Raw genomic sequence first — 72,089 nt, forward strand, 5'->3', positions numbered from 1 at the left:
TAGTGATACCAACCAGAGTGTGTGTATGTGTGTGTTTGCACAACGCCACCGTGTATTGTACATGTAGATGTAGTCATATTGTTAAAATAGCATTGTATAAACGTTGTACTTGTTTATTAATATATATACATATACACACATATACACATACATAGAGTACATATTCATGTTTGATAATCTCTTGATCATTTCTACCCCTCTGTGTCATGTATAGTGTCTGAATACACTGTGGTACATTCAAAACACAAGTAATGATGGGGGGTTGTTGTATTTTCAGGACAACAGTTATGACAATGATAGTGATAGTAATGATATAGCAAAAGAGATATAAATTATAACAATAATAACAGTACTAACAACACTAACATTGATAACTAGATAATATGCAATGGCTGAAGCCATTGCGAGTGTCTGCGTTCTTGCGTAAAAGTACAACATGTGTGTAAGGGAACTACATGTGTGTAAGTAGTACTGGTGGTACTACATGTGTGTAAGTAGTACTGGTGGTACTACATGTGTGTAAGTAGTACTGGTGGTACTACATGTGTGTAAGTAGTACTGGTGGTACTACATGTGTGTAAGTAGTACTGGTGGTACTACTTAAGATAAAAAGTCAGATTTAACTAACAACAAATTACATTAAAGCTGCGCTAGCGGCGATGATGGTTCTCGCCTTCCCGCACGACCCCCTTCCCACCCGTGTGTGTTTTCTGCTGCGTTTTGCGGCATACCAAACGAAGCTCAGTAATTCACCGTTGATGATTGCGTAGTTTGCGGTTCAAATAGTAGTTTGTCCTGACAAATTGCAAGATTGTGCTGAACGCAAACCTGAGCAGGGAGAAAGAGAGAGAGCCACGCTGCCCCACGACTTTACATTTATGTTCAGGGGGTAAAAAATACCCGAGTTGTGGCAGAAATAATAAAGTCTAAAGAATAAAGTCAAAAGAAATAAGTCTAAAGAATAAGGGAGTGTCTACAGAGCCGCGAAACTGCCATGTTATTTTGTGCCGCGGCTCCTGAAACTGCTGGGCTATTTGACCGCGTCAGGTTAGGGTTAGGTCTTGGGGTTAGGGTCATGGTTAGGGTTAGGGTTAAGGTTAGGGTTAGGGTTAGCCATGAGGCTATATAGCCGTGCCGCGGCTCCCGAAACTGCTGGGCTATTTGACCGCACTGCGGCTCTGCAGCCACGGCCAAAGAATAAAGCCTAAAGAATAAAGTCTAAAGCTACTACTGTGAAAGCGATCGTAATGAGGTATAACTTGTTGAAATCGGTTAAAGCGTCATTACCAGACACTCGATAACAACAACACATGTAAAGTATGTGTTATTAACATGTTTGTGTGCCAGGGAGGAAGTTGTGTGATTGTGTATGAGTTGGCTCACAGACAAATACATAAAGTTGATTGACATGTGTGGAGAGTGGAAGATGGAGTAAGGGAATCAGACTTGTGAAAGGTCAGAGAGCGTTGGGGGAGGTCAGGATCAGGTGAGTGATTAAAGAGGGGAGATGTGTATTCCATTGTAATGAAGCAGTTAATGTGTATGTTATTGCGGGTTTTCTGGTTCATGAGGGTAGTTTTCTTGATGAGGAGTGTTTGGGAATTTATTGTTTTTTTTTTTAGTAATTATTGTGGGATTCCCTAGAAGGCAGAGAGAGGGGGATAATGGGATGTGGCAGCCCACTATAGTGGATCGTGACTGTGTGACCTCTTCCCAAAAGTGTTTGACTCCAGTGCAGTGCCAGGTTGCATGTGTCTATAGTTTTTTGAGAGCAATTTGTGAGAATATGTGATGTGAAACCCATTTTAGCTAATCTGTTACCCTTATAAGGTGTTCTGTGAAGTGTTTTGTATTGTATTAATTGCAGGTTGGAATTTGTGATTTGTGAGATGAATATTTTTACCGCTTTGGGTCCAGAAGTTTGCACCAGGAGTAATTGAAAGGTAATTTTTCCATTTTATTGTTGGTAAGCATAAGGTCTGAGATGGCTTTGGAATTACTTTGTATATTTTAGAGAGAAGTTTCTTAGGAGAAGAGCTATTAATCAAGTCTGAAATAGCAGGTGGGAGTTCTTCATTTGTGAGTCTGATGTTTATTTTTGATGATTTGATTTTTAGGTATTTTAAAAATAGATTTCTCTTGATGTCAAACTCCTGGACCAAGTGTGGAGATGTTGTTTTAAAGAATATGTCTAATGTGAGTGATACCCTTTTCAGCCCATGTGAGGAAATTGAGTGTTTTTTTAAATTGCTCATGAAGTCAGCGTTTTTCCAAAATGAAGCCTGCGTAAATTCAGCCTGGAAGACCTTACTCCCTACGTCCACTGCTACGCCAGGGCCGCCTGCCCCTCCAGCTCAACCAACGCACCCAAGCCGGGCGTCCGCCTGTCCGTCCGTGAGAGTCGGGTCCCTCCTTCACGCGGAACTCCTCCAGGTTTCTACTTTTCCCAAGGAGGTTTTTTGTAGTTTTTCCTGGCCGAGAAGGAGGGTCTAAGGACAGGGGACTCCCGGGACATCGGCCCTCGCACCTGCTCCCCATCCTCAATCAACACACCCAAGTGACCTCCTCTGTCCCAATCAGCGCACAGCCGGTCTCATTTAAACCCTGATGCAGTTGGCTCGGCCGCTTCAGACCGTACTGCGACCCACCACCTCTCCTCCTCCTCCTTTGCATTCCTCTGCATCCCTCTCATCCTAATCATCCTCTCTACCCTCTCACCATATCTACCACCACCAGTCTTCAGGCCCCGGGGGGAGACATCTAATCACGATCAGATTACGGAGCGCCCGTAATCGCAATGTCTACCGCCGGGGTCTGAGCGCCAAATAACTTCCGCAATAAAGCATGCTAAACAGTCCTCTCTGTGTCTGTCTGAGTCTCCCCAGGTTAGTAAAGTTAGATGGGGCAAGTGCGGAATATGTGATTTGGTGAAATTTCCTCCAGGCTGTCAAGAGTTTACAGCATTAAAGCATCTGTGTCGTTTTATTGATTTGGTGAGAAATGGGACACAGCTATATCTAGTTCTTACCGTAATGATTGTCCCAGTTCTAGCCATATAATATCAGATTGGGTGAGTCCATTTGTAAATGTATTGTAGTTGGTTAGTTAGCCAATGAGTAATATTGAACATTTGGTGCTTCTAGTCCTCCATGAGCTTCGTTTTTTTTGTAGTGTAATGAGTTTATTCCTCGTTTTATTTTTGGCGTCTAGTGATTTAAACTGGGCGAGTGTGTGGTGGGTTGGGTTAAATGTATATATATATATATAAATTTTAAAGCATCACCTCTGCACAGGAGTATAAAAAAGCCTTTTTCTCAACAGGTCTTGTAAACTCGGCGGGGAAATGAAACAGTTTTAACGTGTGTCTTTTCAAACATTCTCTGAAAAAGTCAAATATTTGCTTGCTTTAGTTCTACGAGAAATTGACAGTTAAGAGAACAGCGCCTCTAACCTTGAACGGAAAAACACGATTAGCATCTATATTAAAAACTGCAGGGTGTCAGATATAAAGAACAAACAACTACAGCTTTTATTCCCAATTCAGGAAACTTTATTTAAAAGTTACAAAGGTATTGCCTTACTTCACCCTTCTTTGTACAGGACAGTGGGCCACGGACTGACGTTCAAACTGACAAGTAAAAAGTGAAGATAATGGTGGCAAAAACATATTATTGCATTTTGGAGATAAAAAAGGGTTGAAACTTAAAATGCTTATCTCTTCAATGCTTTCCAAACAGTTCAGGTCCCAATACCACATAATTGTGGGAGAACTCAGCAGGAAAATTGTGCTTCAACCGTGTAAGCATAAAAGTCTTAACACATGATCTATGTTGTAATGTATGTAATTATCCATCCTTTCATGTCTTAAACGGTTTTATGATTTGTGTAATTTCTTGGTGATTTTAATGCATTGTTTTCCTGTTGTGTGAAGCACTTTGAATTACCAAACAGAAAACCCACAATAGTTGAAGCTAATTATTTGTTTTGAGATTGGGCTCATAAAGCTCATGACTGTGTTAATGATTTGTCTGGAATGTTCCACAGAATGGCATTAAGTAGCTCTTATGATGGCATTTCTTCAACAGGTTCATCTGTACTCGGCCTCATGTGTTTTAGTGCGTGAGTGGGCGGGTTGTTTGGTTGTGTGGGTGATTGTGGGATTGTGTTTAATGCACTGTAAAGCCCTTTGTATTAGAACTACGATCATTTTAACAGACGACTAAATGGTTAATGTTTCTGTGCTAGATTTCTTTTTTTAAACCCTGAAAAAAGCCACACTATGGAACATTCTAAGCAAAGCAGGTGGTTACATAATGCACTTTAACCATAAACCAGATCAAAACATTGCCATTTTTACAATTAAAAGTTGCATTCTACCATAATATTGACCTTTATTGACAGTTTAGTACGTCATGATATCACGTAATACTTTATACTGAGCTTATACTGAAAACGGTTAAATTTACAGTCCACGTGATCCTTTACTTCTTTCAGCTTTCACACAACTTCCCAGCTGAATCCGCCATCGACCGTAACACATTTATTGAACCAGGTAAACCAGAGTGTCCCCGATGTCCGCCGTCAGCCCGTTGTCAGCCAGAGTGATCTTCTTCTGCTCCAGGTTGATGTTGAACACAGACTTTTCACTGATGGGGAGTTTGCCCTGCTCCTCTTGTCCCAGGACGGGCACTCTGCGGGGGCCCAGCAGGGGGTCCTCGTACCTCATCAGCTTCACACGGGACAGGTCTGTGTTTGGAGCAGGACAAACAGAGGTCGGTTTAAATGATGACAGGGGGGGGAAGGTTGAGAAGAGAGGTAATCTAGCAGCGATGTTTGCGGGAAAGGGAAAGTATAGAAAAAGATGCAGGATGAATGATAGTATACGATTATTATAGACCAACATAAAGTAAATACGGTTTAAATGGTTGAGTCGGACCACTGCTGAATAGTTCTGATCTTTTTAATCAAAATGTATATAAGACTACATGCTGCTATTAGAAAAACTACAATCATAGTGTGTTAAAATTTGAATTAAAAAGCTGATTTTATTTATTGTCATTGATTGATTGACACTGGTATTCATTATTGAGCCTCTCCCTCAGTATTAAGACACTTCCCCATATCTGAACTTGTTTTCATTAGTTTTATCAGCTCATCAAACAGGACAGAATCTAATCTAATATTACATATCAATATTTTGAAAAACTGATTTCCTTTTGTTCTAGAACATCTAATACAAACTAGTACAGTGTTTTGTTTTTTACACATCTTATGTTGGTAATACCTCCTGTTGGCTTGATAACTAACATGTTGAATGGCTCTTAAGGTTAATATAGACTGTATTGTCTTTAGCTGTAGAATGACCGTAATGTTTGACGCCTTGTTCCCACCTTTGATGAGGCGGTTGACTTTGGCGAGGCGGCGCACGATGCTGTCGCGGCTGTCGCCCTGACGGATTTCCACCTTCTGAGAGAACAGACCGCTGGACGGCTGCGGGTTTACGAGGGACACGGACACGCCGGGCTAGAAAGACACATCGAGATCAGTTACGTCTACATACTGACCTCTGTGAGAAGGCTGTGAAGATAAATTATGACCATTAGAAAGTTCAAAACATTATCGTAAGAACTAAAACATACAAACTGTGACTTTAGAAGCAAAAATAAATCTATGTTTTTGGCTTTTTATGACACATTTTACTTTAGTTTCTTAATCAATCAAACTGTCTGTCATGTACTCAAGTACTGGGAAATCTGGAAGAGAGAGGATTATGGATTTGACTGTTGTTTGGTCATGGCATTAACACTAAACACTAAAAATGTTAAATCGTGACATGAACAACCAGGATCCTGAACGAGGCTTAAACCAAACAGATAAAAAAGGGGAAAGATCAAGGAAAGATCAACGCTAAGATGATTCTAGGACTTGATTGGCTTAATTATTTACTTGTCATAAAAAGTTTTGTCATCATAAATATCTGAAAATCGATACACTATTTCACGGTTTTGCAAAATTAAAATATAGCTTGCATATGTCATTATCTGAAGTATCATACATTAATAAGCTAATCAAACAGCCCGTAGCTACCTCAGATCTGAAGACGCAGAACGGTTTCCCGGGGCAACAGTCCTCTTTTATCTTGTCATCGGCTTCGGATGCAAACAGCAAATCGATCTGCTCCAACTGCCGAAAAATGATATTAAAAAGAAAAACACAAAATAATGAGTTACAGGCGGCAGATGTGCGTGTTTACAAGTGTGAACAAGCGGCTCAACATTAGCTCACAGCTAATCCGTCACACGTTTCCAGACGGAGATAGGATCTTTGTGCCACGGAGGGTTTTGTCCTTCATGGTACACAACGGATTATTGTGTTATGTCTAATACTGTTACTACACAGCGAGTTCATCAACAACAAAGTACAGAAACACACAACTAAATTAAAGATTGTCCTTTTGATTAAAATGAAGAATTCTTTGGACTTTCCGTTTCCTGTAGAATACAAAAGGATGTACCGTATTTTCCGGACTATAAATCGCACCTTTTTTCATAGTTTTGGCCGGGTTGCGACTTATACTTATTTATACTTGTATACTTCTACTCCGGAGCGACTTATATGTGATATTATTTGTTATTTTCACACTTGCAACCGCATTTCATACTCAAGTGCGACTCAAATATGTTTTTTCTCTTCTCCATTATGCATTTTTTGGCTGGTGTGACTTATACTCCGGTGCAACTTATAGTTCGGAAAATACAGTATGTATTTGAATAAATATCAAAAGTTAATATGGCATTAGTGGTGAGAGGATTGCATTGGAGATCGCTCCACGTGTGCAGACCTGGCAGTGCTGTAACCATGGTAAACACACACGCAACGGGAGAGGAGGCGATAGTACATATAAACATGTACAGTATACAGTATTGGATAAAGGTTACATCATGTGAAGTATTTTTCTCTGGAGTACTTGAGTTCAAAACCTTCTATTTGTTGTTTACCCAATTAAAACGTAAATTGCCAAATTATAACTATATATATATATATATATTCGATCATTGATTTTCTGTGGATCACTTGTTACTTTGGGAGTAAATGGAAGACTTAATTTCAGATATATTTGTTTTGAAACTTTTTGAAGATTTTGTCAAAAAGGAAAAAATAAAACCAAACTTTTGTCACAATGAGTCGTTTTATTTTTCCTTTTCCCCCCCAAATGGTACTTTGCTAATATTCATTGTACATTTGTTCTAGCACCAGGCATTATGTGGCCGCCACCAATGTCCTCCTCAATATTTGAGCTCAGTTAAAGTGTCTGGATTTCTGAAGTCAAAGTATGTGTATTTTAAGCGCTCCTCTGCTTGTTAAACCCAGTGTGACACCTCTGAACTCAGCTGTCAACTCAGGCAAAGCCCCTAACGCTCCAGTCTGCACACCACTCATAAAACACCTTCACACACCCACAAAGCCACATTTGACTTTTACATGAGACGAAACAAACTGTATTACTGAATATCAAACTGCACGATTTGTTATCCATGTGCTACGATTATGATGTTTTCAAGCGCCAACATTTGACTTCTTTTACCTCGAGTGAATTTGTGAGGTAAACCAGGTTCTCCATGATGACGGCTTTCTCATCAAACTCCAGCTCCAAATCCAAAACCCTTGGGCCACTTTTCTCCAGGTTTTCCTAGCACACAAAAAACAAATACAAAACAAACAACACATAATTAGCTCTTTACTCAACAGTTTGACACTGTGATGCTGACACAATTGGTTTGAGAATATGAATGAGGCTTTCAGACACCAAAACAAACCATGAAACAGAGGGCATAGTGTGAGAAAACAACAATTTGACAAAGAAAACAAAGAAATCACGACTATTTATTGACACTATTTATGGACACAGCCGGAGACGGAAACACTGGAAGCACGAGTTGAATATCTTCAAAAATGCTGTGTGCAGAAAAAAAGTTTATGATTTAATAACTCCTGTCGAAATCCTCTTGATGCTCTCTTCAATCATTAAACCCTGCCAGACAAAGCAGTTTTGGTACAATAAGTTGCGATGTGGCTCTAACAAAGTATAACGTGTTAATATTCCCAGTGAGAACCGACAGAACAAAAGAAAAGTCGCAGCTTGCAAATCCCACTTTTCTAAATCGATAAAAAACAATTCAAGTATTTTCAATATACACGGGGGGGTTTTCAAATGGGCCTTTTTCTGCCGAGAGAATGAAAAAGCAGATGCGCGCGGCAATCACAAGAGTGTAGTTAAAAGACAGAATCAATTGGAAGAGAGAAGGAGAGCAAACAATCGCGGCTCCGACCGTCGATGCGGTGAATTGTAACGCATTTGAGTGGGTTGTAGAAAGTTGAATTACCCAACTAATAACTGGGCTCTTGTCGTGATAATTGCAGCAAAGTACGGTTGAAAAAAAATCGGCACAATTCAGTAAATCGTTGCAAAATGGTAGCTACTTTGTGTTTTAAAAAGGGGCCGCGTTATGGAAAATGTGAGTTTTATAGTGTCGTGTTACAACTGTGTTTTCTAAGCGTGACATTTCATAGTAGGTTTTGTTTGGATTGAATCATGCATGTTTGAGTAATCCTGTATTATTTTTCCTGCAGTTGAGGAAAAAACAAACAAAGTCTGGGTTCAAAATATCGAGTAGCCCTTTTTCAACAATAAAAACGCATAAATGAGCTGCTTGTTACGTGTAAAATCAACTGGTTTTCTATTACCAAGCTGTTTTTGACCAATATCGTGGTTTAAAATGAACAAAATGCAACATTGTGAGCCATGCATGTTATAATTCAACACTAAATTGCAGAGATATACGATTATATCTATGCAATTGCTTGTTACAATTCACATTTCATATTATACTTTACTTCTTGTGCAATTCTACAATAATAATACATCAAAATATTTCAGTTCATACTTCAAGCTTAAGATATTGTATAGAAATTAACCTCATTTCTGGCTCTCCAGGTTGATTCTCGTCCACCAAAAACTACTACAGCTATATTTTCCCCACCTCTATTTTAAGTCTGCCTTCTTAAATTCTGTGTTCGGACGTTTAAATACAATGCCAAAGCGGTTTAGTACAGTATTTTACATTTGAGCAAAGCTTTCACCATGAGTTTCAGAGGAGCCGTGTCGTCGTGTTGAGGCCGTACCTTGATCATGGCCACAAAGGGCATCACTCGTTTCATGTACTTCTTGAGCTCTGGCAGGGCTCCCAGTTCACTCGCGATGACCTTGTTGTCGGGAAGGACTCCACTGTTGCTCTGGGACAGAAGTTAAAAGAGTAAACTATTAAACATGCGCCAAACCGAGCATGCTTCTTTCATAATTATTAGGGATGAATGCTAACAAGGAAGTGTATGAAGGATTTATCGGATGTCCTAAGATACGAAGCAAACAAATCAAAATGTATTCTACAAATTCAGAGTTCAGTCATAGGTTCGGTTAACACAAGTAATCCATAAGGGCCAATGGAGACAGCCAATGGCATCCCAGCTTCAATTATGAGTGATTGTATTGGCGTTTTGAAGCCAGCAGTAGCACATGTTGCCTTTAAACAAGATGAAGTAATGGTACGTTGAATCGCAAGCTCCTGTGCCTAAACGGATTGTTTAGTAGTACATTTCATTCCGGTGTGATATCTGGACAAGGCTACATCAGGCTAACAGGAGGCACTGCACCGTTTGAAGCGCCGTTACGCAAGTTAGACACAAACGTCAAGCTAGCGTTAGCAACACAAGTATTATTCAGTTAGCTCGACTTTACGTGAAAAATCAACACCTACACGTGTCTATGCTCTCGTATTGACTACAGAAAATGTCTAAAAACTCAACCGACGTTTTCTCGCGTTTGTGTAGTCGCCGTGGTAACTTACCGCCATCACCCGGAGACGCTCTTTACCTTGTAGTGTTTGCCGAGGAGGGACAGGGCGCTGTGCTGCCACGTGGGGTAAGTTTGGGCCACGTAGATGGTGCAGTGGGAGGGCTTCGAGGGAGGTTTGGAGTCACCTTTCTGTTCAGAGAGGAAGAAAACAGTCAGAAAACTATAGACGCATTGTGAATATTTATCTTAAAATATTACACACAAATGGTTGAAGTTCGACTGACAGATTTGTAGACATAACCGTTTCTGTATATCGTTTATTTTCTCGGCCAAAGAGGTTCTGTTTTGATGTAGTTACAATTACCATATTTTCCACACAATAAGTCGCACCTTTTTTCATAGTTTTGGCCGGGGTGCGACTTATACTTCTTATACTCCGGAGCAACTTATATGCGATATTATTTGTTATTTTCACACTTGCAACCGCATTTCATACTCCAGTGCCACTTATGTTTTTTTCTTCTGTATTATGCATTTTTTGGCTGATGCGACTTATACTCCGGAAAATATGGTAGTTTTTCATCAATTCTTTTGGATCAAAAAAAAAAATGTATTTGCAGAGACAATTTCGTTTTTGAAAGCTTGCTACACACCAAGCTAAAAGTAAGGATAAACAGATTTTTCACTTTTAACACACAGTAAAAAAGGTAAACTGTGCACTAATTGGATCAATTTCATATTTGCAACAGTTCTGTACATTGGGTCGTTTCTCAAATACTCCTGTGTGTACAAAAGAACTTTGTTTGGGGGCCGTCTTCATCTTTCACCAGTTTTATCCCCTTTTTATCCCAGCCGATCGAAGGGAACGGGCTGAGAGCTGGAGATATCTGCCCGTCAATAACACTCTCCAGGTGGTAGTATGTTTCCAGGTGAAACTTGGTGGGCAAAGTTTGAGAACAGCTGGGACAGAATGTGGTTGAAAACGACTTTAAATTAACTAAATTAAAATGTATTTTCAACCTATACATCCCAACTGACTGCCTTTTTGTCGATTAAAACCAAGTTGCAATAAAGACTCATTCGTTTTCAGCTGTTCGGTTTCCCTCCTGGTGTTAGTGCTCAGTGTGCGTTTTATTCCCCCCACTTTTATGTAAAGCCCTTGTTTTAAGATAGATTTGTATCCGACGATGTGTTCATTATTGTAAGTAAATTTAATGCCCGCCTTTGATGAAATAAAACCCTCAAATCTCTGCTCTCGGGCACAGCATTATCCGATAACTTTCTTTCGCTAAAGTTTCATAATTTTACGCCTCATTGTGCTCGGTATTAAACAGCACCTGGGGGACTGAAGCCACACTCCGCTACCTTAAGATTTATTTACCGCGGTTCATAAACACAGAAAGATATAGTGCGAAAGAGAAAAATCAATCTGGGATCACAAAGTTGACTTGAGTTATGGGGAGGCGGCGGAGTGTGCGGGGAGGAGTGATGCGTCTCGCCTTGCTTTTGGGCGGCTGCATGTAGGCCTTGAGGCGCAGGCGGAGGTCGTGCGCCGTCTCCATCAGGTACTGAGAGGAGCGGATCAGGACCTCGTCTACGGGACCGGCCACGGGCCAGGACGCCTTCATCAGGGAGGAGGTCTGAAAGCAGAAGCATACTTTAGAATGTATGCAATTTTCCAATGTAGCACAGTATTAAAGTAAACAGAATGTGAATGTGATGTGGGAAGTATGTGACACATAACATTTAATACAACAGCTCAAGAGGAATGAAAAGTGAATGCTCTTTTAGCTATTTTGGATAGTTTTACTGCTTCAAAAATAATAAATAAAAAAAAGGATAAAACCCTGTCCTTGTGTTGGGTTTGCATTCATGTTTTTCTTTCTCCCCCTTGTTTGTATTGTATGGTTGGTGGTTGTATGGTTTTAACATTATATTTTCATGGAATGATGCAAGAAACTTTCCCCTCCAGAAAGTTCCATATTGTGTGTCATTAAGTGAACTGGTGTAAACCAACTTTAGCATCTTCTTAATCCCTCAACCCTATGAAGTACAGAGTACATAGAAATATAATTACATAAAGAATGAAATAACCATTAGTAAATGATGAAGAAATATATCGCAAACCATTAACTTTCACCGTCTAAATAATATGCTAGACTTTTTGACATTTTAATTAGTGAAGACCTATGGCCCTGGAGAGATGCACAGAAAGATACATCTGTAAACACATTGATCTCTTCCTTAATTCTCCTCATTTGTTTATGCAGGACTGACACTTCTATTACGCTCAAGTCAATGAAAAGAAGAAACTAATGAATTTTGGCTGCTCCCTTTGGATCACGGCAGGTTTGCTAAAGCAAATCATCAATGCACATGGGTGATGTGGCTTAGTGGGTTTAGTTTGTGTGTGGGACTGAAGCAAACGTGACCTTCTGGCACCCTAAAATTCTTAAAAATAAAATAAAACAGAACAGCTGCAGAAAATCCAATGAGCAGCTCATTAATTTTTCTATGTAGTTTTCATTAATCCGTGGGTCCATATGAGAATCCTGTTACAGCCATATTTGTTTTCTACTCTTAGAGGTCCTTAGCATAACTCTACAGACTTGGTGGTCTCTGAAAGTTGTGAAAATCATTGCAGTGAAGAATTAGGAGGTTAGAAATGCATTATGTAAAAAAGCAAAAACTGTTCTTTTTCACGTATTTAAGGCAGTAAACATCAGGAAAAACAGGATATACGGAGCTCCACTCAAAGCACTTTACATCAAAGCCTACACCTGTGCTCCACAGATGGGACCATACAGTTTTGTCACGATGATTGTTTTGGCCCAAAAAATCTGTTAATTTGCTAAATGAATCAACATTAAAAGGCAATTAAGTCAGGAGTTTGTTCATTTGGTTTAATAAATATTGGCTCTGAAAATGTAATAATTGAAAAACCTGTCTCATAAAAGGAGCATGTGTACAATATCATTATAGGCTATTAGATATGCAATTACAATTATTATTATTGTATTTGGTGCAATTTGTTTATTCAGATTATTTATTTGACTTCAGGTCTGCGCTCGTCCTGACTCATGTCTGAGTTTCTTTGCCTTTCAAATTGGCAATGTTGATCGTTTTGGCTTTCTTTTTTGGTACAAAATCTGTTCAGGATCAAAGGCCATATATTTGCCGTATCGCCCAGCCCTAAAGACTAAAGTAGTTTAGGTCAATTTGCAAAAAATAACAAAAGGGAACGAATGATAAAAACCCACATTTGTTGAAAGCAGTAAACCGCAGACTTACTGCAGCTACATTCTGTCTGTGGAAGGTTGACAGGCTCTTTCTAGCCTCTAAAATAACAGAGCGCAAGGACGGACACATGAGTATCGTACAGCGTCTTGCCCAAGGACACAGCAGCAGTATTCCTTTGGACCAAACCGTGTGCTCTTCCAGCTGCATCTGCCCCAAAACAACAGCATTTAGTCTTTGTGGATCAGAGACTAAATTGCAGAGGTCAGAGCAAACCATAATAACGAGGCTCGTTCAAGAATACAAACTGCAGCGTGTTCAAGATGCACTCCGGCGTCAGACATGCTCCACACATGATAAAAGAAAATAGCAAAAAACGTTAGTTATGGGCCCTTTGTTGTTGCTAAGCAACAGTTGAAAGGCCCATTTCAAGCCGTGTGGGGCCTTTTTCATATTCATAAGCTCAAGTATTAAAGATATTCTTGGCTGGATGTGCTGCTGGGAACGTGCACTGGCGCTTCCTTTGCTTTCACTAGAACATTGAAAAAATAAAAATAACTTTGTGCAGCTGAAGACCGTCTCCTGGTGGACGCCACATGGGGAGTGCGCGCGTGCTAAGCCATTTCACACAGGTAAATGAGCAGTGGAAACATCACAACCAAAGGCATATCTAAAGTGCAGCAGCATATTTTCCGTGGCTGGTCCCAGGTGCTTTCACAGATGTAAATGAATACGGCAAGTTTGAAAGTCTGTTATTTTGTTTGGAGTGAGTCCACAGGGGCAGCAGGCGAGAGACAAAGAAGAAAGCCCGGGGAAGATGATGGAAAATAGTACTCAAAAAGGCCAGATGCAAGGTGGTAGTTACCTCTCCCAGCAGACCCCATGTGTATTCACAAAGGTGAGGGCAGATGGGCGCTAAAAGCAGGGTTTGCCTCTTGATAAACTGGAACACCAGGTCCCTGTGCATGCCCTCGATGGCCAGCTCACGGTACTTGTCTTTGGCGGCCTGGAAACAACAACAACAACAGACAACAACAACAGACAACAGCAGTTGAACATTCAGATTAAAGCGTGCTGGATAAGGACTAGCACCAAATTTGAAACCATTTTTGATCTTTTGCAGAAAATAATGCATCTTTATTTACTTTAAAAAAATATTTGACATCCCTATAAATTCATATGGGTGGTTAAACTTTTAACATTTGAAATAAAGCGGGACTAAACTACACACACAACCACATTTAAAATAGAGCTGGTAAATGAAGCACTGCCGGGAGGATTAAAATGGCAGAGTAGGGGGCGGGGTCTGGAGGTATAAGGAACAGTGTGATTGGTAGGGCTTTACTCAGTACATCGATATCGAGATATTATTGTGACGAACAATACGCACCTCAATACATAGATGCGTATTGTGATTTTTTAAAAATATAGTCATTATAAACTTCAAAGTTTTACACTTCTTAACCTACAGACTGCTGCATCAAGGCTGAATTTGAGGAGGTGAAAATGTGACTTAATCATAGGACAGCTGTATTCTGACATTAAGGTCCTTGCGAACAGGATATTCCAATGCTTTTTAGTCAACTTAATAAAAACATACATTTAGCATTTTTTTAACATTGGTTTTAAAGGACATCCATGTATCAGGACTTCGGGATTTGTATCGTGGACGCTGTATCAGGATATGTTTTGTAACGTGAGATACTAGGCAGGGATTGGTTTACCCAACTTCAAACTCCGCCCCTGCAGCTGGTGTAATCAGAAACACCCAGTTTTAAATCAAGGCAGCCCAGTGTCGCTTGAGCACCGAGCGGCACAGACACTCCAGCTTCGAGTGGATAACACCGGTGCGCTCCATGAGTTCGAATCAGACTCGACAGTTTGCCGCAATGTCCTTTCCCAGTCTCATCCCCATTTCATACTATAGTACACCGTCATGTCCAATTAATGCCTACCAGCCAAAAAATCCTTAAAAAAATAAACTAAATTAAAGTGGCCATGGAAGGCAGCACTGTTTTTGAATGATAAGCTGCAAATCTTTCTAGTTTGCACTAAAATTGCAGGAATAATGACAAGAAACAAGTAGACAATGCTATTAAAACAACATGTAGACAGTTTAGTAGTGTTTAGTGAGAACAGTATTTAGACCCACTTTAATTATTATGTGGAAGAGTTTCTGCATGTTCTAAAATGTAAAATTGAATCGCTACTTGTAAGAATTTGAATTATGAAAATATGCAATAGTTTATTAAATATGGGACGAGCAGTGATCCTACACGGGTAACAAAATAGTCCAAAATACTAGTTTCTGATGGTGGTTTAAATCGGCAGGGAACAGACCAATTCTTTGCACAAAAACAGTTGGCAAAATAGCGTTGCCTCATTTTCCCAAACACTTGTGGTGAATGGGGTATTTAGGTTTACAAAGGGCAGAAATGAGACGTGATGGGGCGGCTCCATTTACCTGAAATTCAAAGAAGCCACTCTTGAGCCCCTCCTTGTACATCATCCGCTCAAAGTGCTGCTCCGTTCTTAAGATCCCTGCATTCATTTCACTGGAGAGAGGAGACAAAATCCATGCAATCAGTGTGAAATAGGCCGCTTCCCACACCATTTATGACAAACTCGAGCCTTTCCAGTCGAGGAGGGTGTTTACTTTTGTAAAACTGCTGAAGTGGAACAGGGATGGGGGAAAGCTTACACTATGTTCTAAACATAAGCCTCCTTCTGCCCATGCTCGGTATTCGCAAAACTATGAACACATTTGATAAGCAATCGTCACGAGTAAATCTTATTGTGCTTATTCCAGCATCAGGTCGTCAGTGATAGGAGCTACAGTATTTGTATTTGTAGTCATGGCACTGTACATACATTTACAATGAGCAAGAAAGCATGGTCAGTCTCCATTAGTGTTATTGTGAGGTCATAAAATAAATCAATACACAGACAGTACATAACTGCATACTAAAACCAGTATGGAAACTAGATACATTTTGAATAATATTGATACCCATAAATCAGTGTAACTTTCACGAATCAGTATCAGAACTAGTATAAGCCCACATGGAAATATAAAATGTAGAATTTGTAGTTCACATGTCTTAAACATCACCTAAATGCGTCCCCAGATATGAGATAAACATCAGTAAAAGCTCCACTCGATTTGATCATAGCTTTTACCGATAATAATTGTAAAGTTGATCTATTCTTAATGAAAAAGATATTGTATAGGATTACAAAGTTGTCATTTGGAACTCAAACATGTAATTTTAAGTGTCCCTTCATATCATCCCCACATCTTCGCTTCATGTCTGAGAACTTCTTATATAGTTTCCCACAAGAAATGATTAAAAATGTATAAAAAAGTGATGTCTATGCATTTTTTACAGGCAAACTTTCCCGGCATCTCCTCGCAATCAAATCCCTCTGAGGTCGACATGTAGCTTTCCCTCCGCTCACGCACATACCTGGCGAACACCCTGTCGTTGAAGGTGTGTGCGGGCCCGGTCCTCAGGCTGTTCTGGTTGGCGATCATCTCTTTGACCCACTCCACCCACGTGTACAGGCGCAGGATCCCAGCGTCCGCCATCGTCTCCACAAAGTTGGCGTCCTCCACCGTGTCGCCGGCGTCTGCGAGGGCCAGACGCATACCTGGAGGGAAAGGAAAGATCAACGGTCAGAGGAGAGCATTTGTAGACTTTATTGCCCCGGAAAAGAAAGGGTGCATTTGATGGGCATTTCAAAATCGTGCAAAATGCAATATTTCGGACAAACGTTGCGATTGGATTGGCGATTTATCTTGGCGGGAATCTGTTCAGCGTTCGCATACAGAAACTGGTTCAGGAGCATTGAGGGTTGAGAGAAAACTGAAATATGATCTGCTAAAATAACAAAAGAACACATTTGTAGAGGTCAGTGCAACTTTAATGTTTTAGCATCGTCTTGTCAGTAACTATTTGGTTAGTTAATTTGGTTTGACACCAAAATTTGACATTAACAATCACTTAAATCACTCAAATAGACACCTTTTCCAGTAATATTCCATTTCCATTCAAGAATACCATGTTTATTCTGAGGCGGCTGGTACTACAGAGCCCAAACTCAAGATATTAGACAACCAGGAGGAAAATAGAAACAAACAACTTGATGTTTGGTCACTATTGTAGTCTCTAATGAAGCACAGAAACTGCTTTTGAACTCCCAAATCCAATGCATTCCTTCGCCTGGCAGATATGTCATGAAATCTTTCTGCCGTCAGGCTCGGCTGCTTACATCAGGAGCGCTTCAAGGGAAAGGTTTATCTATAATTCAGCCGTTTTCCTCTGAACGTAACAAACCAAAAGAACAAAACAAATACAATACGGCAAAGATTGCAGCCGAGTCGACAAGTTACTGCCAGCAAAACAAATGGTGTAGCATAGATGATAAATATTAGTCGTCATCAAGGGGAAAAGAAAGTACGAACACAACTCTAAGCTCCAAATAGGACGCAGTACAAGACGTTTTGAAAGAAAGGATATAATTTTTGCCATGTTAAAGCCGTTTTTTTGACTATTAAAGCTGCTGTATTTACCTTATTGTTAATGGGCTGTACTTTTGGCGCTTTAAATTCTTAAATATGCACTTTTCTGGTGGGAGGCACGTCCGCTGCTCGTCTCTATGGATATGTTATCGCTTCACATTGACTGCAAGGCGGGTTTGGCACGTATTTTGTGCGGTTTAGTTGCCGACCGCCAGTGGCACAAACTCCGGTTCACTGCCGTGCGCATTTGTTGGAACGCCGCACAGATTCACATGGTGTCGCGACCTGACATCATACAAACGTTTAACTTAGTCCTAATTACAGTATACAGGATGCTTTTCAAGGTCTTAATAAGCAATATCACTCCTGCAGGTTAATAAATGCAAAATATAGAAGTTTAGGTTCATACTGCGTAGAACTTTCGGGGCAAAACATTAACATCTCAATGCTGGCGGACCTTCCAGAAAAGTTATAGTGCACCTTCAATATTATTATAATTAAAGCATTTAAAGCAAGAAAATGGAAAGGGAAGTTGTATGGTTTAAAGTCGGCAAATTTGGTCATGAATAAAAGAGGGATTGGAAGGATATAAATGGCTCTAAAACAGAAGAGTGCCCGGATTAATATTTAAAGAAGAAAGAGGATGCGATTTGTCAGAAGCACCGGCCTATTGAACACGTTGTATAATTGATCATTTATTGCTTTCTTAAAGGTGATATATACCATTTTATCATCGTTTTTTTCAGTTGGACTTGATTTACTTCATACACTATATTTAATCATAATAGTTTAGATGTATCACAAGCTAGAATATGTAAAATGCAATATAGAAGAATAATTGGTCTTATGATTTGCTGCATATTCTAAGATTTCCCCAGAGTAGATGCTTTTATTTGTGACTGTGAAGCCATTTTGCTGTGTATAGAAAATAACCTCTGACTTTTAGATATGACGCACTGTTGCATTCAATTCCCTCCTGGCATTTCTGTTCACGTCGTGTAAAACGGCTGGCGCTGTGACCTTAACCTGCTGCTAATAAATGTGTCTAAGCCCAGGTCCAGTGAGCCAATGTGGATGAGTTACAAAACTCCCCCTGGTACAGTCGCCCTTTGACCTTTCAGACACTTCAGCTCTATCTCTAGACCGGCACAAAAGCAGCAGCATAAACAAACAGTAATGTAAGAGAGCGGGTTTCAAACTGTGGTAGGTGGGCTATGGCTTTGGATCCTCTGCAGTTCTGTCTTTGTTCAACTTAAAACCAAATATATTCACATTTTTAGCCTCTTTTTATAGAACTTCTTTGTTCATTTGTAATCCTAGTTTGGCCCTGATTAAGACTTTACCACCATATCTAAACCAGGTCTATAACAGGATTATTATGTCGTAGAATATATTCTGAATGAGTTGTTCAGGAGCTTTTCAAACCATGTTTGTATTAATTATGATTTGGGATGCAATTTTGACTTTTAGAGATTCACCTTTCAACTGCGAGACAGCAATCGAGTAAGTTTTATGCAAGTGCAGATGCCGCCTGTCACCTCAGGCTCCTATAGGCCGGAATTAGCATTTAAGCTTTTGGAGGGTTTTTTCTGTTCGATTTTATGACAAGATAGGCTTAAATAGATTTGTATAATTTCTCAGATTTGTCATCTTATACAAATAACTTATTTGAAAGCTTTGGTCTGGGTGTGTTTGCCAATAAGCATCATGTAAGACCTAAACTTATGCTCACAAGATAACGCATGTGAAGCTTGATGTCCTACTTGAAAATCACCTCAACATGTAAAATGGACGTTTCATATGAGGTGAGGACAATGATGCACTGTGAATAAAAAAAGAGTGTCTAAGATTAGGGTATATATTTTAGATTGATAGAAGAATATATGACAGGGGGTTTACAGTATTTATTGCAATATGCAATAATATGCATTAGCCTGTATTGCCATAGCAATACTTTTGTCATATATTGTGCCCTAATTTTAAGCATAATTTAAGTAGATTTTTAAAAAATAAAATATGCTTTGTAATGTCACATTGACCTTGTACTTTAGAAACTATCATTAGGTGTCAATGCCATGTTTTAGATTCAGATCAAATAAAAAAAAAATGGGGGAAATGTTTGCCTCCAGTCACCAAAGAGCACAGACAAAACAGGACCAGGAAAAATTGAAGACGCAGTGTACCGTCTGCTGAGAACTTGTCAATAGCTTGGGTGAGAGTGAGGAAGTTTCCAGTAGATTTGGACATCTGTAGAATAGAGAAGCAGATGTTAGCAGCTAAATAGTAGAGTACCCGCCCACACGAGTTCATTACCAAACAACTGTCACATGCAGCTATTTTGTTCAGATACTACGAGAGCAAATTAGTACAAATCAGCAGCATGTAGAGTCACTATGGGAGCAACTCATTTAACTTCTGTTAAAAAATATAAAACATTGTATACATTTAAAATGCAATTAAAATTGAAATAACCTTTTCCGAATTGAGCAGCAGATGTCCATTGGCACGCACGGCCTGAGGCCACTTTCCACTGATGAAAAAAAGGCAAGATTTTATCTATAAATGTCAATCTAAGTATTATCATACCTAATTCCACAGGCAAAATATTGTGCAATTATAAAGCAACACATTATGACAAATGACATTTCAAGATGTCAAGACCAGGTTTGAAGAAAAGTTTACACGTTACTACCATTATTTTGTAATCAGTAGAGTATCAAGCCTTTTATCTTTAAGCATTAAAATCAAGTTTGAAGATATAATATTATGACAAATCTGAGATTTAATATTGGATTTATTACATCTAAAGGAACTGGAAACAAACAGAATAATCCATACCAAAAACCGCAAGTATTGTTTGTCTGACCTGTCATTGGGCCACATTGCCACGTGGTTGTAAAGGTAATAGGACAGGTGGTTTGGGACCAGGTCTTTGCCGGACACTCGAACGTCCACAGGATACCAGTACTCGAACTCCCTCCTCAGCTTCTGCAGGTTCTCTTTGGGGATGGACGTTTTGGGGAATGGAGACGCTTTGAAAAAGATGAAGTCCCAAACATCTCTGGTCATCTGCTCAGGTCTAGTTAAAAAACACAAAAATAATAATTATAAAACAATATTCAATTCAATTAATGTGTATATACCAATATCATAACTTCAGTCAGGCTCTGAGGGAGTGACAAGTTCATTAGCCAATCACAGTGAAGTGTGGACTCTCAAGGAAAGAAAATCGTTTCTATTTTCTAACTTTTTACATTGCCCACTCCTAATTATAGTACAATGCTGAAATTCAGTGTAATTGTGTATTTAAAATAAAAAGGAAATTGGCACGAAGGACTGCAATACCGCTTTGTGATGATATTTTGCTGTGGTCAAATAGAAAAAGTCATAAATCACATAAGGAACATCTCTTTCCAGTTGTTAAAGAGTTGTTACATGTATGTTGTATAAATACAGACGCCTCTGTGGGGGAAACAATCCATACATTTTAATGTAGAACAGCAGCTCCATCACACACTGGTCAAACAACTAATAGATGATAGATGCAGGCTTTTAGATAGAGGGCCGTCTTCCCGTATTTTGAACAGGGTATTTTAAAATGTGGACAGGCATTTTCAAGTGCAGGGATGGCACGGCGCTCAGGGCGCTCGCACAGTACCCGTGGTCTCGTTTACGGCGCATGTTGTAACGTCAGACGGCGCACGGCCTTAAAAGCGCCGCTTTATTTAGTAAAAGCGTCGGAAAATACGGCGCGATACGCCGCTCCTAAGTGAAGAAGTGTGATCATAATTTTGGCATTCCATATTCTGCGCTTGCGCCGTAGGCGGTTATTTGGACGGGATGTTTTCAAATCCTATCTAAAAGCCTGGATAGATGGATAAATAGATAGATGGATGGATAGATGGATAGGAAAGTCAATGCTAGCTGCCGGGAAAAAGCTCCATTAACAAAACTTATTAAAAAGGAGTGAAAAAGTTGTGTTTCCTATCGAGTGAACATCAGACCATAACACGTTGACGACTGTATCTATAATTCATGAAAACTCCATCTTCCTGTCTTAGTATACAATAAGGGCCACTCTATAAAAAGTGTAATGCGTTTAGAAAATCTGTTGAATATAATCATAATTTAGCTTGACATAAGCGAGTAGTCATTTCCACTGTTTACAATGACGATACATCAACTTTAAGCAGAAGAGAAATTCACAGTTTTTTTGATTAGCACTTAAGATTGATTGATTTTAGATATTTCTCAAGCACAAACATTTTGAATAGGCCATGGTAAATAAATATAAATGATGATGATATGAAGGTTCATCATTTGACAGTCAGTGGACTTTGTGTGACTATTTCACCTTGTTAAAATGTCACACAGCACAAGATGTATTGATTTCAATGTGAGTGTTGTGTTGAACAGTGTGTTGCGAGTCAATACTTTATGCCCAGGGGTGAAGGCCCCTGTCCGTTGAGGACTCCCCCCTGCAGCAGGTGAGCCACAGTGTAGTAGGCCATGTAGATGGTAGAGTCTGATAGAGACTCGATCAGCCACTGTTCGTCCCAAGGCAGGCGCGTTCCTGTAACAAGCAAGCAGAAAAACAACATTATTTATCTACACAGACTTGAAAAAATATAATATTGACTACATTTCAGCTGAAACTACAAGTAAAAAAACAAGAGTAAAAAAAAAAAAAAAAAAATACAAAAAGGAAAACTATGGGAAATTAGTGGATTACCATTTTTTATTTTTTTATATCAACAACAACAACAACAACAAGGAACTAAATGCCTTCATCTTCTTTCTGAGCTGTTGACTAAAATGTCTTTGATGGAGGCTGTGCTTTTCAGCTTTTTTGGCTCTTACTTTCAAAGCCTTGACTCTTTTCCGTTGGTTTTCATTTCACAATATGAGCCAGAAGGATTACAAGCTCAGAAAGCAGAACAATGTGCATTCTACTGTGCAACCTTTCTGGTAGAGGGTCAAATACAAACTTGTCTACAATATGTTATTTTTGCCTGTAATGACTGTACATTCATCTCCATGGAGAAAAGCATGGCCACAAACAAGGTTGTTTAACATACATTTCAGTGTCATGTGTTCCTAGCTGTAGGTAATTTGCAGTATAGAAATGACATGTTGAGGCTTATTCCAGAAAAAGGATGATTCCTGAGGGTTTTGTAGTGAATATCCATGTGCTGTTGACAGAGCGAGTCAACATCACTCTTGTATGCATTTGTGCCGCATGCCAGATGGCCTCTGGTTCAAATCTTTTGCAATTCAAACACTTACTGACTCCCACTGTGGCAATAACATCAACTTGCAATCCTCCATCTCCCTCTACAGACCGAAAGTGTAACATGCAAGTCTAATTCTCAAAAAAGAACACATCTGTAATGATAATCAGTGTATGAGCCAATGATATACATTATGGAACTCTGCTCTGGATATACATGTTCATCTTCACAATAATTTCAAGCAGAAACAATAAGAAAACAAAGCAACAAAACATAAGCCCATATATTTAGTTTCCCGGTACTTTTTTTTTACAAACAGCCCAAATCTTAAAACTCTTACCAAGTCCATAGGTCCTGGAGCAGGCGTGTTCTTGTAGCCAGGCCAGGGTCGCTTCAAAGTTTCTTCTAGTCTCGTCACAAAATCTGTAATAATTGTTTTAAAAAAGGCAGCAGCAAAAGACTAAACTAAATGACAGAATTAAAACATAACATTTTAAAATCTTACGTTTCCAATGATTCAAGGGCTTCATTGGCTTTGGCCTTCCATTCTGCATCACCATAATCCAAATACCTGAAATAATATACATTTAGAGCCTCTATGATCTGGCAATTCCACATAAAACAAACATTTAATCTATAAAAAAGTGATTAGATGACAAACAAAACTGGACTTGCCACTGATCACAAAGAGCCACCACACACTCGTCAGCTGAACGAGACATGACCTGTTTCTCTGGCTCCATGTAGATCACGGCTTCACCCTGTGAGAAGCAAATGCATTGTTTTGATGGTAAACACATACAACAACTGAATCAGAAGCATGTCACCTTTGCATTTAGAGACTATAAAGCTTTACCTTCTCAACCATCATCCTCTGAATAGGCTTTTTGACGTCCTGCACCTTCTGACCCTTAAATCCCTCGACCAACATGATCTGAAATAAAACGGAACAAAAACAAATAATCATAATAAAAATGTATCTTTTTATAAATCCACCGGTGTTAAGATTTCTTTAAATTATATATTTCTTGTTTTCATTGACAAAGACATATTTTATTCTAGACTAAATTCCACTATAGTTTTAGTCAACCAGAAAATAGAGCTTTCATTTTGATAAATTGTGTCGCATTGCTTCATGGGAAATGTGCACAGACCCGTCAGTGGCTCCGGAGCGTGTCTGATTTGGGGCTCTGGGACTGAAAAGCAGAACTTGGGTCTAGTCTCCACTCATCCATTTCATCGATTCATTTACGTTTGGTTTTATTATTCGCCAAAAATATCAGTACAGTTTTATTCATTCTTTCATAGTTTCACTTGACAAAATATATGCACCTGTAGTCAAAGAGCTTACATTTTAGTCAGCAAAAATACAACACATTTGCAATTAATTAAGCACTTTTTCAACTGACTACATGTTTTAAAAGGTGCACAATGTAACTTTTTTTGGTGGAGGGTCTGCCCCATGCTCGTCTCCATGGAGATAGTCTTGTTTTGATAGGAATATTCTACAAGACAATTAAACGCATCATGCCACCAGGCCATGTTACAGGTCAGATCTTTGGAGAGGCAACCTTGCTCACAGTAAGAATCTTTCCATAGTAATAAAACACTTCAAATGTTACAAACGCCAGACAGATACAGGATATTTGGAACATGCCAGGCAAAGCAATAACATCGCCATGGAGAAAAGCAGGTGGCAAATGCACTTTCATAGTTACATACCTGTTAGTTACATAAAAAAGGTGGGTAAAGTTGTAAATTAGCTCACCCCTTCATAAAATCCTTTCAGGTAGACCTTTTCTTTTGCTTCCGCCAATTTCTCCTTGTCATTCTGGCTTTGAATCTTGAGTTCATCACAGACTAGAGGAGCCGACAAGTTTCCGTATCCTGGAATTTCAATTATTGGAACCTATAAAGAAGTACTGCACATAGTTAAAGTGCGAAGATATATTACAAAAATAAAAAATAAAAATGCACATACCGGCTCAAAGGGCAACACCATCTTTTCTTCAATGCCATACTTCTCTCTTAGAGCCTTCACACAATAAGATGATAGCTCAGTGTTAAACCTCATTGGAATTGTACTTAATACTGTCATTTTAACCCTAAGTGACTATATGCTGCTGTGTGTGCTGTGTGCGTGCTGTGTGCGTGCTGTGTGCGTGCTGTGTGTGATGCGTGATGTGTTGTGTGTGTGTCAAACTGAACAAAAACTGAGACTGCATGTGTATTGTTGCACTGTAAATTATGCACTTCACCCCCTTTCCACAGACCATAGCTGTAATCCAGTACAAGCATCTTAACTGTGTTGTTTGTCATTTTTCCTGTTAAATAAATAAATTAAATAAAGTGTAATACAGCAAGCATAAGAAAGAACACATACCTCTTTTTTCTTGATATCTCTCAGAGCAGCAATGTCATCAGGAGCATCAGAGGGGACGCTTGTTACCACTCCAGTGCCTATTTAGAAATGAGCATTAAACAATAAGATCATACTCATACTTTAGTTTTAGTTGTCCATGTTCTTTAGTCATTTCATTTCACCTTTGTCCTCCTTGATGGTGAGCATAGGCAGGGCATAGATGATTTTATAGGACGTCAGAGGAGCGCTCAAGGCACATCCCAAAATATCCTGACAAGAAATACATGAGAAGGAATGAGCATTAAGTAAGTCAGGTAAAGAATAGCTAAATTGTTATGTATTTTTATTTGTGCCGCTTGTTTGTCTTTAATACTCCTATGCTAATCCGTTTGTACTTGGATGTTGCATCATCAGAATTTCTTCAAATAAAAGGTTTGCTCATCTACAGGGATGCAATAATTAATCAACTAACTGTAACTAGAAGACTATTAAAGAAAGCCGTAGTCCTGCTTTGATAATCATAATTGTTACTTGGACAATAGTCTTTTTGCATGTGTTTTAGAGTCTATTATAAAGTCAAAATGCAAAAAAAAAAAAAAAGTTCAAATAATTATTCTCTATCTAGAAAGCTTCAGTAACTGTATTTTAAACTTTGTGTTTTTAAAAAGTGATCACTGACTGGTCGAGCACTAAAATCATGACTACAAATCGAATTACTTCTAACAAGGTGGAATATAAAGAGGAGCTTTTGTATTATACACAAACTGTCTGCGTGTATACCGACCTGTCCTAGGATCTCTATGACGACGGGCACCACTCCGTTCTCTTTGGTGAAGCCCTGGAAGGACATGTTCCGTGCAGACCTGCGCGTGCAGATGAAGACGTCGCCGTTCACAGTCTCAAAAGCCACATACTTCATGTCCGGCCTCACCCAGCAGTTTGTCTGGCCAAACATAGTCTCCGGTCTCAGAGTGGCGGCCACCAGGAAGATGTTTTTGCCCTTCATGCCACTATAAAAGAGAAATCGTGTCGGTACTTCACATGATGATATGAATATAGTATATATCTAAATGAATAATATAGTTTTGTACCTGCTGTAAAAAACCTTTGACTTAAATTTGGCAGTGTATGGCTCAACAATTTTCATTTTGATGAGGGTGTACTCCTGAGGTCCAACTCCCTATTTAGATATACAATAGAAACATATTAAATGTAGTATTTTCATAACAATAAAACAGCTCCCCATAGAACATACTTCTCCAGTTTGCCTGTCATGGTCCATACATGGCTGTCCATCCTTGGGGGAATAGATGGTATATCTGGAGAAAATAAACATTGTCAAGTTCATGGATGAAATCACAGGTAGAATTAGGTAGTCTAGTTATTATGGTAAAATAATTGTTTTTTTGTCAGTAACAGCTCACCTTTTCCCAAATTTAATCTTTTTCCTCTCCTTCAGTGTGACAAAGTGCCAACGGACAAAGGAGTCATAGAAAGGGTTGACATCGGTGGTGATGAATGAGCGTCTCCAGTCGACCTGAGAAGAACAGCGTGACATTTGGCACCAATTTAGCATGAAAATGTGGGCTGAATGCCTAAAAACTACAAACTCTAGACAGAGGCCAGACAAGTAATATTTCTAAAGTAAGTAAATTAAATTACTTTCAAAACATCTACACCAGTGGTGATCCCAAATCTTTTTCGGCTCGCGACCTACATTTAGATCAAGCAAAGCCCAAAAATCTACCTATAGGTTTACCATCTTTTGTAAATGTATCGGGTATATGTTATTTTAAAAATTATCAGTAAGTTTTCAACTGGAATTTTAGGTCATAGAAATAAATATAGTATAAACCTGCAATATAAAACTATGGAAAAGGAAAATGTGTTTCTTGTACCCAATATACAGCTGCCTACAGCCACATTGAAAATAAAATATAGTGGCCACAAATAATAGGCTAATAGTTTAAGCTCTTTTAACGGTTCAGATATTGGTGACAATTATGGTATAGCTCAGGGGCTTGAACAGCTTTGAGATGGACTGAAACAGCGTGAAGAGGCAGGATTACGCTACGGCACAACCTGTAACCTCCTCTCTCTACCTCCTTTGCAGCTCTGCTGGCTCGTGCCGAGTTAAGCGATCTAGCGAGGAGACAGCGGTGCGTTTCTGTTGCTGCGTCTAAACTCACAGGGCGTTAGTCAAACATGTACTTGTGCTACTTGAGGCAACAACTATCTTTTCAAGCAGCTCAAGTATTTTCACATTGCCCAACTCTGGTCCCTTGAGTCCCTCTATAAGCAAATTAGTTGACCAAAAGCCACAGCGATGCCACCATTGTGCTGTCCCACCAAAATATGAGCTTTTGAATTAGCAAAACATGATTGAACTGCCACCAATATTTTTTAATGAACGCAAAGTTACCGTTGTGTTTTCCCAAGTCTAAGCCCAACCCCTTTGAGAGGACAACACAATTACTTGTAATAAAGACCTACCTTGACTCCCATGCTTTTGAGGTCATTGACAGCCAGAGGAGGGAAGTACTCCAGCCAGTGCTCAGCGTTGGCGAACTTGGAAATGTCCTGATCATTTAAGCCCAAAGACCTCATGATGTCCCACTGGTACGTGGCGGTACCTGCTTTGGCTGCAGCTTTACTCTTTAGTAATAAAAAATGAAATTGTAAAATTATATTATGATGCAAAGTTATAAATATTCAGATTGTTTTTTACAAACCTTTTTTCCTTTCGCTTTGTCTTTGATAATAATTTCATCATTGATCGTGGGCTTTTCTTTCTCTTCTTCATCTTCATCAGGAAATTGCGGAGGATTTCCATACAACTCCATCTCCCGTTTTAGTTTGTCTGAACAGGCCTGAGAGATCACAAGTTTTTATTATCGTTTGTGACTCTAAAATATAAATGATTATTTTCTTTATCAATAATAATCAACATATTACAAAACATGAGTATGCCTAAAGTAATACAGTAAAGCTCCACTCACTTTGATTGGCATTCCTGTGCAGTGCAGTCCAAATGGGAAAAGGCTGTTCTTGCCCTTCAGCATCTGGTATCCTACACCAAACTGAGAAAATTAATAATGATCAATAAGTGGAAAATATTTCGGGGTTGTGAGTTCCTTGTGGTGCTTCCCATTAATAGAGGGGACTACAGTTGCCCTGCATAGTCTAATTTTTGCCCACATAGTTTAAGGGAATAAGAGCCCATTTACCCCCCCCCCGCTAATTGTTGTATTATTACAAAAATATAGAAGTAACCATATTTCATCTTTATAATGAGTCTTCAGTTGATCTGTAGGGGCAATAAGTGATACATTTACATTGTTACTAAATTATACATAACTTGCGTGATATTACCTCGCATTTTGACAAGCTGAAAGTGTGACCAAGATGCAATCTGCCATTCATGTAAGGGTAAGGGAAGGTAACAAAGTACTTGTTCTTGCTGCAAAAAACAAAACATAGGATGAATTTGCACTGGACTCAAGTTATGGTATTGTGGTATTGTGGTATGGTGGTCTTCTTACAATAAAATAAAAATATTTGTCACTCAAAATCTAAAGTAACTTACTTTGTGCTTGCTCCAATAGTTGAGGGTGCATCGTGTTCAAACACTTTATCCTTTTCCCACTTCTCTTGGATTTCAAGCTCTATCTTTCTCAAAAAGTCCAACTTTGCTGTTCCTTTCCTCTCCTAAACAGCATGAAGAAACAGCACCATGTGAATAAAATGTAGGCCTTACACATTAAGCATACAGTAAGAAAAATAAGTCAATTTTATTTGAATAGCACCTTTCACAGACAGACGTCAAAATTGCTTCACAAAAACACAGAATAAAATAAGAACACAAAACTAAAGTGAGCAATACACATACAACAATATACAGTTAACAGTTAAATTAGTCCCTAGAGCAACTGTAATCAAAAGGCCGGACTGAATAAAAAGGCATAATATAAGACAAAATCAAATGCATATGATATATTTATTACTGAAGGAGTTTGCTTCAGTTTTAGAATTGCTGGCAGAGGCTGGTCAGCTAGCATGATTAGCTTAGCAGGAAGTTGTGATTGTAAAATAAACCCGTGTTTAGCGCATCTGTGACGAACAAGAAACTATAAGTTGGTGACACTTCAAAATGGACATACCGTCATTTTGACCGCAGACCTTAAATATTAGGTGAACTTAAGCAGAAAGCCGCAACAGCCTCCAGATTGACCAGGGAAATCCACGCCGCCGGTGTTCGGCTGATGACATCTGCGTTCCGAAACCCCCAATGGCTTATGGGAAATGAAGTCTTCACATACAATCATTTATTTAGGAAGATATACCATTAGCTATCGATTTGTTTCAATCTATTATATCCATATATATAAAAATGCAATCTATATTTTAGTAATAAATTACAGTTTGCCTGGTTATAGCTACACTTTTATCTGGGCGTTTTGTAGCACCCCATACATTCTTTACGACAAGTGTGGTGTGTTGCCATGCCGTAAAACGATTCGTACGATCTGCCAGTCAAGACAGCAAAGGCCCTTTTAAGCTTATAAATTCGTTGACGATGAAAGCCGGATTATTCATACGCACTTTCACTTCAACTTTATAGATTGTGTTTTAGCGTTTCTCACGATGATCATAGAGAATGTGGAGGCACTGAAGACGTGGCTAGCGAAACTCCTGGAGCCCATGTAAGTGTTGAATTGAGATGACATTTAGCTCGGATGCTAAGTAGCTGCGTTAGCTCCCTGTGCATCAATGAGTTTGCTAGAAAATCATGGCAATTTCTGCAGCACGAGTTAGCCTGCACCCGTGGTCTCCTGCACAGTTTACTAGTCACACTTTAGTGCACAAATGTCGCTGAGGGTTATGAAGGTTTTAGCGTGTTTGTTTATGTTCCCAGAAGCTATTTTGGAGTCATTTATTAACGCAGGTGGCCCAAAATAATGTAACTTTAAACAGCTATCCAGCTACCAACTACTTCAGATGCAATGGATGCTTTCATTTAGCCGTCAACGTGATGTTTAGAACCTAAATAAAGTGTCTACGTGTTGTTTTTGTTAGTTACAAATGCTTTTCGTGTGTTCTATATACTTTGGTAAAAGTAAACACGTGCATTTTATATAATTACGACCTTATGATTGCAATTATACTAGTGTGACCGCCTCAAATTGTCGGAAAGGAAAGACGTTGTATGTGGTGGGTTATGGAGAGACATTATTATATACTTGTAGTTATAGCTACAATAACTTTTTCGTCGAAATGTTAGTTTGTATTAATCATTACCCACGGAGAGTCTGAAATAGGACATGAATAGTTGAGCATATTACAACCCTGAAACCAATTACACAAAATTTATGTTTATTTGTTGGGAAAAGCAATACATTATCATGTTTTCCTTGTAGAACTCACTTTATATACCATGTGGCTTCAATGAAACGGGACATTCTCTAAATGAGTTACACAGTATGGTCCTAGACTAGGGGGGAGCAATTATTTTTCCTCAAGGGGCCATATTCCAGTCCAGGCATGTGGCAGAGGGCCACGACAATTGTTGTAACACATTCTTAAAAATATAAGCACTTTTCTGTAAATTATCGGCTATTGAATCTATTATTTCATTTAAGTTTTATTAAGGACGCAAGTGCAGACACATGTTACATAGCTAAGACTTTAAAAAAAATAGAAAATAAATCTTGCAGGGCGGATTAAAACATGTTGAAGGCCACATCTGGCCCCGGGTCTGTCCTGGACTCTAGGAGCATTCAGTGTAAAAAGTGTAGCTATACTCTAGGTCCTAGAGTATGTTCTGCTGATTACACACAAGTCGACTCCTTCTTCATTAACGTTACATAATAAGCTTATGTGGTAGGAGTGTTCTGTGCAGCCTGCCTAGCACACAACTTCTTTCACTGCAACATAAACCATGTGTATTCAAGCAATGATAACTCCTCTGTGTCAGCAGAAGCACATTTAAAATTTCAGTTGAAATAGTCAAACTCTTCTTTCAACCATGAGCCAGGCCAGCCAGGATCTTGGTCTTCGATTCGCTTACTGCAAGTTTTGGGGGTTATCTGTTTATTTATTTAACTCGAGACAGAATTAGAAATTACTTGAAATCAACATGAAACAAAGTGCTGATGCTTCATGTTTGATTTCAGATGTGATGCTGACCCTGCTGCTCTGGCCAACTATGTCGTGGCTCTTGTGAAAAAAGACAAAGCTGAGAAGGACCTCAAAGCCCTCTGCGCGGATCAGCTGGAAGTCTTCCTGCAAAAAGGTCTGACAACATGTTTTTCTTCAGTATTTACAGACAATATTTTATCTATTGTCATGCAGTCACTTTACTGCCTCCGTCTATCTAGTATCAAGTAAAATTATATATTATTAATATATATATTTATATATTATAAATATATATTTATTAGAGATATAGTATAGATAGATAGATAGATAGATAGATAGGAGTGTGTATATATCCGTACCGCTATATGTATTTCAACCGTAATTTGGATTGAACTATTTCTTTTTTTGTCTTTCTTTTCCTTGAGAGGAATATAAAAGTCCTTAAACGACATGTGTTTTTTCCCACTACAGAGACCGTGGGATTTGTCGATAAACTTTTTGAATGCCTGACAACAAAAATCTACCTGGGAAATCCTCCCCCAAAGGAAAACCCTAAAGACGAAGTCAAGCAACCTATAATAAAAACTGAGCTTGTGGAGGTAAAGAACATATTCTGTTATGTATTAAATCATTTGACTCTGTGAATGATATTGGCGTAGGTTAAATACTATATTTATCTTGTTTCAACAAGCATGAAATATCAGAGGAGGAGAGGGAAAACCGGCGTCGGAGGAGTCCTCTGAGGAGCCGCTCGGACTTCAACGACTCCAGGTAAAGCCCTCCTCTGGGATCGACCTCATTCGATTTGATTTAAATACATAATGTGTGCAAATACAGGTTTGAGCTTCAAGTGGTATATAACATAATTTGTCATACACTTTTGTTATGAAGTATGGGATGGAAACATATATAGAACTTGTGCTTGTATAAATGTATGAAATTGCCCTTCAAAAGGAGTAGGAAAAGCAAAGTGGGAAACATTTTAGTTTGGATATTGAAAGTTTAATCATTAAACTCATTATCAAACTTGTTCTGTGCTTTTGAATAACCAGGAGAGTGGAGGAGAGAAGGCGTGAGGACCGTAAACGGCGGGACTTTGATCGCCATGGGAAAAGCGGCAGCAGCAGTGACACCCACCGAGAGCGGGAGAGACATGAGCGTCGCCGTGGCAGCCCTCGGGGGCGGAGCTACAGCCGCAGTCGGAGCAGGAGCGGGAGCCGAGGGAAGAGCCGGGACCGGGAGCACCGCAGAGGTGAGGGAGGCGCTGGAACAACAACACCACCAACACACCTGGAAGTATAGCACCCAGTGTCAGTGCTGTGTTGCAGGTGTCGGGGACAGAACAGATACTGGGACTGGTTTAGTGTTCGAGCACATTAGTACTATCAACGGTCAGTGTTTAAATGAGGAACGATGCCTTTAATTCTTATCCTCACTGGACATTTAACAGCTGGCCTTGGAACATCTGTTACAGACGAGGTGAGAGGAGCATTAATGCTAAATCTGAGGTACATATTTTAGTGACTTCTGCTGGTTGTATAGTACAGAGCAGCATTTGGTTTTGTTGCTGCTTTTCAGTGAAACCTTTCAGTTTTACTTCAGGTTTTCAGGACATTATTATTATTTGCTTTATGCCTGCACACACGGCCTGCTCTCAAAGTCACACACACACTTCACAATCCTTTAGTCCTGTATCCTGTTCAACGTATTCTTCAATGAGTTAAATTTGATGACAGTGAAAATGTATTCTGTGCAGCTTTATTTTACATTTTCACCATGTTTTTGTTCCTTAGATTTCAAGTCCAAGTTTGACGTTGAGAGAAAGGACTTAGAAAACTTCTCTTCAGCCCCACCAGGAGCCCAAAACTTCACCACAGGCTCATCAGGAGCCCCTTTGCTGCAGAAGCACCCACCGCCCCTGCTCCCCACACCGCCACACCCGTACCCGACGACCTCGAGCGGCGTGTCGGGGCCTCCGGGTGTCCCTGTGGCCACACCTGCCCACCTGCCCGACAGCACCACAGACAGCTGGTCCACTTTCTACAACAACCAGAGGCTGGACCCTGGCAAACCGTTCGGCAACAAGAGCGTCCCACTAAAACAGCGCTGCAGAGACTATGATGGTAAATATTCAAGTTTAAATGGGGAAATCTCCGGTAATGTAAACTCTGTCATCCCTTCGCACAAACGGGACCAACATAACCGCTCCGTGGACAAATGCTTTCTGCTGCTCTATTCTTACAGAACAAGCTGTAAAAAGGCAAAAGTTTTAGACTATACTTATTATTAAATATACCGGTAAGTGCAACAAATGGCCCTGAGGTAAATGCAATGTTTTTTTCATTATTTCACTAGTTTTTCTCCTAAACATCAGGTTGGACATGTTTACTCCAAATGACTTTAGTGTGCAAAAGTAGCTTTGACTGCAAGAACACAACATTAATCCAGCGTGCAGCTTGAATTGCACTCCAAAGGCCTAACGCCGTGTGGACAAGGCGTAAAAGCCTTTTTCCCAGTTCCGTGTGTGCTCTGGTCACAGCTCCTCAGTTGGCATGCAGTTTAATGGTTTAAGTAAAGCTCAGAATGGTCAAATCCAAGTAAAATCCATGGCCAAGTAAATGCACTATCTGATACAAGTTTCTATATGCTTCACTCTTTAACTTTGTACACAAAGGGAAATGTTCAGATGACTAGAAATGCACAATAGTGTTTTCATGTAAATGTTCTTGTCACCAGACGATCTAGTTACTCAGGAGAGCGGCCAACTGCTTTGTCTGATCCATCACTAATGACCACTGTTTAGCACTCCTCCTCTGCTCCTCTGTGTGCTGCTCCTCTGTGTGCTGCTCCTCTGTGTGCTGCTCCTCTGAGTCGGGTTAAACTTGGCCGTCCCCCAAGGAAACGTGGCACAACAGACACACTAGAGGTGCACTACTTTCTTTAATGAGACTGTAGGGTGCCAGAGATGGGTGCCCATATAAATACAAACATTTATGCTTAAATAAACTCGCCATAAATTAATTCAGCAATAAATGGGACATATGCAAAATGTTTAACCATGTTTTAACTGGCCAATGGACCCATTTGCAACGCTAGATCATAATTTCACATTTTGTAAAAAATATAGATCTACTTGTTGTAGTTCATATGTCCAATGGATTACAATCTGTGGGGTTTATGTTGTTGGACCTGACATGTACACAGCAAATCTTCACCTTCATTTTAATGTCTTTAAAAGCATTCAATTTTACAAATGAATATTAAATATTTGTTTGCCTTTTTTATATTCATTATTGTGATCTAAATTTTTTTGTCTACATACAATAGGTTTTCATGTTTTATGACTAAATGTATCCACTCGTTTAAGTTTGCATCTTTACAACTGTACAATACAGTTTGATTGACAAAGCAAAAATTTGCTTCTTTTTTTTTTTTTTTTTTTAATCTGAGTTTTTTTTTCTATTGATTTGAGCAATAATAATTGGAGTAATCTCATTAAGTTGATTTATAGCACAGGCGTATGTTGCCATGTGCTTGTTGTGGCTTTGGTCTTGCAAATGCCAAGAGACTAAACACCCCAAGGCCCAAACTTACTGGGTTTGTCACCTCTACTGACAATCATTTAGAAAAGTGAAATGTAAAATCCTCACTGGTTTGTTGCCGTCTTCCAGAAAAAGGCTTCTGCGTGCGGGGCGACCTGTGCCCCTTCGACCACGGCAACGACCCCCTGGTGGTGGACGACGTAAACCTGCCCAACATGCTGCCGTTCCCCCCGGCGCCTGTGCTGCCCCCGCCTCCCGGGCTCCCCCTGCCCCCCATGACAGAGCCGCCGCCACCCCTCCGCCTCAACCCCATGCCCCCCTACGGCCAGCCCCCGCCTCCGGGAGTCTTTCCAGGTAAGTAACAAAGAGTCACAGCAAAGCAACGCGTCGTGTACAGTGAAGTAGCGGATGTCGTTTGGTTTTTCAAGCCGAATGTTCTGAAATAAAAATTGGGATTATTTAATGGCAATGACTGCTATGGTCAATATCTATGGACATATGCTGCGGGCAATCGGTTATTTCCACTCGACCGTTCTGTGTCACAGCTGGATTAACTCGTATATAAACTATTTGGCTAAGGCTAAATCGTCGGCTAGATAATTGTAAACCTTAAACGAAAGGCTTCAACATATTAAATAGCAAAATATTGTCCGATTAGACCTGTAACAAATGTTTAGATTGTTTATGTACTAGTTAAGCTCTCAGATCCACGGTAATAGTTGTAATACGTCCCAGTTTTTCTTGCATATATAGAATTATTGGATTGGAAAAGCATTAACGTGACCTTTTTAAACTTGAAGCATGTTTCGTCCCACTTTGCGCCTCGGGCCTGAAGTCACGTGCATTAACCCGCTGAGCTGTTGTCGGTTGATTGAAGTGTTTTTGTTGATGACCCTGAGACATTGGCGTGTGCTTGTGTCTCCCTCAGGACCCCCACTCATTGTCACCAGTGGGATTGACACGCCCAACCACCAGTCGGCTCTCACTTCCTCTCCTCCCATCGGACCGCCTGGCGTTGGGCTGCCACCTCCTACTCTTCCTCCTCCTCCTCCCTCGTCCTCCTCCGTTTCTCTGCATCCTCAGTTTGTCCAGTCTGAATGTAAGCACCGGTTCAGATTGAGACCACATTCTTTATTTTTCCTGTTAATAACTTTCACTTCTGAGCCTTTCATTAATTTGATGTTCTTGTTTGATTAAAGTAAAAATGTAAAATTAATTGTGAAGTAAAGCAAAAGTTTTGTTTTTGTGTTAGATTCTTCTTCTTCCGATATGTTTTCTGTATAGTAACTGCAGTAACAGCTGTTGGCCATAAGATGTCACTGTTTATCAACTTCAAGAATGTATATGAGCTGTCTTTGGAAGTAGTGTTGTCGCCATACTAACATTTCAAACTCAATTCTCATACTTAAGAGCAGGTAGTATCAATTTCGATACCACAGTGATGATTTTATTGGGATTTTTTCATTTCCAACACAAAATAATAGTACTTTCTAGGGCTGATCGATCACAGCAAATGGCTTTCAATATTGATTTCCTGAACGTATAAATTACATACTTTTAATCTGTCATTTAACACATACAAGTATAATTTCCCCCCACCCACGTACCATTGTTGTTGCCATGTGGTCAAGATCATTCTAAAACTGTTCAGGAACAATCTATTTTGTCCTGTTTATGTTGTGTTCTTTTGTATTGATACTTGATCAAATTAGTATCTTAATTTTGATACTGGTTTTAGTGTCAATGAGTTGCAGATTTTGTATTCTTAGTTTGGTGTTCTGATTGTTGTATTTGTATGTACAATATTAAATATGATATTGATCTGTCTGTGTTCAGATAACTACGACGAGGGCTACAACCCCGAGGCCCCGGGGCTGACGGGGGCGGGTCGCAGCACCCAGTTGCGCCACTTCATTCCTCGTGTTCAAACGCAGCGCCCCAATCTCATTGGCCTGACGTCCAACGAGGGCCAAAGCAACAGAGGTGCCACACAGCTGTTTCACATCTACAAAGTTGTAGACAATTAAAGGTTATGCTCCCTCTAAAGTCTTGTTTTGAATCTGAACAGCCGCTAACATCGTGATCCAGACGGAGCCCTCTTCTGGCAGCAGCATTTCAATATCGGGCCGCTCCGGCTCTGAGCAGGACATCAGGAAGAGGGGCGTCGAGACTGGTCTAAACGATGGTCCACAGCCCAAAAAACCCTGGATGGACAAGTAAGACTGACAATACATCCACGAAAAAAACACTAAATACTCCCAACAGAAAGCAGTGTAATGTAATCTGGGCTAAAGGAATCTGGGCTACTTCTGCTCTTTAAATTTCACTGAGGGGTGATTGATGATGTAAAACCTGTTTCATTAGAAAACTGATGCTAGTTGTGTATCTTGTATTTGAATATTTCCTATTCCTTGAATATCTTATGCTGTTGCTTCTAATGTGAAAAAGAGCTGATTTTATTCATGATTTTCCTTACTTTGTCTAAAATACCCTAGATTTAGTCTTGGTTTGGTCTCGGTCAAATTCTGTAAGTTTTTATTTTGACAAATACATTTAAGGTAAAATAACTCAATTTGAATAATGTTGATATTGTAGCCTCTAACAGCCACATCACACAACAATAATGCCCTGTATTATGTGTCGTTTTATCTGCTGTAATCGTAAACAATGTGTGCACTATATCAAGATTGTTTTGGTTTGTCATATTGCCAGAATGGAAAGCATAGAGGATGTACAATGCGTCAGCTGAAATATCTCAGAATTTCCCGGAAAGTAGATAGAATGTCATCACCTAATCATTTTAATTCAAGTACCCAATGAGAATGTTGAAATTCGATCAAAGTGTTGCTCCAGTAGCGGCCGCTTGACTTCCCCTCCGAGCTGGAAGGAGCCTCATTTCAGCCCAAGGTGACTCATAGGTCAGAGGCCTGTCTTTTGTCTGCGACACGGGTGCAGCCCAACGCTATTGAGTTGCAACAGCTTCAGCGTCGATGAGGGCAACATGTGTTTGTGGTTCCACTTATATTACATAGCACCATGGAGTCTCAAAACTCCAGCAGCTTCTTAGTTTCATTAGAGCTCAACACTAAGTTTGGTGGTTCAGCAGCCGGCAGAACTGCTACTGTATTCATGATATTGCCTTAAGTATTTTTATTTTACACCAATCTTGTTATTTGCTTAGAGTGAGTAATCTTGTTCTTGCAGTGCATTTGACCGGATAACTGTTTCCATGATCAAAATTGGTTTATTTCATATTAAGTTTGTCCTGTCCTGGCTTTCTCTTGTATAAAACCATATGCAGAAGTCAAATATTTGGGCTTTATACCTTCCAAAGATAATTTCAACGTTACATTGTAGATGTTCAATTGTCTTAAATGCTTCTTTTGTATTTCTAGGCCTGGCTTCAACAACCAACACAAAGGCCCGTTTCCAAAGAGAAACCATTACGTCAACACCAAACTGGAGGTGCGCAGGATCCCACGGGAGCTCAACAACATCACCAAACTCAACGAGCACTTCAGCAAGTTCGGCACCATCGTCAACATCCAGGTAAAGACGTCTGCCTTCACTTTCCACTAAAGAAAACACGAAAAAGGTCATAAAAAGTACAATCCTTCTGAAGTTATAAATGCACTCTTAACAGGACTAAACCAAGTCTATATCTAAGAACTAAATTGGGACTTGATTATGATTTAGCCAAATGTTTATGAGGTCGGCATCTTTTCTGAAACGCCATTTTCTCAGAAGTTCTTTTGTATAAAATGTGTCTTAAGGAAAAATATAATTCACACTTATTGAATGAATCCTGGTGAAGAGGTATTCTTCTCTGCTTCTTCAGAAAATACTTTGTTTTAAATTTCTCAGATATGCGTTTAAGTCCATAAACCATCTTCAGACTCGTTTTTTGCCTTTATCAAATTGCTATCATTACAACTGCATGCTTTTTATAAACTTCGATCTATTTTTCTTATTTTAAAATGATTATTTTCTTTGTCTCTAAATATGGAATTAAAAAACAAACAAAATGCATGTTTGTATTGCCATGGCGGGGAAAGCTTTTTCCCCCCATCGTGATTCCCTTTGCTGTCAGTAGAGGGCATGCTAACACCAAAGTCTAAACGCCTGACTGAAAACATAAATTGGACGCATTAGAAACACCAGGTACCACACTTTGAGAGGCCCTCACGCCGTCTCCTGCTCTCTGTCCCGGCTCCGTCTCTTTTGCCGGTGCAGGTGGTGTTTGCCGGTGACCCGGAGGCGGCGCTGATCCAGTACACGAAGAACGAGGAGGCGAGGCGGGCCATCTCCAGCATCCAGGCCGTCCTGAACAACCGCTTCATCAGAGTCTACTGGCACAGAGAGCCCGGCACCAACCACATAGGGGCCCCAGGACAGGAGCTGGGCACCGGGCTCCAAAATGTGGGACCGCAAACCAACCACGGACCCCAGCACCCCAATGTGCATAAGGTATTAACGACAGTGCTAGTTTGATGGTAGTCTATATTCAGCCTTTGTTTTTATCTCCTTTTTAAAGATGCTCTATGTAACATTTCAGGTGTGGGTGGGGGTCATCGTCTCCATGGAGATGTTATTTCTCTGCCGGGAACGTTCCACACTAAAGCATAATAGCAATCTTATCTTACAGTACTTGAAGGTGTTTTTAATCGTATTGCTAAATATGGTCTGGCCCTCTGCCTGTCACCATGGAGATAGAGATGTTTAATGCCCCCCCCTCTCCAGAAAATGTATTTATTAGCTTAATGTCTCTGTTTAGTTTATTTTAAGGGACAATGTACAGAGTGTACCTTTTTTTTTAAATGCTTAAGTTGAAACAAAAAAGCACGACATGCAATCTTGTATATACATTTTTTCCTCTTGAACACAAGGCTATTCTTCACTCGCTCATGTTTTCCAACCAGTATTTGACTTTTCACACATACATTTTGACTAAAGCAAACTCGTTGACGTCTGATGCAAATATAACCATGGATTGCATTTGTTTGAACTTCGCAGCGACTTTAGAATCCGACATCATTACTGTGACTTCTGACTCTTTTCCACATATTAACGAATGCTCTTTCATTACGTTGTCTTCAGGGGATAAAGCAGCACAATGCAGCGGCCTACGTTTTGAACAAGACGGTGCACAAGCCTCGACCTCAGACCACACCCGGGATGTCCGGCCTGAGCCCAGCGGACGGCTCCGGTCTGGAGGCTGTCACTGTACGTCTGCACCCGATTATCACCTCAGTCTGTTCTAAATAAGGACCTTTATTCAGTTGAAAGCTTAAGGATTAGTTATTTAAACATCTACAGGCTAGTCGCAATTTAAGGGAGAGATTACTGTCGCACAATACATGTAAATTGTGTTGTGTTTTTGTTTGTTTTCACCTTTTGTGTGTACCGTATTTTCCGGACTTTAAGGCACACTTAAAAGCTTTTAATTTTCTCAAACGACAATGCGCCTTATAATCCAATGCGCCTTTATATATGGATTCATTCTGGTTGTGTTTTGTTTCGCCTAATACGCCTTAAGTCCGGTGTGCCTTTTTTTTATATATGAAAAATGATCAAAAATAGACCATTGATTGACTGTGTGCCTTTATAATCCAAGTGCGCCTTTATAGTGCGGAAAATACTATTATTACTACTATACGATATTTTAGATAGAAGTTTATTCGGATATTTGGATTATTTATTTTCCTACAAATGGTCGATACATACGAGGGCAAAAAAAAACACTTATCAGCTCATTTGTAACTGATGGATTATTTAAATAATTACCAATTTATTATTAAATGATCTGCTTTTATCATGCCACGTGCTGATAGAGGCGGGCTCATGATTCAGACAGAGCTGTAATTGCATCTTAACCCAAGAAATGTGTATAATTGGTGTTTTTGAGGAAAATATATATATATATATATATATATATATTTTTTTTTTTTAATCAAGATTTCCTCAAATTGCCTCTTCATCCAACTTCATCTGGGTCAAATTTTGTAAAAAAAAAATCTCATGTCCATAGGCAATAATTACTAATTGTTTAATCATATCAGGCCTGTCACTACAATATTATAGTATAGTACTTCAAAAATAGCTGAAAGACCGTATACCCATGAAACGTGAGCTGCAATTAAGAGACACAATGTATAAATATAGCCGCAAGCGGCAATGATCGGCCCTCGCCACGCCGCCGCCACACCGCCGCCACGCCGCAAGAGGAGGGGGCGCTAACGCGCCCCAATTGTCCTTTTATCACGCCTACTGCTGAATCTGTGACGCTGTCACATGTTCTCCCCTTTGTTTTACCATCAAAAAGCAATTTTATTTTGAATTCTTGGCAAAATGTGCGGCTTTGCCGCACAGACACCGTGACTCTTTGAATGAAAATGTGGATAACTTTTGATGGTCCTGAAGATGAGTCTCACCAAATTTCAGGTTAATAGGGCTGACGCCCTGGGAGGAGTTTGTGAAAGTCTAAAGTGTAAACATGTTCTGGCCCCATTGGAATAACATGGGAGGTTTCGGTCATCGTTACGGCAACGCCATAACAATTATGACATGGGTCTCATTGACTTTTTTGATGGGGATGCTAAAATTGAGTTGTGTGTCAAATTTCATATAATTTCGCAAAACTAAACATTTAACCTCCATATAAAATCTGTAGGGGGCGCTGTGGCGCCAAATGAATTTATTTCACTTCAAGTAGGTTTAGGGCAAAGAGTTTAACAACTGATTCTAATTTGACGCAATTCGGACTTTATCTGCGCAAACGGCAGAAATTTTAAATATGGGAGATTTCTGAAATTTTAGTTACAGACCGTGAGAGGTATCAATGTAATTTGGATAACTTTTGATGTCCCACTCCTCAGTAGCATTTTCACCAAATTTCAGCTTTTTAGGGCCAACGCCCTGGGAGGAGTTCGTAAAAGTACGACGTTTGGAAAAACTCCGAAGTCATGTTTAGCCATTTTTGAAGCAATATGGCCGACATTTGGTTCGGGGGACGGCGTTGCCGTAATAATATTTTTTACTTCTCTTGTCACCATCTACCTCTGCGCCAAATTTCATGATTCTACGATCAGATTTTTTTTGGGTCATTTCCCATCTCTCAATGCATTTTTGGTACATTTGGTGGCGCTGACGCGCCAATTTTTTTTATTTTAGAAAAGGGAAATAGCCAGAATGTAGAGAGGCACGATTTTTAGAGGTGTGCAAATTTTTGTGACTTTTCGTCAATGTTCACTGGGTGAAAAATAGGGGGGTTGGTCCCGAGAAGAAGAAGAAAGAAAGAAAGAAAGAAAGAAAGAATAATATTCCGATGCGAAAACAATGTTTCCCATTTTTCAAATATCATAAACTATACATTTTCGGAAAGCGCTCGCGCTTTCCTACCTCATGGTGTGGGTCCCTGGTCACTGACGGGTACTTTCGATAATTTTGAGTGGGCTCCGCCCACTTTGTGTTTTTGGCCCTCTATACAGTAATAATGTTCAATTTTTGCATTACATGCTTATATGCACGGAACATGCAAGAGATGGGGAACGTATTCGTGAGCTACTTAGCGCAAATGAGTGCTTTATATGTAATGTAAAGTGCTCGTTTAGTGCGAACTTTTGCACGGGCTTCGCCCGTTTACAACGGTAATGTTCCATTTTCCTACAACTAATTAGTATGCACGGGGCGTGCATGAGTGGAGGAGTGCGTTAGTGAGTGTTTGGAAGTGGGCGAGCGCTTCGCGCTCGATTTCGTGCGCACTACGTGCGCACTTTCGCAGCCGTGCTTCGCACGGCCTTACGAGATTAATAGGCCTCTCGCCAGCTTGTGGCGCTCGGGCCTAATAATAACTCAATACAGATAAAATGTTAATGTACCACAAAAAAGTCACTGCCAGAACAAAAAATCTATAAAAATATAGCAGTTTTACAGGGATCATTTATCATTATTAATCATTATTATATATTTAAACTATAGGAAAGAAAAGCTCAGAGTTAAAATATCCATTTATTTAGTTATTTTAAATCACTTCTGGTGTAATACTAATACATCTGGGCACATACAGCGCTCGTGTACTTTACTGTCATTGTGCTTCTGTGTCGTGCTGATCTCGTGCCGTCGTGTTGTAGGCGGCGTCTGCCCTGGGAAACTCTCAGAAAGCGCCCTTCGCTCCGACGTCCCTCAAGTCGTCCTCCAAGAGCCTGGGGAGAACGGCCAAAGCACTCCTCGCACAAGAAGCTCTCAAGCAGAAGCAGGCACGGACTTTTGAAGCGGGCGTTTTAACTTTTTTTTTTTTTTTTTACGTTGCAAATCATTATTATTCATTATCTCTTTTTTTGCTCTCTTTTTAGGAGGCATTAAAGCTTCAGCAGGACATGAGGAAGAAGAAGCAGGAGATGTTGAAGACGCAAATTGAATGCCAGAAAGTGAGCGGTTTCCCAAAATGGCTTTTGAATTTGCACTTTTTTTTAAATTTTATTTTATTTACATGATGCTGTGTTCGTCCAGGCCTTGATAAACCGTCTGGAGAAAAACCGAGGGATGAAGCCAGAAGAAAGGGCAAACGTCATGAAGACGCTGAAGGAACTGACTGAGAAAATCTCCCAGCTGCAGAATGAGTTGAACCCGGCAGCGCAGGTCCCCAGTGCCAAAGCCAACCACAACCAGCCCAAGAATAAAAGCGATGTGAGTTTATGTTCAGATCATCTTTCTTGCCATTGGAGGGGGGAAAAGAAGGGTTGTACGGCACAATTTGGAGCAATTACCGTATTTTCTGGACTATAAGTCACACCGGAGTATAAGTCGCACCAGACAAAAAATGCATAATAGAGAAGAAGAAAAACATAAGTTGCACTGGAGTATGAAATGCAGTTGCAAGTATGAAAATAACAAATTATATCACATATAAGTCTCCCCTGAGTATATAAGTATAAAGGTAAGTTCAAGTTGCACCCCGGTCAAAACTATGAAAAACGTATAGTCCGGAAAATACGGTAATGAAGGTGTTCTTCCCCTGCATCTGCATCTGTTGTTGTTTACCAATAATTTACCAATTTACAGTGATGGAAATATTGCATCTTTTTACAAATTGCAGATATTTCAACACTTTATGTATTTATTTTTTTTATCTTAAAGGGGCTCTATGTGACTTTTCTGGTGGTGCGTGAGCTGCCTCTGGTGGTTTGCGAGGCTTTCTGCAGTTTGAGTATTTGTTTTATTTTATCTAGAGACAAATGGGGTTTAAAAACTAGTATCAAAACTCTGCAAGTATCTACACTAAAAAATAATCACATGAACAGGAGAAATTGTGACTTTTCCTGAACAGTTTTGGAATGATCCTGAGCTTGACGAGAACTTGCATAAAACCACGTTGTTTAATATTAAAGGATGATTATTTTGTCCGTATCATGACATTAGAGATTAATCTATTAGAATGTCTTTATTCATGGTTTAGTCTCGTTACAGACTTTGTTCAGCCCTAATTTAGTCTTAAGTCAGATATAGTCAGTGTTTGGTCTACAGCAATTTACTTAACAATTGATGAGTCGGTACAAAAAAATATTGTTATCCAGTCCTTTTTTATCACAAAGACATTGGCATTATTCAATTAAAAATTGTAAATAATTTAGAATTTTCTGCATTAATGCACTTTATTTATATATTCAACTACTAAAATAATCAGGGTTTAGATCTGTTCTCGGAAAACCAAATATGATCTCGGGTATTACTCTTGACTACGTGATTAAACTTACTGCCAAAGATACCTTTTTAAAAACACACTTCTTTACCCTGTGCAGGGTTGCCTCTGCACAGATCTGACCTGTAACATGGCCCTCCAGAGATATTACGTAGTGCACATTTAAAATATGTATTTTTTATTTATTTTTGCTTTTTCTGTAAATTATCACTCAATTGTTGATTTCTGTCATTTAGCCGTACGCTTGTGTTTTGATAAAATACTGATTCAGGTGTGTGTGATCCGTTGTACATGTGTGATCCGTTGTACATGTGTGATCCGTTGTACATTACATCATGCAGTATTTGTCTGAATCTGCCCAGGCCCAGAAGGAGCTGCTGGACGCTGAGCTCGACTTTCACAAGAAGATGAACTCTGGGGAGGACACCACCGACCTCAAGAGAAAACTGGGGCAGCTACAAGTGGAGGTGCCTCACGCTTCCGTATGACACATACACATATATATATATATATATATATATATACTGTGTATATATACACACACAAGTGCAACTACAGTCTGAGATAACGACCAAACCACTAAAAACGGATGCAGTCGTCAGCCTTTTTCTGCAGCGAGTGACAACAGGAAATGCGTCCTCAATCTTTTGAATCGTCACAGACCAGAAAAGCTTTTGCATTGAATAAAGAAAACAAGAAAGATTTGACAAGTTGTTGCTGCTTTCTATTTGCAACGTTATGTAATGCACACAATATTTCATATTACACAAAGTACTTCTGTTTATTTTTTTGTTCTAGATTCTAAAATCTTTATATTCTTAATTGATGTGTTGACCCTTTGTTAAAGGACACACATAATGCTAAATGTTTCCCACATCAAAAACATACCTGGAGAAGCATTTGGCTTCATTCACGGTAAGGCCTTAGTTATTTTATTACTTGGTTTAAGGATCCACCGCACTTAGATTATTGATTTATACAATATACATAAAATAAATAATTGTATATGTGTATATATGTGTATATGTATGTATGTATATATATATATATATACACACACACACACACACACACACACACACACACACACACACACACACACACACACACACACACACACACACACACACACACATACACATACACCGCCAACAAAATAGCATTAAATTAAATGTAAAAAGTGGTATTAAGTCAAAAGACAAGAGCGCGTGAAGCAATTTCTCGCCAAACTCCTGCGGAAGTCTGTGACGGAGCAGGTCTGTCCCTGCACGCGGCCCCGGGGAGAGAGCGCGCCCGTCTCTCTGTCTGCTGCGCGCATTTTATATCGCAAATACACATTTTAAACCTGTTTACCACATTTTCTTCAGCGCGTTTTGCCGTGACTGGGTGGGTGGAGGAGGGTGCACACTTAAGCGTCAGTTCTGTCCCCCCCTCTCCTCCCGTGGTGCGTTTTTTTTTAGGCAAACCCGAAAGAAAACATCTTTTGAAATTTAATTTATATTTATATTCTGTCCGCCTGTGCAATATATTTCATTTAAAAATCCGTAAACCAAGTAATAAAATAACTGCGGCCTAATTTGAAAATCCGTTCCTCTCGAGCGCCAGAAACGCTTCAGAATTTAACTTTCTTGATCTGTGAGAAGCTTCTCTGCTGTTTTTTTTAAATCCATAAATTACGATCAGTGCAACTGCAAGCTTGAAATGCCTTGAAAACATGGATCTGTTTCTTAAACTGTGTCATTCCCTCTGCAGCCAGTAGTTGGCACCAAAACTCAGGTAGTGACATGGAAACAGCAGAGCTCCAAATTCAAAATCCAAACTATTTGTTTTTGTTTTTAAATATGAGATGGCAAACTTAAAGTACTCGTGTGCATGTTTAAAGGCTAATAATAGTTCAAATAATGCATTGTCCTTTTAATGAGTTACCTAAAGTTAGAAATGTACCAAAATTGAAACAATTGTGTGAAATTTGACAAACTAAATTTTAATATTGATTTGAGTATGTGATAAATTGTACAGACATTTCACATTTGTCTGATCATTAAATCTCAATCAACACATTTAAATACACGTCTTAACTTTATTATACAAAAAAAATCTGGTTATTCCTTTTTAGTAAAAATTGCCCTCTCCAAACCCCATGTGAATATCACAACAGGCGTGTTGATGACCTTGTACAGCGTTTCAGTGTTGCTGGTTTTCGTTGTCATAGACCAGTCAAACCCATGGCTTTGTCAGTAACACTCCTCGTATCCTGACATGTTCTCCTTCTCCTCCTCCTGGGTCTTAAATTAGTGCGATATAAAACATGCATGTGGTCCCTGTTGTCCCTGGCCAGCGCTCCTTCTGCGCATTAAACTTCAGCCACTTAAGAAAGCCCAGAGGAGCCGGCAACGAGTCCAAATCAGACACGGCCTCTCGCTGATGAGGCTCGTCTCATTAAAGCTAAAGCAGTTCTGCTTAAAACTGTAGCATGACAATTAAACACAAGTGAAAGAAGGACAAGGCGAGAAAAGAAGTTTGGTCAAAAAGCAGTGACTTAGAAAGTACAGTGGTCCGTGACTTTGTCATTCCCTAAAGAATTGACAAATTGTGCACAAAGCCCTCCTTTCATCATAGTGTTACGTATACAGTGATCCCTCGTTTATCGCGGGGGTTACGTTCCAAGAAGAACCCGCGGGAGTCAAAATCCGCGAAGTAGAAACCTTTTATTTTTTAGTTATTATACAATGAAATACTCCATAAAACATTGAAGCTCACACGCGCTCTCACCGGCCTCTCGCGCGCGGCGCCGCTCTCACCGGCCTCGCAAACTTCAATTTGGCAAGCGGTTTTACGTACTATTGACACACAGGTAGAGAAGACGCGGAGAGACTGTTTAGCCAATCAGAATGCAGAACACACTGCATGATGCAAATCCGCGAAGCAGCGAGTCCGTGAAAAGTGAACCGCGATATAGCGAAGGTTCACTGTATATACATTTGAGCGTTCCAGTGACACAATTATTTCACAAAAGTCTATTTCTCATTAAAGGTTGACTTGAAGGATGCATATTAATCAGATTCCAAATGTTTGAGTTGTTCCCTCAAAAACAAACCTTTGGTTGTTTATTTTATCCCGTTTACGAGGTTGACTTCTCTGAGCTACAGCTGAGTGGTGTCATAGGTTGACCTCCAGTGGTCTCTGGAACTGTTTTAAGTCCATAAATCATCGCCAGAGCTGTCAAATCACGATCATTACCACTGTGTGCTCACTTTAGTATGTCGAGGGCGTGTTGGCTTTTGTTTACTTCCCCCATGGTAATTCCCTCTGCTTGCCAGTAGATGGAGCGCTGACACAAATCCTGATGAGGAAACACTTGACTGATGTGTGCTTTTGGTAAATACTTGAGTTCTAAAACATGAGATGCCAAAATAAAGAGAATACCCGTTACTTCAAATACAGTCCAAATAGAATTTCCTCCACATCAGTGTCTTCTGTTCCCACTCGCCTTTTCCATCGTTATCGCCCGACTGACCGCGTTTCTCCTCCCAGGCGACGTTTTTGGGCCTGATCCGCTCGCCTTCAGGCCGGGGGCGGGGCAGAGGAAAGATGGCCGGCGACCACGGGGGTCACGTGGTGCGCGGCCGAGGACGCAGCCGGGACGGAATGGGCCGAGGAGGCACGGTCAACCGGATGGTGGTGGATCACAGGCCCCGAGCGCTGGCCATTCTGGGCGTGACGCAAGAGGAGAAGGAGGAGCTTATGCCGCACTTCGTGGTGAGGAGAAGCACCACACGGAGCACATGTTTAGAATCATGACGGTGACTTTTGAGGGGCAGTAGTTGGTTGCTAGGGCTACCTTATTTTCCGCACTATAAGTCGCACCTTTTTTCACAGTTTTGGCCGGAGTGCGACTTATACTTGTATTTATACTTGTATACTTATACTCCGGAGCAACTTATATGTGATTATTTGCTATTTTCACACTTGCCACAACCGCATTTCATACTCCAGTGCGACTTATATATGTTTTGTTTTTTTCTATTATGCATTTTTTGTCTAGTGCGAATTATAGTCCAGAAAATACGGTATTTCTTTAAAGAAATCACATGTCTTTCTGTGTGGAGATTAATTGTTAACTAATCAATCATTGAAATTATAGTCAACTAATGTAGTAATCGAACTGGACTTTAGACAAACACTTAAAGCAGAGCCGTAATTACATCAAAATGACACAAAACATGTGGATTTAATGTTTTTTTGTTTGTTAATATACTCAGGACGTCCTCAAACAAACAAACAAAACTCTGTAGCTTTTATATTTGATCAAAGAGTTGTAGAAAAAGCTTCAGTTGTAGTCATCTGGACTCAGTTAGAAAAAAATAGACGTTTCGACTCTCATCCAAGAGTCATTGTCAATAACAGAATTTAGGTCGAGAACTCCGATATTAATACTGTTCTGTGGTAAGACCCCCCATTGGGAGGAGCCTTCCTGAAGTAGAAAGAGTTGTTTGTTTCAACAGAAACTCCCCCCTTGTATCTACCGAGCTAGCCTATTCAGAATCTTAATGGCCTATTAGAATCCTCTTTGTCTTTGTGAGACCCTGGCTCAACCACCCTGAGTACCTGATTAGCATCTAAATGTCCTGGTCCTGGTCCTCTACCTTTCCAGGGGTTCAGTATACCATTATAGATACCAGGAAGATTGAATCTTAGCCCTGGTTTAAAATAAACAGGGACTTTGTGTTACAACATGAAGTCCCTGTTTATTTTAAACCAGGAAACACTTTAAGACAAAAACTGGTTCGCCCTAAGGACAAGTTGCCGACTCAAAAACAGAGCAATGTAGTTTATTCGATCCAATGCAGTGAAGAAAGCTGTAAAGAACGGTACATAGGTGAGACGAAACAGCCTCTACACAAGCGGCTTTATCAGCACAGAAGAAATACAAGTTCAGGACCTCAGAGTGCCGTGCATCTCCATCTTGAAGCCTCTAATCACTCGTTTGAAGACGGTGAGGTGAAGGTTTTAAGCAGGAGAAAAGATGGTTTGAAAGAGGAGTTAAGGAAGCTATTTTTGTTAAAAAAGAAAGACCTTCTTTAAACAGAAATGGAGGGCTAAGATTCAATCTTCCTGGTATCTATAATGGAATACTGAACCCCTGGAAAGGTAGAGGACCAGGACCAGGACATTTAGATGCTAATCAGGTACTCAGGGTGGTTGAGCCAGGGTCTCACAAAGACAAAGAGGATTCTAATAGGCCATTAAGATTCTGAATAGGCTAGCTCGGTAGATACAAGGGGGGAGTTTCTGTTGAAACAAACAACTCTTTCTACTTCAGGAAGGCTCCGCCCAATGGGCGGGTCTTACCACAGAACAGTATTAATATCGGAGTTCTCGATCTAAATTCTTTTATTGACAATGACTCTTGGATGAGAGTCGAAACGTCTAATTTTTCAAACTGAGTCCAGATGACTACAACTGAAGCTTTTTCTACTATGGAACACGCCTGGACGAATGAGGGATTACACCGACATAGATCAAAGAGTTGTTTAGATGACAAAATATCAAAAGAATTAACACTTAATTTGATTCATCTGAAGAGTGATCAATCGATTGGCAAAATAACCTGTTTGTTACAGTGGAGTTTGCATATTCTCCTTATGTCCGAGTGGGTTTAACCTAAAACATTTAATACTCGATGACACGTTTTTGAATTGCAAGATATTAAACGGTAAATGATCATTTTGAAACATCTTTCTGCCGCTAACGCAATAACCCTAAAGCATTATAATCATGGTAAACCCTTTTCTAAATGTAAAAATATTATTATTGGAAAAATATGAGCGCCAATAGATGTCATAAATGTTATTTATTTGACCCGCAACAGCTCAAATATCAAGGTACATCAAAGAGAAGATGAAATTGTTGATGAAAATATGATAAATTATAAATATTCAGCCCAAAAATCCAGTTTCATCCAGTTTATCGAGACGGTATAGTAATTATGATGATGATTATTAAGAAGCACTGGTTGATTCTATAAAAGATACAAACGTGTGCTGAAGGTCGGCGTTAAAACTCCTTTACAAAACTGATGCGTCATCGTTTTCCATTTCACACAGAAATTCGGCGAGATCGAGGACCTGCGCGACCACGACGCAACCACTGTCGTCATGACGTTCAAGACGAGGAGCGAAGCCGAAAACGTAAGTCCGGAAACCCCTCCCCCCCGCGCGCTTTTCCCCGCCGGACGCACCCTGTGACCCCCGCCACCCTCACGTCTCGCGCTTTGTACTCGCAGGCGGCCAACCAGGGAGCTAAGTTCAAAGGTCGCGTGCTGCAGATTTCCTGGTACAAGCCCAAGACGCCCTCGGTCACGACGGAGCCCGAGGAGGAAGAGACCAAAGAAGAGGACAGCTCGGTACGACTTAACGCTTTTAAGTTTATCTCGTGGTTTTGTCGGTCGAGTAATTGCTATCGGCGTGACGACGACGGGAAAGCCCAAACGCACAGCGATCTGATCACTGCGGTTTCTCTTCAAACAGAAGGAGAGCGGCTCGTTTCTGGAGGAGGAAGAGGAGGACGACGACGAGGACGACGAGTACGAGAGCAGATCCTGGAGGCGATAGTGAAACGACCAGAAGAAGAAGGAGGAGGAGAAAAACAAACTGAGCTCGTTCTGTTTCCAGTATTTTGAAGCTTATTTTTAACTCGAGCGCCACGAGGGCCGAACGTTCGCCCTCGACGTTAAACTGATTAAGACGTCTCACTTTTGCTGAGAGTAGAACACGTTGTCCTCATAGATCTAGTGCAAATCGCTTCAGTGTGCTTACCGGACGGTCCGCATCAGTAATGCACAACATTTGTGTCTACTGTGAATAGGTATTTTTATACATATACTGTATTCAAACGCCATTTTTCGTTTCTTTTTTTTTTTTTGGAAGACCTTTTGTCCACTTGAGTTTTAGGGACACGCCCATTCCATCACCAATTCAAACGTAAAGTAGGATTTTGACTTTTTTCCCCACGAGTGCTCCGCGCCGTACTTAAAGGAGATTATTATTATTATGGCCTCAGACACAGACTCGTTTCCACTGCACGCTCACTTCAAACACGTTAAGCACCGTCCCGTACAGAAGGATCCCAGTGCAACACGCAACGCCGACGTTTACGCCTCAAATCGTGCTTTCGTTCGGTCTCTTTAGGAAGCGTTCATTTAACATTTTCCTGCAGCTCGGCGCGTTCGAATATTGTGGCAAAGTCGGTGGATTTTTGTGTCTGAATTGACTCGTATCTTGGTTTCCACACACAGAGTGAAATGTTTCAAGACCGTTACTTTTATTTGCAAAGAATATAAAAAGTCCCAAAGTAACGTGATTGATCAGATGTTTATTGTGCTTTTGCCGCCACTGATCATCACGTTCTCTCTACATTTTGATTTAAGCTCTTGAAATATGTCAGATGTTGTGTGCTGGACATTCTTTCGTATATTTACTACTGAAAAAAAAAAATCTCACTTTCCACAATAGTCTAGTCCTGTGGTTCTCAAACTTTTCACACTAAATACCACCTAAGACAATATTTAGTCCTCCAAGCACCACCGGGTCTAAACCGGGTCTAAACCGGGTCTAAACCGGGTCTAAACCGGGTCTAAACCGGGTCTAAACCAGGTCTAAACCAGGTCTAAACCAGGTCTAAACCAGGGCTAAACCAGGGCTAAACCAGGGCTAAACCAGGGCTAAACCAGGTCTAAACCAGGGCTAAACCAGGGCTAAACCAGGGCTAAACCAGGGCTAAACCAGGGCTAAACCAGGGCTAAACCAGGGCTAAACCAGGGCTAAACCAGGGCTAAACCAGGGCTAAACCAGGTCTAAACCAGGTCTAAACCAGGTCTAAACCAGGGCTAAACCAGGGCTAAACCAGGGCTAAACCAGGGCTAAACCAGGGCTAAACCAGGGCTAAACCAGGACCGCAATCGCTTTAGTTCTAACCGAGGACAAAAAATGGGGATTAAACTGGCTTTTTCTTCTGCAAATATTCGATTTGCAGAGGACTCCCGCGTATCGCCTGAAGGAGGCGTGCCCCACAGTTTGAGAACCACTGGTCTAGCGCACAAAGCGTGTGTTCACTCCGTGTCTCTTGTATGTTGTTCACGTGTTTCCTGAGCTCGTACAAAAGGCCCGTTCGGACACGGTCGCCTCACGCGCTCTGAAGACCGGGGTCTGAATGTAAAACCGAGTCGTCGATTTTTATATATATATATATATATATAATTTTGCCTTACATCAGTGAATAGCTGAGTTTTTACAAGAGTTGACATTTACTTTTGTACATTTTGTAAATGCTTGAGAGAGTAATTACCGTTGTATCATTTCTTTGTTTTAAATGGCCGATCGAAAGCAAGAGAGTCTCTGCTCTTTTGAATTGACTGCTCCCTATTTCTGTTTTCACACCGTCACAAATTTAAGTAGTACATTTTTCATCCGTGGAAAATGGAAGACATAGGAAGTAAAAACACAGTGATTTATTTAGTACACGGCAATGAGCAGTTGATACAATACAATTCCTGTATCAATTCTATTATTTATGCCTGCGTCACGAGACAAAGCGGTGATCCAACCAGCAACCCTCTGGTTTTTTGTGTGTTTTATATTCACGTTCCAAGGCCCAGGTGACACTAACTTCTCCATCTCTTTGTCGACTGAAAATGTGCGTAGCATCTTTTAATATTTTGCCGTTCTGATTCTTTAGCGACACCGTAAACCGACACCGAGGACTTTGATTCACTTTTTGTATGACTCCTGTACGCTACTATCACAATAGTGTAAAAATGTGTAATATGTTTATTGGATAATAGTTTTTTGGATATGTTACTGTTTATATTTGCAAGATGTGGATGTATTTTCTTCATGTATTTTGTTTGTAAAAAATGGATTTCTAATTTACTAGCATGTTTGCTTTGGGCAATAAAGGAGGAATGGGATGCTTTTAACACGTGATGGATAAAAGAAAAAAATATATAGAAAGAAAATTAAGAAAACATTTTGGATTTGATAAAGAAAAAAAAGATTGAATGTGAAAATTGGTCAAATTTGAAAAAGTGGGGGGAAAAATACAAGCCAAAGCATTCCTGATAATACTACTCTTAACTCTGTGTGGTGTCCTTTCTTTTTCTGAGAATACTTAACAACTGAATGGATAGTTAATATTCCATTAATATCACCAGTCATAATCATTTATAATTATGTAAAGACTTAAAGAGACATTTTAGTTTGGAGCGTCAGGAATCAACCTTTCTTCATGGAGAGTCATCGTTTTACCTTAAGTGTTCTACAAAACAGCGTAAACCTTTGTGAACTCCATGGAGACAAACTCCACCAACCCAAGCATTCTTTTCATTTGGAAATAAACACGCCTGTTATTGAATAAATGAAAGAAGTGAGACAAGCAGGTAAAGGAGCCTCCAACGTTACATTTTGCACTTTTATTTCATTACATTTAGGGATTAGACGGGCTGTGTATCATAATTTTCATGTTATTCTTTTGAGCTACTTAATAAAACATATCTCTAGATGAACATGCATTTAACTTGAGTAAAGGGACTTGCAAATAATCTAATGAAATTCTTATTTTTTTTATGCCTGAATTGGATGTTTCGTGCGATGTAGAGATAAAGCAGTTTCCAAGATTGAAAACGCGTGCTTTTATCAGGGTTATACATGACAGAGGGGGTAAAGTAGCAGAAAATTAACTCCAAATAAGAGTGCACTGGCTTTAAAATAATGACTCAAATAGAAGTAAAAGAAGCAAGAAATTGAGAGAAATTAAGTAATGGCAGAACAAAATTTGGGGAAACTATTACTAAAGAGGAACTTAATATTATGAAGTCCAGACAGTTCCTCTATATAATATATATAAAAACATATGTTTTTATTTTTTGGACAACAGACGGACAAAGCTCCAAATAACAGTTTATATAAAAATCTCAGAAGTGCTTCAAGAAACACGAACGTCAAACATTTTAATACTGTCAACATAAAACTTTCACCACAAGTAGGATTTATTCTAAAAAGTTACTGTGAAATCTGTGTCTCAGATTAGATGCAGTCTTGATAAAAGATGTTGTTGCCGTCACTGCAGGACGAGACGATTACACGTGACAGAGCTGTAAACAATGAGAAGTAAAATATGAATGTCAAAGCAGTGACAGGCAGCGACTAACAAGCCGGCGGTGCTGCAGAGTGAAGCGACAGCGGGGCCAGAAAAGCCTCTTCATGCTTTATTTACACGGCTTTTTCACAGCAGAACTCACCCACAGTCGTGAGCCTCTGTGAAGGTTTAAGCAAGTATTTTTGAATGATTTGTTGATATTATCCATGTTACAACAGCGTTTCCTCAGCATTAGTTTGCTCACAGGTGTGTTTATTCCTGCATGTTTGAGTTCATCCTGCGACGGAGGCTCGAGCCCTCAGGAAATTCCCTTTTTCCTCCTTGTGATGTGATTATTTGACATATTAAGACTGAGCGATACGTTTAGGCTTCTAAAATGTCATGTGACCACTCTCAGGCTAAAGCACAATCTACTGCTTATCAGTTCTGCAGTTTTGAATGGAAAGTCGTGGACCCGTTTGAAATATTAAGCCATTTTAGGTCAATATTGCAGTTTACGGTGAACAAAGTAATGACGGTCGACTTATGTTATTGTTCAATGATAAGTAAATGAATGCCTCCTTTAAAGAACACATATGTTTTGGGGGTATTACTTGAAGGTACATCATTTATATTTACTTTTTTGTCATTAAAACACTAATATTGATTGATAAAACAATTGTATTTCCTCAAAACTCTGATTAATGAGTTATAACATTTATAAAAGCTCTTTAAAGCCATCTTTAATATGTCCCCTTTAGATAAAGTTGATCATTTCAGCACTTTTACTTTTGAGCATGGATATGAACAGATTCTTCTCTGCAGATGGTTTTCAGGCCAGAGTTCATCAGATATTTTTACCATTTAATCATATGAGGCTGGAGTTATTTTGGACCTGGACGTAAAAGCACTTTTCACCATTCAAAATGTCAACCATTTTGTTGAAATTGTTATTATAATTATAGCGGTTCTAATTTTCCATCACCCTGAAACCCATGGATACGTTTGAAAGTCTTTTTGAGCCAATATGAATAAATGTCACTCAGAAAACCCTTGCCAAATCAGTATGCAAGTATGAGCAGTGTGTAGCCTTTGATCATTTAATCTATTTAGCTCTTTGTTGGAACATTACAAAGAAATCACTCTTAAACAGACTTGGATCAAACCACTGACACGTATATATATATATTTTTTAATTTAGACCACAGCCATTGATCCACAAAGAACCGCAAATAAAACACAAACATAAAAGTAGTAATATAACAACATATAACAACGCAATCCATGTATTATTATTGCATACTTAGCGAGTGTTTCCCAGCATGCAACAGGTCTGCGTGGGGAGGAAGGACCTTGGCTCTTTTAATCTGTGTAATGAATAAGCACATGCCAGCGCGGTAATGGATGCCTGCATTGGCCTGTTGAATTATTGAGAGTCTGAGGAACAGGAGATGTGCAGGCGGATCAGGTGCAGCTCCGTGTCATCCTCTGCTCCTCTTTCGGCTCACGAGTGTGTACAAACCTGAGAGTTTTAACCGCCGAGTACAACAGAGGCGAGTCCTGCACTGGGAATGTGTACTTCAGCTCCAGGTTCTGGGTCTGGTCACTTCAAAAAATATATAAATATGTTGTAATGAAATTGGCTGTGGCACAAGCAGCAGACACAAAGAAGGGAAGGTCTATTTAAACATATTTAGGCCAGTAACAGTAATATTCATGTTCGTTTGACATTTTTTTAACATGGATCCTTGTCATTTGAGTTTTCAAGGTAGTGATACATCAGCATTGATGTATCACTGCGGTTGCTTTTTCCCTCAAATAAATCCTAACTGGAATGATCCTTAATGCAAATTGCTGGACTTTTTAAAAAAAGTTGACACACTGTAGTTTTGGCCGCTGATGTCTTATTAACTCTAATTATGTGCGGTAACAAGCTATGCAGAGGAACATCAGAAATTTCACCTGGATTGTTCTTTTTGCTGCTGCCTGGGGCGATCGACTGACAAACAGAGACTGAGCATTTGTTGGGTCTTGACAATTTCAAAGCTTAAGCCTATAACACTAAAAATGAGATTTAGGGACATGTGATACAGTAAAAAGTCCAGATGGAATGCATATGAAAGACCTTTTCAAATGTTGTAGGGGGGTGGGGATTTTAAGGAGTTGATTATTAAATGTGTATCTCAAATATTACAGTTAGTACAGTTAACTCGTAAACTCATTATCAAACTGATAATGATCTGTTGGAATAATATTGCCTGTTTACAGTATTTGTATACCAATCTTATTCGCTACTATTGCATCATTTCAGCACCTTGGACAGAGCAAAGCTGACACCTGTCTCTGTCCTGGGTGCTGAAACCTCTTGCACGCAGCTCCTCGCGTCCTCACGTCACCTCATATTCATAAACAAATAGTCTACATGGAATATTATAAGCTATTATCAAATACCGGTTAAGGATTGTCTCAATGCGTATGAATAAATTGTGATCATGTTAAACAACAACGTTTAAATAAGGCAGAAGCCTCGAAAGTGTCAGAAAAAGACGCGCTGCCACTTGACGCTTGCGCAAAGAGGCCGCACTTTGGCACTTGTAAAGTGAGCGTGAGGGGGAGGTGCGGGTGCCGGGAGGCGCTGCCCCGCGCGTGAGCAGCTCAGTGTCGGTGACCAGAGTTTGGCGCAGGACGTCAGACACTGTCGCTGTGCGTCCGCGTGCCTGGGGCCTTGTCTGCTCGCGCGCTGCTTGCAGGAGGCAGCCCCGGAGGACAATGATGACCATGAACGGAAAACAGCACTTCAGCATGCACCCGGCCTTGCACGAGCCCAAGTACCCCGGCCTGCACGCGGGCACGGAGGGCATGCGCAGAGTGTGTGTGTCCGGCCCGCAGGTACGTGTTTCGCTTTGGTCAAATGTCACTGTGATGAGTCTGTGAAGTTTGACAGGTCAGAGCTTTGTCAGGGTCTGGGTGTAGTTTTGATCTAAACCTAGGTCCAGATTCGGCCTGACCTGGAAGAACAGAGCACTTTTGACAGGACTTTGTTCTAGTGAGTATCTCTCTCTCCTCTGTGTCTGTGCCCCCCTCCCAGTGCACCCTCCCCTCTCACACATGTCAATTCAAGCAATGCTCTTGCTTCATATGAATTTTTATGACCTGCGCTTTGAGGCGCGCGCTCTGCGCTGCCTTTGGAAACAATGTTTTTAAGATCCTGAGCGCGCTCTGCTGACACTATTCCCCACTGACTTGCAGTATGCTCTCTCCTCTCGCTTGCAGCTGCAGGGCAATATATTCGGAGGCTTTGATGAGAGCCTGCTGGCGCGGGCAGAGGCTCTGGCGGCGGCTGACAGCATCGTCTCTCACGGCAAGAGCCACGCGTTCAAAGCAGACGTGACTTACCATACCATGAGCAGCGTCCCCTGCACCTCAGCCCCCTCCTCCAGCGCCGTGCCCATCTCCCACGTGCAGTCCACCATCGCGTCGCACCACCACCACCACCACCACCACGCGCACCTGGGCCAGGGCCTGGAGGCCGGGGACCTGCTGGAGCACCTGTCCAGCAGCCTGGCCGTGAGCGGGATGGGCGGCCCGGAGCCCCCGGGGATGACGGCGCAGGGGCATCACCACCATCTGCAGACCATGGGCCAGCTACACCAGGCCATGGCCAACATGGCGCACCCACACTCGCTGTCCATGCACGGGGGCATGGTCAGTGACGTGGAGTCGGATCCGCGGGAGCTGGAGGCGTTTGCGGAGCGCTTCAAACAGCGCAGGATCAAACTTGGAGTGACACAGGCGGACGTGGGCTCAGCTCTGGCCAACCTGAAGATCCCGGGAGTGGGCTCCCTCAGCCAGAGCACAATCTGCCGCTTCGAGTCTCTGACTCTGTCCCACAACAACATGATCGCGCTCAAGCCCGTTCTCCAGGCGTGGCTCGAGGAGGCGGAGGCGGCGTACCGTGAGAAGAGCAACAAGCCGGACCTTTTCAACGGGAACGAACGCAAGAGGAAACGCACGTCCATCGCCGCGCCAGAGAAGCGCTCTCTGGAGGCGTACTTTGCCATCCAGCCGCGGCCCTCCTCTGAGAAAATCGCAGCCATCGCAGAGAAATTGGACCTGAAAAAGAACGTGGTTCGAGTGTGGTTTTGCAACCAGCGGCAAAAACAGAAACGAATGAAATACTCCGCCGCGCACTGACTTTCACACATCATGAATAAAATAGCCTACTACATTTTTGATCGAGTGATTAATAATAGCCTAAGTAACAGGAATTTATTAACCAGCTCCTCACGTCTGGACTGGAGTCTCTCCAAAGACTGGACTTACTCTTGTTGCACTTTTTAGATTTTGTCACTGGGACGTGTCGCTGTGGGTTTTGATGTTGTCAACCATTTATGATGCACTCTTTCAACTTTAAGAATATTTTGATTCGTTTGGTGAAAAATCACTTGCAGAGGCTTCTATTGAGTCCAAAGCTGTAGATTAAAGGACAACGGTCATATTTACCATCATGTTATTGGTTTAGCAAGGTCAGACTTGGACTGTCACTGTGTTTGGATGGAAATGGTAACAATCAAATCCCTAAAACTTTTTATTCTGTGGTGGTGAACTGTTGACATTATTTTACGCACAATATCACGAGATATGACGCACTAATTATGTCTCATAATAACCGTAATGACACTGATGTCTATGAGGCACATAACCCGTGTGGATGTGGCTGCTGCTATATTTATATGAGTATTTTGATGTATTTTGGAGCCCCACGGCCCAGATACAAACACCATTTATTCTATGATATTTATTTATTTTTCTTCACTATTGTTTTACTTGAAAAATGTGTGAAAATCTGAATAAATAATTTGTTATTTTCTAAAGATTTATGAAGTGAATCTATGACTGTATTAGCCTAGAACGACATTTTTGGGGGGATTTTTCACCTTTATTTTTCCGCGAAGAGACGCCGCTTAATCTTTGTTTGTTTTGTCATCCTGCTGCCACTGTTTAATTCATAAATCCCTAAACCTCAGCAGAGATTAAATATGTATTGTCGTGTATGATACAAGCGCCACAGATAAATAAAGGCCTTGCTGATTTATAGGGGTCTGATTCGTAGCGCCTTTACGCGCCGGTTAATGGCCCTTTCCTCTTTCCTAATTAGCCCGGTGTGAATTATGGATGCCCCCGTGTCACTGGGTTACGAGGGGGGTGGAAATTATTAAGTAATGACGATGCAATATTAATTCTAAATTGGTATAAAACGAAGAAATGCGCAGGAGGAGCAGCTTGAAGTGACCGGAGAAGTGCGCGGCGCCTCTGGGGAAACGCACCGAGGACACGCCACTAAAACGCCTTTGAAAACACAATTCAACCACTTTAAAAGTAAGTATTTTTGACATTATAATCTGCCTACCTTTGAATAGTTTTTTTGTCAGCCGATTTATGTTGTAAATTGTTTCGTTTTTCTTTCATTTGTTCCTTTTTTTCTCAGTTCCGCGCGCTATTTCTTCATTGCAAAGTTTGTTGGCCTTATTCTACCTTATTTTTATTATTTTATTTTTCATTAACGCAATCCTATTTCCCACTTAATCGGGTACACAGCAGTTTATAAAGTTGTTAAGTTACGTTTGTTGAACATAATTAGGGAATCTATTCAGAGTTACGCGGCCTGAGGTTGCGCGCTTTCCCCGTGGAGACTGACGCAGCCAGAGGACCAATGCTTTTGCAACTACAAGGAAATATCTGTGGTGATAATTAATATTCTCTTTGAAGACGGGGAAGATGGATTAATTACCGTGCATATGTGTGGTGTAAAATGAGCCAATGCTGACATTTCTCTCAGGGTATATACCAAAAATATGTGAAGTCTTGTAACAGATGACACAGGATTTGACTCGCGTGATACAAAAATGTGTAATTAAGGCCATTGGTTTGTCATATTAGTGACAATTTATTCACAATGGGGGTCTTAAATTAGGCCTAACTGTATGGGTTTTTATTTATTTGGGATTATTTATTACATTTGCACATTTAATTGGCTGTGTGTGGTGCTTTGAAACATATCATAAGGCAATAGTCTACAAATGATTAGATGTTTTGCATTAAATCTTAAGGTCTATAAATAAATCATATGAATTTTAAACTGGTAAACTAAGATGAGTTTATAAAGCAAATGGTGGTTGATTTTTTGTATGTAATATATTTTATACATTTTGTTAGTGGACTGTTGTTGCTTTTCTCTTCATCTCTTCATATTGTCATTACTTCATTTAATATTTCCCTTTTTCTTCTTTTTTCACTGCCAATAGCAAAACAAGTTTGTTTTGATTTAGACATAAAGGTTCATATTTTCCTCACAAAATAGCTGAACAATCTGTAGATATCAAGAGACATTTAGGGTGCGTTCAAACTTATAAATCCACCACATAAAAATTGGCACTAAACCAAGACTAAACCAAAAAAAATAAGATCAGGACTTGAACAAACTTATTCACGATTAAAATTGACTCAATTTACGAGCGAATAACGAGCCTCACCCTGCTGAACACTGCAGGATTAGCCACAGTTATCCAAAATTGTGCTAAATTAATAACAAAATCATAATTAAAACTGTCTAAATCTTGGGGTTTGAGCTGAAAGTTCTTGTCCGTCCGCACGTGTTCCCCAGGATTCACCCTGATGCGCGGGGGTCATCACACAGCGGCTCGTGGTAAGTTGAGCTGAAGTCTGGGAGCGTTCGCAGCATGTGGCGACTGGGGCACGTCAATTATTCACGAGACACTCAGAGCAATACTGGATATTCACATGCAATAACCAAGACGTGCTGCTGCTTTCAATAGTTTAGGGCGCTGCACGTTGGAAAAGACGGGAATTATAAGATTAAACGCATTGAACATTGATCAACCTTCGCCTTTCTCACTTTGGCCAACCTTCCACGAGTCGTTACTTTTAACTTTTGTCCCCTGTGGTGTGTCGTGGACATTATAAATACAGAGAGAGGTGAAACATTCTATTTCCTTACCCCTTTTCCCCTTTATTCAATTCCAAAATGCTTATAAAATTGAGCTGGAGCATGTGATTCATGATATGATTGCAGACTTGTTGACCTGGTTTATGGTTCATATCTCTGTAATTACAGGGCCGATCCGCACGAAACAAGCCACACTTCAAGCCATAAAGTGTTTCTATGTTGGATATTTCTTTCATAAATATTCATACATTTCCTGGCTCTTTATTGCTCGCCATTTCAGATCATCGTCAAATTCGAGAACGCAAATACAATTTGTTCTCTTCTACTAAGACAGGAAGAGTTATTTGACTCTACTTCACCACATAAATCACACAGACAAATCATATTCACAATTCATCACACATGTTTCTATTTATTTTTTATTTCCCTCATAAAAAAAAAGTCCAGAGACAAAACCAGACATTCAGACATCAGGGACACAGACACGTCTTTGCTTGAGTGATTAGGCCTATAAAGTTAAACCTTCAACAAAGCACAATATATCCTGAGAATCATAATTATTTAGTGTATACAAATTAATATATCCAGAATGTATTCATGTATTTACTCCACAAACACGAGGGGCTTGAGGCGCCGAAGCGGTCGGGATGAAACTAAAAGATGGAGCTTTGAGATGTTTCCGTGCAGTGAAGAGCATTTCTGACAGAATGAGGATGAACGCTGTGGTCTACACGTATGTACATATTCACACACAGACACAGAGACACAGAGACACACAGACACACAGACACACAGACACACAGACACACAGACACATAGACACACAGACACACAGACACACAGACACACAGACAGACACACAGACACACAGACAGACAGACAGACAGACAGACAGACAGACAGACACACACACAGGGAGAGGGAGCTCGGGAATGTACATGGGAGGAGCAGCAGCCGAGAAGACACCCCGAACTTAATAATTCATCTCCTGCCGCCAGCAACAAATGAGAATGTGACCGAAGCTAAAAGAGACAGCTACCTCTGCTCCTTCTATTAGTCCAGTCCGATGAGCGTCAAGCACAAAACCAGCAGCGCTTAGAGACCTGGCGACCGAAAAGAGTGTGTTCTGAACATACACAGTCAGATGATGCTTTTATTCCAGAGTTTTGTCCGGTTTAGATGTATGTAACGGATGTATGTCGATTGTGTAGCTTCTTTCAGGATGTTTTGGACTTGTTTTAATACTTTTATTGTTTCTAATTTCAAGCCAAATGTAGTGAACAAGAATGAACTTTAACGCCAATGTCAGAAATGTTTTATTATTTCAAGCTAAATCATGTAATAATCTCAGTGGCTCTCAAACTTTCTCCCCTGCAAATGCCCCTCAATGTTGTATGGCCGAGTACGACTGACTATTGCTTCAGTATTTGTTGTATCTGGAAAGAAATATTCATTTTTGAGGAAAGCAATATTTAATACTATTATTTATTATTATTATTTATCATTTCAATTTGTATTTTCCCAAAAAAGAAGAAAGTACCTCCAAGTAACATTTGAGATAGAAAAGCCAAGATCAATACGTCAATCGATAATCGGGATTATTCAGGTCACGATGTATTGGTAAAAAATAACAATCAAGACCATTTCAGAAGCAACATTTTGTCCTTTTCATTTAATCTATCGTCCAAAATATACATCTAAATTTATAGTTCATTTTTATCTGGCTGTTTCTGTCACATTAACATTATTTTGTTAGTTTGATTTCATAAAACTGGTCAGAAACTTGAGGAAAAGTAACGTGTTAGACAATGGAAATGAAAGAAAAAGAAAAATGTCACTGTTGTTTGGTCATGTTTTTAGTGATCTTCAATCATTGTAAAACTAAATTTGGATATTTGAACATCCCTAGTTAGAGAAAAAAGGCATCCAGACTATCAGTAAATACATTTGACGTTAATCATATTCCAAACATAATATTTTGAATTCTAGTTTTGTGTTTGCCGTGCGGAAAAAGCCGCCGTACACAGCAGTCCGATCGGGTGTCAGAAACCTGAGTGCGGGATGTCGATCGGTCGGTGTGTAGCGGTGGATTCGAGGTGCTCTCCTTCTACGTCTCAAGTTTCTCCATTCAGTCAAGTGTAAAATATATGTCATCCGCCGCGCTGTGTTCAGGTGACGGCGGAGCAACAGGCGGAGGGGAGAAATGGAAAAGAAAGAATGAACAGCGGTAAAAAGATAGAACTTAAACACATCTAAAAAAGGAGAGGATGTCGTGATTAGCAATTGTCTTCGATAAACAAAGTCAAATTTGGATTGTAATATTATTTTGGAGCATAAACCAAGCTCAATTGTGTCGAATTAATTCTATGTCGGACTAAACGTGTTAATGATGCCACAATGCCACTTTATTTTGATCTGTAATACACATTTTTGACACTACAATTCCATAACGATATTCGATTTCTAATGACACAAAAATGATTACATAGAGCACATTTAACATTCATTTTTGATTGGGAGATTTTTATTTATTTTTATTGAGTGTGGTTTTTCCCCAACAATTCCATATTTAGTGCAGAAAAAAAAAAAAAAAAGTTTAAAAATGTTTGGCTCATTTGATACTTTCTCAAATTTTGAGAAAGTATCAAATGAGGCAAACATTTTTAACCTTTTTTTTCCCCCAAAACTTTTCTGCACCAAGACCTGGTTTAGACCTGGTTTAGTCATTATTTAGTCATTATTTAGTCCCAATTGTTCTACAAGTCAAGGTGCACTGACTTTCTCGGTGTTAGTGGCTTTTCTCAGCCGTCTCCATGGAGATTTAATTTCCGCTAAATAACAATTCAATCCAACACAATATGACACATATCGGACCTTTAAACCACGCCATCGATCTCACAGTAAAGTATTCACATTGTGGGCTCCTGATTCTGATAAACACTTGCCAATACGCTGCAGAAAAGTTACACAGTGCACCTTTAATACACATTATTTCCATCGTCTTGGCGACTTGTGTGACAGAAGTAGATTCGCACAGTTAATCTGAGGTCACGCCGTCTGCAAACTCCATACATAATGCACAGGTCAATGAGCTACAAACATCCGGAGAAAACTGTCGAGGAACCGGGCAGATGGGTCGATATCTCGCCGCTGAACATATATGATTTAGATTCAACAGCTTTAGGAAGTGCAGTCGGAGTCAGCGCGAGAAACTTGGGGCGGCCTCTTCATCGGGAGGAAGAGTATTATCCCCGGCATTCATTATTCAAGCGTTCTCCATTATCACAGAGCCCAGAGAAATGAGACTAAGTCAGCCAGAAATAACTCACTGTGGCGTGATTTTCTTTCCCTTTTCCATCTCTCTGCGAGGCACTTTACGAGTCGTCGCAGGTGGAGCGCCGCACACGGGCAGAAGAGACGAGTTCGAGCGTTGCGAAGGAGAGAAGAAGATGGTGAAGTGAGAGAAGAGCTAAAGGGTAAAGGAGAGATGTAAATGAGTTCAATTAAATGAGGACTCTAGAAATAAATGCAGACTCTAGAAATACTGAAAATACAGGTTAGATGTCGTTACAAACCAAGACGCATGGAGTTAATTGATGGGAATATGAGAATAAATGGCTAGATTGTGTATAAATGTACAAGATATCATTTTAAGCATGCAGACGCAATTTAAAGTTGTTAAAATAGTAAAATGTTGAAATATATGAGCACAGCTTCTAATATGTTTGAACAGTTTGAATGTATAATTCATATTCAACATTTTAGACTTACTTTTTACAATGCACAAAAAAAAAGTCTGGACAAAGTAGTAGGAAAAATACGTGGCATGAAAATGTTAAATAATCAAAGTAGTAAAAATAGCAAGATTGTCGAGATAAGATAAAAACTTGGAAAAATATGTACACAAAACGAAAGGAAAACAATACAAATATTTATCTAAATATACCAAGCTACACCCGACGGGTATCGGCAGGCTAAGCGAGCCGCGGCTCGTGCTGTCGCAGAGGCAAAAACCCGGGCCTGGGAGGAGTTCGGGGAGGCCATGGAGGAGAACTATCGGTCGGCACCAAAGAAATTCTGGCAAACCGTCCGGCGCCTCGGAGGGGGAAGCAGTGTCTCACCAACACCGTTTACGGTGCGGGTGGAGGCCTGCTGAACTCGACTGGGGATGTCGTCGGACGGTGGAAGGAATACTTTGAGGATCCCCTTAATCCCTCAGTCACGTCTTCCGAAGAGGAAGTAGAGACCGGGGACTCGGAGGCTGGCTCATCCATCACCCAAGCTGAAGTCACTGAGGTTGTTCGCAAACTCCTCGGTGGCAGGGCTCCGGGGGTGGATGAGATCCGCCCTGAGTACCTAAAGTATCTGGATGTTGTAGGACTGTCTTGGTTGACACGTCTCTGCAACATCGCGTGGCGTTCGGGGACCGTGCCTCTGGACTGGCAGACCGGGGTGGTGGTCCCTCTGTTTAAGAAGGGGGACCGGAGGGTGTGTTCCAACTACAGAGGGATCACACTCCTCAGCCTCCCGGGTAAGGTCTATTCCAAGGTACTGGAGAGGAGAATCCGACCGATAGTCGAACCTCGGATTCCGGAGGAGCAGAGTGGTTTTCGTCCCGGTCGTGGAACACTGGACCAGCTCTATACCCTCCATCGGGTGCTCGAGGGTTCATGGGAGTTTGCCCAACCAGTCCACATGTGCTTTGTGGATCTGGAGAAGGCTTTCGACCGTGTCCCTCGGGGTGTCCTTTGGGGGGTGCTCCGGGAGTACGGGGTCCGGGGCCCTTTGCTCAGGGCTGTCCGGTCCCTGTATGACCGGAGCATGAGCTGTGTTCGCATTGCCGGCAGTAAGTCAGACCTGTTCCCAGTGCATGTTGGACTCCGCCAGGGCTGCCCTTTGTCACCGGTTCTGTTCATAATTTTTATGGACAGAATTTCTAGGCGCAGTCAGGGGTCGGAGGGTGTCCGGTTTGGGGACCACAGGATTCCATCTCTGCTGTTTGCAGTCGATGTTGTCCTGATGGCTCCATCAAACCCGGACCTGCAACATGCACTGGGACGGTTTGCAGCCGAGTGTGAAGCGGCTGGGATGAGAATCAGCACCTCCAAATCCGAGGCCATGGTTCTCGACCGGAAAAAGGTGGCTTGCCCTCTCCAGGTGGGTGGGGTGTCCTTGCCCCAAGTGGAGGAGTTCAAGTATCTTGGGGTCTTGTTCACGAGTGAGGGAAGGATGGAGCGTGAGATCGACAGGCGGATCGGTGCAGCGGCTGCAGTGATGCAGTCGCTGCATCGGACTGTTGTGGTGAAGAGGGAGCTGAGCCGAAAGGCAAAGCTCTCTATTTACCGGTCGGTCTACGTTCCTGACCTCACCTATGGTCATGAGCTTTGGGTAGTGACCGAAAGAACAAGATCGTGGATACAAGCGGTCGAAATGAGTTTCCTCCGCCGTGTGGCTGGGCGCTCCCTTAGAGATAAGGTGAGGAGCTCGGCCACACGGGGGGAGCTCGGAGTAGAGCCGCTGCTCCTCCACGTCGAGAGGAGCCAGCTGAGGTGGCTCGGGCATCTGTTCCGGATGCCTCCTGGGCGCCTCCCTCGGGAGGTGTTTCAGGCATGTCCCACCGGGAAGAGGCCCCGGGGAAGACCCAGGACACGCTGGAGAGACTATGTCTGGCCTGGGAACGCCTCGGGATCCCCCCGGAGGAGTTAGAGGAAGTGTCTGGGGAGAGGAAGTCTGGGAGTCCCTGCTCAGACTGCTGCCCCCTCGACCCGGCCCCGGATAAAGCGGCAGAAGATGGATGGATGGATATACCAAGCATTTACACATTTTTCAAAAACATACTCTAAAATGGTAATACAAATAATAATAGATTTGCGTTTACTTAACAACAGTGATTTTCTGCTATGGTTTGTGGGAAGTTGGGTAAATATTTTTATGTGCAAATTAAATTCAAGTCTGGCCACTGTTTGTGTGCGTAATAACACAAAGAATCATGTTATAAACAACATAAAAAAGTAATATAATACTATTAAAATATATATAATAAAATAGGATATGTAAATTACAGACAGTTTAGAATTAATTGACTTTAAAACAATTAAACAATCTGCTGATGGGGAAATGAAGTCAAAAAGGTGTGTCTTTCTGGATAGTTTTGTGTTTTCCTTTTTCGTCTCGAGCACATCAAGACGAGGTTAGGCCTGTCATCGCGGTCAGTCTGACGGTAACCCTGGGCGACAGCAGCAGCACCCAGAGGAGTCCGAGCAGCTCCACCCCGGGCCGCGAGCCGTCCACGTCCTGTCACAGCTTTGCCCCTCTAAAGTCTATTGAATTATTCCCAGAAGTGCTACATGACTCTAAATATGCACAGGAAGAATGTTAACACACAGGTGAAACAAGCACATGTCAAATAGGAAGAGTAAAATCATCATATTTTTGTTATTTCTTTTTCAAAAGATACATTTTGATTTGTATTTCTTAATTATATTGGCAACAGAAAGCCACTGCCACAGCTTGAAACCCATTAATATTCAAGTAAATGTCCTAAGTTAAAGGTGCACTATGTAACTTCTCTAGTGGGGAGTATGCCATCTTCTTGTTTCCATGGAGATGCTATTGTTTTGCCTGGAATGTAAACATTTATTCCACTTAAACGTAGCAAAAATTATATTTATTCATTTGTACACGTAAGGCATTATATTTAATGCTTTACTTAAAAATGTTGCCCGTTTTCCCCCAGTTTGACCATTTAAAATGTTACTTCCTGGTTGGAAATGAGCAGCAGGTGTGACAGGTTGAGGTGATTCCACAATTATTACCTAGCAACCAGACTGTAAACAAGGCCCAAAATAATTCAGTAAACAATTGATTTGACAAATAATATTACCAAATATTACCGCCTTTATTTAAAAAAAGAAAAAAGATTGTTCAGAATGTGATGTCAGTGCATGTCGCATATTGATGACATCACAGAGGGATTCAGTTTTAGAACTCAGCTCTACTTCCTAAAATTTTCAACGGTTATATTTCTGTGTATATATGTAAAACCATGATAAATTTGAGGTTAAAACGTTTCACAGTGCACCTTTAAATATGTAGTAATCGGTGACGTGCATTCAGGGGAAAAATCTTGGGGGGGGGAATATATGGTCATTCGGTATGTATCACAAACCCTCTTTCCGTTTGAATCCATAATTGAACAATATTTTGTCAAATAAGAATGTCAAAATGCTGTGCTCCAGAGGCAGCAGCTGCTCTGCCTCTGGAGCACACACACACTCCTCACAAACTGAGCTGGTGCAATGCAAATGATGTGTCGCTCTCTTTCTCAGTTTATAACAAATAAATCACCCTGACGATGTGCTCTGTGCTTCCACATTCTAGATAATGTATGAAATGTATTTCTTAAGCGTGTTTTAGGCTCACAGATTCATTATAAAACAGTAAAAGTTTTATGTGCCTCATGAAGAGGGCGCTCCTGAGCCTTGGCTTGGCTTTGACACGGGACGGACACATTTATAGTGCCAGGAGCAGGAAGGAGGAAATAAAAAAAAAAAAAGTGTGTTTGACAGGTGGAGTTCAAGTTATGAGAAAAAATGCCCCAGAAAGATTATAATCTATGGGTAGAATTCAATGTTTGACCCAGAACAGCAGGGGCCTGAACCTGATCTCTGACTGTGACATTTCAAGCATTTAATCAAACTTTAAAAATCACGTTTAACCCGCTGTTAGGTGTAATGAAACCATGAGATTTCATCAGCTCTGAATCAACGCTTGTTCATGTCAGACTGGTATGTGAACTAAGTATGAACCAAAGTGACCCATTTTAGCAGTTTTTTTAAATTTAAAAAGAATAATTGCGTAAGGCATAACATTTCAACCAATAAAAAGACTAAAACATAACTTATGCTTTTTTATTTGTTTTGATGACTTGTGCTAAATGCTAAATGCAAAAAACATACACTTCCAAATGTAGTTGCTTGCTAAGTGAAGCTAGTTTAGTTTGGACATAAGTGCAGAGAATATGCCTTGAAAACCACATTAAAGTCAGTCCACTGTCTGTTCACATCATGGGAATAAAGTGAACACTTAATAACAGCCTCCATGTCTGGACTATGTAGCGCTGAAACAACTCCAGCTCCTTCATTAACACGTGAAGGCATCTGGCATGAAACTTTACGCCTGATAATGGACAAATTTGGATGAATGAGATTTGAAAATGTGATGAAGTAACTGTACAGTAGGTTAGCGCAGGGCCGGCCCAGCCTTTAAGCGAACTAAGCAGCTGCTTAGGGCCCCAAGGCGTTAATAGGGCCCCCAATCTGGCAACCTGACTTATGCGATGTGCACATGGATGTATTATAATATCTGGATAGGGTCCGCCCCCTCTGCCTCTGGCTCCAAATGGAGGAGTGGCCACTTCGCAGAATGCAGCCTTTTGGTCGGACCATTTCAAGAGTTCGGCCTCTAAAATGACCGGAAATGCTAAATTCTTTTTAGTCTAAAAACAAAATAGAATGAATTTCCCGGTGAACGACGTACGTGCACCGAGCGCGCACGCAATCCTCGTGAACAAGCCTCGGGAGAACAGTGAGGGACGAAAACACAAGCAGAAGAAAGTGACACAACAAGACAAACGATAAGTCGTGTTTGTATGTCATTCCTCACGTTTTCACACATCATTCAATATGAAGTGTGAATAAACGATTACACAGTTAACACGAGCTAACACAAGCTAACACGAGCTAACACAAGCTAACACAAGCTAAAGTTTAGCTACATGAAAAGATGCATTTGGAACGACACGTCGTGATGCCTCGTGCTTCTGCAAATAAAGAACGCATTATTTCTCCTACAAAATGTTATAAGAGACAAAAGGTGAAGTTTAACACTTAAAGTAAACATGTTCAAATCATACATTTTGTTTTCATTGTTAACTCTTGTAACGATAATTTAATCCAAAATTACATGATGTGAAAGTTGTATGATCATATTTTTCGCACTCAGAAAGCATGATGAGCTCAGACTTTGGGTTGCCAGATCCTATGAACAAAACAGTGGAAAATGAACCCAAAAGTGCAATAATAATGTGTCCTCAGCATATGAAGGCCAATGCAATTGTGCGATTAAGTTACTGTATACGATGATCATTTATTTTATTTTGAGTAATGGATCCGGGATTATTATTCATACAGTTTCTTCTAATGTAAATAAAGTTTATTATTTTGTTCTGTTTTTCCGTTTACGTAAAGCATGCAGTTTAAACATTGCACATCTGCTTGTTTTTTGCCTTTTCCACCAGTCGAACGGCGCGTGCTGAGTAAAGCTGACAAACTGCTGACACACACTGTGGGTATTGCCCCATTTTGGCTTTATCAAAATAAACCATCTACAGATACAACTTCAGAAATGATACACGCACCGACCACCAACCTGCTTTTAAAAAAAAATGTAGTCAGTAGAAAATGTAGAAAATAAAGATATAAAGAACATTTGAAACATTTAAACTTTATGTAGTGTCTTTTTGAGGAGCTGCAGGTGTTCATGGGGCAGGCATAACTGAACTGCTGAACTATGATATTGAACTTTTATTAAAATAATCTATTACCACGGGTGTTACATCAAGCCGAGTTACAGATCAGATCTTTGGAGAGGCAAGAGGGTTATGGGTAAATGCCAGAGAGACAAATCGATCTTCCCAGCGGAGCCGAGACACTGGTGGAGGTAAAAATAAAACCTGAAAGAAAAATTAATCTCGGAAAACGTGGTGCTGGGGTGGAAGAGGGCTGTGCGAGCTGAACTGCTGAATGGTGTGGAGGGGGGTGGGGTTTGAAACATGTACTGAGCGGTAATTGGCAGCGGGAGCAGGGCAGGTGAGACAGCAGGAATAGTGTTCCAGGCTGAACTTTAGCTGCACTTAAAACAAACGCATAAATAGACAATGGACATAACAAAACACTATAAAACCACCAAAAAAACCTTTTGACACAGCGAAAGTTCATCTTTAAAATGCAAAGACAAAGACATTTTCAAAGTGTCTATATTACTCGCCATTTCATGCATTTTTTTCTTCTTTCTAAACTAAAATGCTAATTTGGGATCCTTTTTTTTTTCCAATTCTTTTGTCTTTCTATATAAAATCACATGGCTGCAGAACAAAGCTACATCACCTTTACGTCCCTGCATTATCAGGTAGAACAATGACTGCTTTGGAACTCTGATGCCTTTGAAGCGAGACATTACAAAGCCGTGCCGGGACGTCGTGGGGCCCCCGGAGGACGTCCCACGGCAGCGTCCCCCCCTCCCTCTTCTCTGCTCCCAGCGGTACCAGGCCCCGCAGACACCCCTCAGGCTACTCCAGCAGGAACAACAAAGGAAGTAACGGGAGAGGCGGGGTTGTATTGTGTGAC

At 40.5% G+C, this 72,089-nt stretch overlaps 3 protein-coding genes across 3 annotated transcripts; 2 read left to right on the forward strand and 1 right to left on the reverse strand.

The window, feature by feature from the left end:
* Positions 1-3,521: 3,521 nt before the first annotated feature.
* Positions 3,522-29,511, reverse strand: lars1b (leucyl-tRNA synthetase 1b). Its single transcript, XM_072445715.1, has 32 exons — positions 29,366-29,511; positions 28,792-28,913; positions 28,578-28,665; positions 28,205-28,285; positions 27,938-28,075; positions 27,699-27,860; positions 26,630-26,742; positions 26,461-26,524; positions 26,297-26,385; positions 25,990-26,215; positions 25,388-25,475; positions 25,227-25,303; positions 24,825-24,878; positions 24,612-24,752; positions 23,700-23,777; positions 23,519-23,604; positions 23,349-23,414; positions 23,184-23,266; positions 22,047-22,185; positions 20,479-20,691; positions 20,085-20,142; positions 19,796-19,859; positions 16,558-16,741; positions 15,555-15,645; positions 13,956-14,096; positions 11,353-11,493; positions 9,932-10,042; positions 9,184-9,294; positions 7,586-7,690; positions 6,088-6,183; positions 5,391-5,523; positions 3,522-4,746 (listed from the first exon to the last, which is right to left on the reverse strand). Exons 1-32 carry the CDS (start codon positions 29,369-29,371, stop codon positions 4,541-4,543), a joined length of 3,555 nt encoding a protein of 1,184 aa, XP_072301816.1. The 5' UTR covers positions 29,372-29,511; the 3' UTR covers positions 3,522-4,540.
* Positions 29,512-29,701: 190 nt separating this feature from the next.
* Positions 29,702-51,217, forward strand: rbm27 (RNA binding motif protein 27). The gene is made up of 21 exons (XM_072445717.1): positions 29,702-29,908; positions 31,379-31,497; positions 31,815-31,942; positions 32,035-32,114; positions 32,396-32,595; positions 33,137-33,466; positions 35,015-35,239; positions 35,814-35,984; positions 36,722-36,868; positions 36,954-37,101; positions 38,281-38,434; positions 39,119-39,352; positions 39,983-40,108; positions 43,015-43,140; positions 43,237-43,311; positions 43,394-43,570; positions 44,945-45,049; positions 48,117-48,341; positions 50,690-50,773; positions 50,869-50,988; positions 51,113-51,217. The coding sequence occupies exons 1-21, from the start codon at positions 29,850-29,852 to the stop codon at positions 51,194-51,196; spliced, it is 3,117 nt and encodes a 1,038-aa protein (XP_072301818.1). The 5' UTR covers positions 29,702-29,849; the 3' UTR covers positions 51,197-51,217.
* A 6,119-nt stretch (positions 51,218-57,336) lies between these two features.
* pou4f3 (POU class 4 homeobox 3) lies at positions 57,337-59,211 on the forward strand. The gene is made up of 2 exons (XM_072445716.1): positions 57,337-57,605; positions 57,990-59,211. The coding sequence occupies exons 1-2, from the start codon at positions 57,486-57,488 to the stop codon at positions 58,908-58,910; spliced, it is 1,041 nt and encodes a 346-aa protein (XP_072301817.1). The 5' UTR covers positions 57,337-57,485; the 3' UTR covers positions 58,911-59,211.
* Positions 59,212-72,089: the final 12,878 nt, after the last annotated feature.

The sequence above is a fragment of the Eucyclogobius newberryi genome, unplaced genomic scaffold (assembly GCF_026437365.1).
Source record: "Eucyclogobius newberryi isolate DKJ021-1_F unplaced genomic scaffold, fEucNew1.0.hap1 SCAF_15, whole genome shotgun sequence".
In the NCBI taxonomy this organism is placed as follows: domain Eukaryota; kingdom Metazoa; phylum Chordata; class Actinopteri; order Gobiiformes; family Gobiidae; genus Eucyclogobius; species Eucyclogobius newberryi.

Excerpts from the sequence above, each read along its gene's own strand:
- pou4f3 (XM_072445716.1), top strand. The coding sequence starts at position 57,486 with ATGATGACCATGAACGGAAAACAGCACTTCAGCATGCACCCGGCCTTG. Across the intron at positions 57,606-57,989 it reads TGTGTGTGTCCGGCCCGCAG|CTGCAGGGCAATATATTCGG; the intron begins GTACGTGTTTCG and ends TCTCGCTTGCAG.
- rbm27 (XM_072445717.1), top strand. The coding sequence starts at position 29,850 with ATGATCATAGAGAATGTGGAGGCACTGAAGACGTGGCTAGCGAAACTC. Across the intron at positions 29,909-31,378 it reads GCGAAACTCCTGGAGCCCAT|ATGTGATGCTGACCCTGCTG; the intron begins GTAAGTGTTGAA and ends GTTTGATTTCAG. Across the intron at positions 50,989-51,112 it reads CCAAAGAAGAGGACAGCTCG|AAGGAGAGCGGCTCGTTTCT; the intron begins GTACGACTTAAC and ends CTCTTCAAACAG.
- lars1b (XM_072445715.1), bottom strand. Across the intron at positions 19,860-20,084 it reads TGCTGCTCAATTCGGAAAAG|ATGTCCAAATCTACTGGAAA; the intron begins GTTATTTCAATT and ends TCTATTCTACAG. Across the intron at positions 9,295-9,931 it reads TCCTCGGCAAACACTACAAG|AGCAACAGTGGAGTCCTTCC; the intron begins GTAAAGAGCGTC and ends CTTCTGTCCCAG.